Source organism: Pongo abelii, chromosome 4 (assembly GCF_028885655.2).
Source record: "Pongo abelii isolate AG06213 chromosome 4, NHGRI_mPonAbe1-v2.0_pri, whole genome shotgun sequence".
NCBI lineage: Eukaryota > Metazoa > Chordata > Mammalia > Primates > Hominidae > Pongo > Pongo abelii.
In genome coordinates, this window is record NC_071989.2 from 23,894,819 (window position 1) to 23,966,907 (window position 72,089).

General features: G+C 37.2%; 1 protein-coding gene across 1 annotated transcript; it reads left to right on the top strand.

Moving 5' to 3' along the window:
- Positions 1–17,045: 17,045 nt before the first annotated feature.
- Positions 17,046–37,542, top strand: PRDM9 (PR/SET domain 9). The gene is made up of 11 exons (XM_054555277.2): positions 17,046–17,103; positions 18,383–18,535; positions 18,897–19,020; positions 19,347–19,454; positions 27,316–27,365; positions 30,447–30,603; positions 31,730–31,831; positions 32,040–32,311; positions 32,714–32,781; positions 33,761–33,954; positions 35,679–37,542. The coding sequence occupies exons 2-11, from the start codon at positions 18,434–18,436 to the stop codon at positions 37,217–37,219; spliced, it is 2,718 nt and encodes a 905-aa protein (XP_054411252.1). The 5' UTR covers positions 17,046–17,103; positions 18,383–18,433; the 3' UTR covers positions 37,220–37,542.
- Positions 37,543–72,089: the final 34,547 nt, after the last annotated feature.

Consider the following 72,089-nt stretch of genomic DNA (forward strand, 5'->3'; position numbering starts at 1 on the left):
TTGAAAGTGACCTGCCTCTTTTCTCTAGCTTCACATAACATTTTTTTTTTTTTATTTCAAACATGAAAAATTTGATGCCAATGTGTCTTGGGTATGGCCATCTTGAATGGTATCTCTCAGGTGTTGTCTGCATTTCCTAAATTTGAATGTTGGCCTCTAGTGAGGTTAGGGAAATTTTCATGGACAATTTCCTAAAAGTCTTTTTTCCAAGTTGCTTGCTTTCTCTCTCTTTCAGAGATGCCAATGTCATAGATTTGGTCTCTTTACATAATTCCATATTTCTTGAAGGTTTTTCTTTCTTCTTCATTGTTTTTTTCTTTATTTTGGTCTGAGTTATTTTGGACAACCAGTCTTCTAGCTCTGAAGTTCCTCAGCTTGGTCAATTCTGCTGTTAATGCTTGCAATTGTGTTATGTAATTCTTGAAGTAAGTTTGTAAGCAGTATCAGATCAGTTTGGTTCTTTCTGAAAAATGGCCATTTTCTCTTTCATCTCCTGATCATTTTATTATATCCTTAAGAGTCTTTGGATTGAGTTTAGACTTCATCCTGATTCTTGATGGGCTTTGTTTCTGTTTATATTATGAATTCTATTTCTGTTGCTTCATTCATTTTAATTGTTAAGGACCATTGCTGAGGAACTAGTGTCATTGCCTGGAGGTGAGAAGACAGTCTGGCTTTGTGAGTTTTCAGAGTTCTTGTACTGTTTCTTTCTCATCTTTGTGGGCTGGTGTTCCTTCAGTCTTTTATGTTGTCCTTTGAGTGTTTTTTTTTTTCTTTTATCTTCTTTGGTGCACTTGGAGGTTTGATTGTGGTATATGGTGGGTTCAGTTGACTCGCCCCATTTCTGAAAGATTTTAGGGGGCCAAGATTCAGCACAGCACTCTTGGAATATGTACTCTAACTCTGGGGGATCAGCACGGGGTCCCAGCTTTGTTATCTGGCCCCTTGAATTTAAAAACATGCTGCACTGGAAGATCCAAGGTGTTTCCAATCTGCTGGCCACAGCAGTCTGATGGATGGTGATGGCTAAAGGGCTTTGTCACCCAGTGGCAGTGGGATTTGTTCTCATTTGTGCATGCCAGCAGCCACAGCAGTGCAGCAATTATGCATGTGTGTTGACTGGGTGGGTGGTCACCTGGGAAGCAGAGCTGCAGTGTTCCCGCTGCACTGGTGGCGTGGTGGGGGCATGGTGCAGGTGAGGACAGGTTTGCCAGTGTCTGTGCACACTTTGCTGCAGCTGCATGTCAGCACAAGTGAGGCAGAATTTTTAGGTTTGTTCCCTGTTGGTACCAGCTATGGCAGCATTGCTGGGTCCCCACATGTCATGGAGTAGGGGCTCTTTGGGATGTGATCATCTCATAGTGGCAGGAGTTGTGCAGTGTGGCGCTTGTGTGCCTGTTGGTGAGAGGAAGCTAATTGCATGTGTGTGTATGCATGCATGGGTAATATCAGTGGGGGAGGGCCTTGGGCGAGTGTGTGCCAGCAAGGTGGTGTGGGGGAGGTTGTTGTGGAGGGAGAGTGTGGGTGGCCTGGTGAACATTGGCAGGGGCCACTCTGCTGGAGCTTTCCAATGGTCAAGCGTGGTTTACCAGCCAACGAGTTATGATGAGGGCCCCCAAGAAGCACCCTGGTTAGATGTCCTAGGATGCACTGCACATGGGAGCAGCTAGGCTGAGGCCCCAGGAGAGGACAGCAAATGGGGGCGTCCTCAGATCAGACTGGCCCCATCCCATGGGCAGGACCTCTACTGCCCTGTTCAGGTTCAACAGACATTCCAAAGCTAAACCTTCCTAGAGGAGCATGATAAGCCTTGGGGGGATGGGTGTCCCTGCCTGTGCTCCATAGCAGACACTCCTGCACCAAACACTCTGGGCTCCACAAAGGGTGGGGTCCTACCCCTACCACCTAGCCAAACAGTTCTTTGTAGCAGCTCAGGTGTCTGTTGGGGTTGTGGAGTCCCCTGATGCCAGGATCCTGGAAGGCTGTGACAAGAGTGAGTCACTCCTTGCCTGTTCAATTCACTCCTTCCTCAGGAATCTCTGGGAGCCAGGAACAAGTCCTGATGCTTGGTAGCCCCATGCAAGGTTCCCAGCTTCCTTCCTCTCTAGATCAGCAGCAGTGTCCTCTGTCCATCTTACATGAATATGTCTAGAGTGTACTAGTCTTCCCAATGTCCTGGTCTCCTTTGGACAGCTATTTGTCCTTGCTGCATCTAGTCAGCCATCTTGGCTCCTGGTTTCTCAGGGATCAACACTTTTCGTATGACATCACTTTGATGTGAACCTTATCTTTGGCTTGAGGTAGTGTTTTTCATTTTTCCCCAATGTGAAATTGCTTTTGTGTTTTTCTTCCCTTTCTGTGCTGTATTCGCTGGAAGAAAAGCACTGTGCACAGCCCACTTAAATAGTGGGGATTTATTCTCTACCTCCTTGCCACGGGAGTGTTTTCATAAATTATTTGGAATTTTACATAGTATATTTGATTATTTTCCCCTCAAGTCTTTATTCAATCATTTATTAATATTAGAATGATTCTGTTAATATTTGTCTTACATTTTATGTTTTAAGCCAAGCTACTTTACTTATGTTGTTCAGAACGCTTGGTCATTGATGGTGGTGGTCGGGGGTGTCTTTCAGATGTCTTTTATACCATTTTTTATTTTATTTTTAAGAGACAGTGTCTGTTGCTCTGCTGCCAGAGCTGGATCGCATTGGCACCATCATGGCTCACTGCAGCCTCGACCTCTGGGCTCAAGTGAATCTCCCACTGCAGCCTCCCGAATAGCTGAAACTACAGACACATGCCACCATACCCAGGTAATTTTTATATCTTTTGTTGAGATGGGGACTTTCTATGTTGCCCAGGTTTGTCTTGAATTCTTGGCCTCAAACAAACCTCTCATCTCAGCTTTCCAAAGTGCTCAGTATCCTTTTGACATATCATAATCTTCTCCACCCCCACCAGCATCTTGTAATTATTGATGGTTCACTATGATCTATGCTTATCTTGTATATTTCCTGACTCAAACCTGGTATCAATCATTTCACCAAGGAGCTCTGGGTCTTTTTGTCATAGAATAGTGTTAGAAATCAAAATGTGGGTCACTATGTGTGCTAGTTGCCATTGGCTTCAACTCTACTTTTAACTTATTTGAGTAATTATAGAAAAGTGAGTTTCTTGTAACAACACAATTGGGTCTTTTTGTTTTTTGGTCCACTCTTACAATCTTTTTATCTTGATTGGTATATTTTGATTATTCACAATATTGATGAAATTGGATTAATAGATCTATTTTTGTACTATTGTCTATTTGTGGCATTTGCTCTTTGTTATTTTTCTTTTCCTGACTTGAATAATTTCAGTTGAGCATTTTATGTGATTCTATTTTATCTTCTTTCTTAGTAGATCACATATACCTATTTATTTTTTAATTTTTTTAGTGGCTACCCTACAGTTGATGGTATAGATTTGTAATTGGTATAAGTCTACTTTCAAATAAAACTACCATTTCACATATAGTGCAAGGACACTATAACACAGTGTTTCTAATTCTTACCTCCCATCCTTTTGACATTGTACCTTTCATTTTACTTATTCACATTATATGCTTACATAATACATTGTTATTATCACGGCTTTAAGCAAACATTTTTTAGTGGTTAATGGGTCGGTTAATTAATATTTTAAAAAACATTTATTTTACCTGTATTTTTTCCTTCTCTGGCAATTTTTATTTCTTTGTACGTAATTAGTAGTCTGACTTATGTTAGTTTAGAAAATACAAGAAAAAAGCAAACAATGATGGAAAAGATATTGTAGTAAAATGAATTCTATCACTCTAAGTAACACTGTTACTTTGTTTTTTCTTGTTTGTGTATGTGTGTGTATGTGTGTGTGTGTGTGTGTAAAGTATAACAATATTTACATAGAGATAAAGAAAGTAATAATATTCTATATATGCAGAATTCAAAATTTCTGCCCTTTAGGAAGCTAACAAGATTGGTGAAAGTTCAGAAGAAAGTGTAATTTGCTTTGTCAATATTGAATCAGAAAACATTTATTCAGTACCAGCAATATTACTGGTGCTGTCCTAGGGAGTGAGGGTGCAGTTCTTAACACATTCCATCTTTATTTAAGCTTACGACCTCTATATTAGTATCTCAAAAATACACAGAGAATAAGTAGAAATGAAAATCAAAACAGGATATTACCACATATATATTCAAAAAATTCAGACTTTTTAATGCAAATTTTTAAATGCTTTTATTAAACAAATCATTTTAGGTCAAAGCAGAAAATCAAACTGAAAGTGTTATATTTCTCTAAGCCAGAGATAATGAAAACACAGTGTATTTAGACAAAATTCATTCAGAAGAAAACCTGTAGCTTGAAATCTTAGATCAATATAAAGCAAAATGTAAAAAATTATTTTAAAATTTCGTAATTTCAATAACAGAAAAAACAAACCAAAGAAAAGACAAAAGATTTAATGAAGAATGAGGAAGAAATTAAAGACCTAGAAAAAAGTAAAGTGATTACATTATAAAGCTTGTCCTTTGAAAATTCTGCAAAATAATTCTATCACAAGATAATCTTGGCAGCCTTAAAGGGGAAGAGTATACAAACATACACATCATTCATAAAAATGAGAAGAGAAAATTAATCAAGAAAATAGAGGAAATTTAAAAAATTATCAGATACTTTGCACAGCTATATGCAAAAAATAGATAATTTTTAGAAAAATATAAATTTTGTAATGTTGAACAAGAGACAAAAGGTATATGGGAAAAATATCTAGAATAAATAAATAATATTTTTCAAATACTACTCTCGCTAGAACAGGCCTGATTCTCCATGTGCCTGGCTCATTTATATTTACTAGATTATAATATACACTATCAAAGTTTAAGAGAAGATTTTCTCAGTGCTAGTAAGAATTCCAGATCTTGTTGAAAGAGACAGACAGAGAAAGATAAATATTTAAAAGCTTTATAAGAAGTGAATGTGCTGTTTATGCAAACTCTGTTAACTGGTTCTTAAAAATCTGTAAGTACATCTCACATGTAGATATACCTAATGCTAAATGACGAGTTAATGGGTGCAGCACACCACCATGGCACATGTATACATATGTAACTAACCTGCACATTGTGCACATGTACCCTAAAACTTAAAGTATAATAATAAAAAAAAAAGAAGTGAATGTGCTGTTTATACAAACTCTGTTAACTGGTTCTTAAAAATCTGTAAATACAACTCACTTACATGTCGATGAAACAATACAGCATGATATTAAGGTGGGATTTAGTCTGGGAACAAAAGGATAACTCAACATTTGAAAACGTTTTAATATAATTTATCACACTAAGAGATCCCAGGAGGAAAAAAATCACATAAATGTTACCTAATATACTGAAAAGTCACTTGGCAATATCCAAAACTGTTGAGTCATAACTATTACATCAATATAAGTTAATGAAAATTCTTTTAAATCATTATTCATATATCTATATCTGTAACACATATATGTATATACATGTATACCCAAATATATATGTATATACATGTATACCCAAATATATATGTATATCTCAAAATCAAGTTTTCTCATTAATAAAGGATTATTTGAGATAGGCTTTCAAAAGTAATGTATTCATGACTATAATGGAAGTGTTAGAGAATGCAATAAACAACTTATAGATATTAAAGTTGCAATTAAAGAATTAGAAAAACCTAAAATGGGATCTTTCTCTTAGAGCATATGAAAATAAAAGTGGAAGTTCTATAAGATCAAATTAAAATGACAAGAAATGTTTTATTAGTGAGATATAAAACAAATATACTAGCATCAATAAACTACATAAATATGTTATTTTCACATATATGATTTTTATATATCATATATACATACATATATAGATAAAATATAAACAATATATTTTACATATAAATATGAATAGACTTTACAAACATGTGTGGGTGCACACACATGCACTGATACACGCATGCAAGCAAGAACTGGTTTTAAAGTATAAAGGAGATCTACGTTACATCATCAATATTAACAAGAACAAGTAAAAACTACAAAATATATGTAAAATGTATATAAAGAAATGGTCTATAACATAATTTAAAATTAATCAAATTTAAATGAATGAATTAAATTTAAATTAAATTTAATTTCATTATTTCATGAATTTAATTTGAATTCATTCATTTAAATTAATTTAATTTAAATTAAATCTAATTTAATTAATCTCTGTTTTTGTAAGTAGACAAGCTGACACTGACACATGCAGAAGTAAACAAGGAAAACTTCCTAAAAATTTTCTAGCACAAAAAAAATGTTAAGTGGTTGGTGGGAAGTATTAGACCTTCAATAATTAAAACATGGTATAATTTACCAATATTTAAGCCATTATGATATTGAAACATGAACAGAGCACATGTCTATTTCATATAATACAATTAATACATATATTTTTAAATGTATATATTCATAAATAGACAATTTATATAAGACAAAGAAAGCATTTAAAATCAGTGAGTTTATAAAATGACTTCCTAGTAAAAGATATTGAGATAACTGGAAACTAATTTAGATTCAGAATTCTTCTTTCTACATTATAAGATAAATGTCAAATAGTTAAGAACATACTTATAAAACATGAAACCATAAAGTATAAAAAATATTGCGACATTTTTACAATAATGAAATATGTAATAGCTGTTTCAGTGTAGAAGCTGTTAAAAACATCACAAGCAAAAAAGAGATAGGTAAAAATAACAAACTAGAAAAATATTTGCAATTCACACTACAAATAAAGGAGTAATATTCCCACATTGTGCAGAACACCTACAATTCAGAAGAAAATGACCAACATGCTGATTTAAAAATAATGGGCTGAAGGCACAGGGAAGCAGAAAAAGTAGCAACAGCATTGATATATATGAAAAAGTGGTCAAGTTGCCTTATGGTAAGATAAATGCAAGTAAAACCCAGCAATTCACACCTGTAACACTCTAGGGAGACAGGATTTTAATGCATTCATTGTGTGGGTAGAAAATAGAACAGCACTTATTGAGGAATATCTGGCAGTACCTGACAAAATTATGAATTTTGGAATTCTATTTCGGAAATACAGCAGTATAAATATAGAATAAATCTTATGCAGGCACATTATTGTAGAAATGTTTATAATAGAAAAATACAATAAAGATTCCATGTGCTCATTAATAGAAAGTGGGTTATAGTCCTCTAAAAGAAGAAAAAAAGCAGAAAAAAAATAAATACAAGAATTTATTTTTACTAAGAAAAACTCACCAGGATATGTTGATAAACTGAATGATCAGCTTCTAAATATTATATATAGTGTTCTCCTTTATTCCAAAAGGTACACAGATAAAAATATATTTTCATTTGCTTAAAATATTTGAGAAAAATAAAGAAAATAATAAATAGCATACACATGACAGTGATTTGGCAGAGACAGGAAGAGGGAAAGTCAAGGACATGACTTCTCTGCTTATGCTTCTTTTTATATTACAATGTAAATTGTGCTTATGTTCAAGAAAGCGTATTTTGTATTTTAGAAAAATACTCCAAATAAACAGATGGTCCAACAATGAGAGAGACATTTATGGGAATCTAGTATGATTCAGGTAATGCTTTGAAGGCTTAGGACATGGTGATGAGTAATGGGGAGAAAAAAATTGGGTCCTTTGGAACCAGGGCTTTATTATAACTCATTTATGGTCTCCCCATGCTACGAGAAATTTTTCTGTCAATATTCTTTAAACCTTTTTCTAGAATTGGTAAAGAAAAAAGAAGTAAAAGAACCACCTTAAAGCTAATTACTCAATATGACAAATTGTTTTGGGATGCTGAATTTAGTAATTATGTATATGGGCTATTTAATGTAATTTTTTGCTAATCTAGATGAAACAAAGATTGCTATATTTGCTCTTTATTCAAGAATGTTCTCTTTTCCCCTGGTTATTTCTCAGCTTTGCAAATTTGCATTGACAAGAATCAGAATGCTTTCTCAGTGACACATTATGCACCTGACAAAATTCAATGGAGGGTGATGATTCTTAATTTTAATGACAGGCTTTCTACTTTCCATGGACTATGCATAAATCTTTAATTAAGAGTTATGAGGCAACACAGGGAACACAACAAATCCTCCATTTGGTTTGTGAAATTTAAACTGAGTAAAAAATCTACTAGTAAAAGAGATGCCCCAAAGAGATAATATAAATACATACTTTAAGTAGGTATAAAAATAGAAATAATGATACAAATTATAAACTGATCAGTATTTAAATGTTTATTTTATTAAATACAGATGACATAATCTCAGTCTTTAAGAAATTTTAAAAAATTAATGCACTTACTCAAAATATTAATAGCATAGCCTTAAAGAAATTAAGGAAACATGATTCCTAACTTCAGCTAGATTTCTGACAACTGGAATGTGATTATGCACATTGTTCTTTACTTGCAACCCTTAAATGAGTCATTAAGATATGAGAAACATACAATCGTCTTCTTAGCTTCAAGCAATAATTTTCTTCTTCATAACATTTTTATATCAGAAAGGTATATGGGTGTAGAGAGGTTGATGTGGTAGTTTTTTGTAAATAAACAAGCTGGCCAGAGGAAAAAACAATAGATTTGGTAAAGAAGAGTCAAAGATTTGTTGTTTTAACTTACCATCTTTCATAATCTACATGTCAAATAACATGGACCCAGGACATATGCTTGTTTCATGTGACATATGCTTGTTCATTGGGGGGATTTTGAGTAAGGGATTATTCAACATGTTAATAGGGCCCAACACATTAGCCTTACATACAAGATATATTATAACAAATAAGTAAGCTGTATTAGTCTGTTCTTGCATTGCTATAAAGACCTTGAGATTGGGCAATTTATAAAGAAAAGAAGTTTAATTGACTCACAGTTCAAGGCACATTTTACATGGCTGAAGCAGGAGGAAGAGGCAAAAGGTGAAGTGTTACAGACTTTCAAACAACCAGATCTCATGATAACTCACTCACTATTATGAGAACAGCAAGGGGGAAATCCATCCCCATAATCCAGTCACCTCCCAGAAGGCTTCTCCTCCAACTCTGGGGAATAAAACTTGACATGAGATTTGAGTGGGAAACAAATCTAAACCATATCATTCTGACCCTGGCCCCTCTCAAATCTCATGTCCTTCTCATATTGCAAAATACATTTATCGCTTCTGAACAGTCCTCCAAGTCTTATCTCATTTCAGCATTAACTCAAAAGTCCACAATCCAGAATCTCATCTGAAGCAGGGCAAGTTTCTTCCACCTATGAGCCTGTAAAATCAATAACAAATTACTTCTTTCCAAGATACAATGGGGTTACAAGCATTGGGTAAATACACCCATTCCAAAAGAGAGAAATCAGCCAAACAAAGTGGATGCAGGCTCCATGAAAGTCTGAAAACTAGCAGAGCAGTAATTAAATCTTAAAGCTCCAAAATGATCTCCTTTGACTCCATGTTTCACACCCGGCCACAATGATGCAAGGGGTGAGATTCCAAACCTTGGGTAGCTCTGCCCCTTGGGCTCTGCAGGCTATAGCTTCCTCAGCTGCTTTTATGGGCTGGCATTGACTGCCTGTGGCTTTTCCAGGCACATTATGCAAGCTGATGATGAATCTACCATTCTGGGATCCGGCAGATGGTGGCGTACTTCTGACAGCTCCACTAGTCAGTGCCCCACTGGGGATTCTGTGTGGTGGCTCCATCCCCACAATCCCCCTCTGAACTGCCAAAGTAGTTTCTTAATGAAGGCTCTACCCCTGCAGTAGACTTCTGCCTGGACATCCAGGCATTTCCATACATCTTCTGAAATCTAATCAGAGGCTCCCAAGCCTCAACTCTTTCCCTCTCTGCACCTATAGGCTTAGCACCACCTGGAAGCCACCAAGGCTTAGGGTTTACATCTTCTGGAGCTTCAGGCTGAGATGTATCTGGGGCCCTTTTAGTAAGGACTAGAGTTGGAGTGCCTGGGCTGTAGGGCACATGTTCCAAGGCTTCACAGAACAGTGGGGCCCTGGACCCATGAAACCTTTCTTCCTTCCTAAGCTTCCAGACCTCTAATGGGAGGAGCTGCCATGAAGGTCTCTAAAATGCCCATTTTCTCCATTATCTTTGTTATCAACATTTGGCTACTTTTTACTTATGCAGATTTCAGCATCTGGCTTGAATTCTTCTGCAGAAATTTATTTTTCTTCCTACCACTTTGCAAGGCTGCACATTTTCCAAACTTTGCACTCTGTGTTGAGGTATGTTTATTCTATAACTAATTTATTGAGAGTTTTTTCATGAATGGGCCTTGCACTTTATCAAATGCTCTTCGTGCTTCTATTGAGATGATCTTATGGCTTTTGTCCTTTATTCTTTTGACATGGTGTATCATATTTATTTATTTGTGTATATTGAAGAATCCTTGCATCCCTGGAATAAATTATCTTGATCCTGGTGTATTATCTTGTTGATATGCTGTTGAATTTTGTTTACTAGTATCTTGTTAAGGGTTTTTACTTCTATGTTAATCATGGATATTAGCTTTTGTTGTTTTTGTGTCCTTGTTTAGTTTTGGTATCAGGGTAATGCTGGCCTCATAGGATGAATTAGGAAGAATTCCCTCCCTTTCAATATTTTTGAATAGTTTGAGGATTGGTGCTAGTTCTTCTTTAAAAGTTTGATAGAATTCAGAAGTAAAGCCATCAGGTCCTGGGCTTTTTTTTGGGGGGAGACTTTTTATTACTGACACAAACTTGTTACACCTTATTCATCTATTCAGGTTTGTTATTTCTTCTTAGTTCATTTTTGGCAGGTTGAATGTGTCTAGAAACTTATCCATTTTCTTCAGGTTTTTCGATTTGTTGACATATGGTTGTTTATAACCAAGTGTACAGTTTCTGACATTAATAAGCTGTGGTTATGCGTATTATACTGCCAGTCAAAACACTACTTGTAATACAACTGAGAATAAAATTTATATGTACCCATGTGGTCTATCTACCACTTACATTTTTATCTTCATCTTTTTTTACATTTTCCATGACATTGGTGCCATGTGAGATACTTTCACCTTCTCTCCCTCTTCCCATCAGTCTGATTTTACCCTGTAGGCTAGTGTATTGTCATCTTTCAGATCCTGGTTCTAATGTTGCTTCCTGTACGCTTTATCCTGCCCCACTAGCAGAGGATCCTTAAGTTATGAAATTTTAGCACAATATACATTCTTCCTTCATAGAATTTAACATATATTTATTTGGGTAACAATTTGATTAAGAAGGTAGTAGTAAGTAAAATACAAGCACTATAAGTAAAAGGGAAACTGTAACTTAGTTGCCCGTTTTATATCCAAACCAAAACCAGTGCCTGGTACATAGTTGCCTTCAGTAAATATTTGGGAAATATATGGCTGAATTCTTGACAAGCTTTACATAAATGAATGGTCCCTGTCTTCCTCTATGTGCAACTATGTACTAAAAGACTTACTATGCAAGTGTTTAAAATAAATAATGCTTATGTACCTCTTTTAAAATTTGTTTTGAAGAAACATCATCTTAGTGAATAGCTATGATGGAAAATGTGAATTATACTTGATTACACCTTCCTCTTCAACTTCCATATCTAATTGGTCTCCAAGTTCTTTTGATTCTTCTATCTTACATCTTTTGATGTGACCCTCCAAACTCACCCATAATCATTCATCCTTTGGTGGCTTCATTCATGCCTTAGTTAGGGCAGTGATAATTTTATTTCCTGAAGGTATTCAAGATGCTCCCCCAGTATAACGTTTGCAGTTTCAACTTTTTAATATTTAGGTCTGAGAGTATAATTTTCTCCTCCTTTTTAGAAGAAAATTCCAGCTTTGGCTGGCAGGAAGGCTTGGAAGCTGATGACCAAAAGGATATTTAATCATATCTTCGTATGCTCTTTGGTCATCTGAGGATACCACAGGGAAAGAGATAAAAAAAAGAATGGTCTTGAATCTCTCTTCTGTGTATTACCTATTCTTTCTTTCAAGTGGAGCCTGATAAGGTCATTAGTGTGGCTTTGTTTTTGCAGGAGGATTAATCCTTCTAGGACACACACTTATTGGTTATAAGGAAAAGCAGATATTCTAGTTATCTTATTGAAGTTTTTCATGGTGGGTTGTAGGAGAAATAAACCAGAAGTTTACTCATATAAAACAAAGTTACATAAAAGCAATATGTGGGCCAGGCATGGTGGTTCACGCCTGTAATCCCAGCACTTTGGTAAGCCAAGGTAGGCGGATCATGAGGTCAGGAGATTGAGACCATCCTGGCCAACATGGTGAAACCTCGTCTGTACTAAAAATACACAAATTAGCTGGGTGTGGTAGTGTGCGCCTGTAATCCCAGCTACTCGGGAGGCTGAGGCAGGAGAATCACTTGAACCCAGGAGGCATAGATTTCAGTGAGCCGAGATTGTGCCACTGGACTCCAGCCTGGCAAGAGAGTGAGACTCCATCTAAAAAAAAAAAAGAAAAAGAAAAAAAGCAATATGCGAAGTAAGTTTGCCACGCTGTTATTGATTGCACAAATTGCACACATTTCTTTAAAGTTCAGCAAGATATTTTCAAACATTATTGAAATTTGAGTTAAAGCTTTTGAATCTTTAGAACTTGAATCTCACATATAAGGTAATAGCAGTTTTGTTTAACACGTTAAAAAGCATGATTACTATTCATTTGGAAAAATAAAGATAAAATTAGCAAACTAAAAAGTACAAATACCAATTTATTGAAGTATGTCTTTTCATCTACTAAATTGTGCATTAAGAAATAAGATAATTTATCCTTTATTTTTCATCTCCCCAATAGTCCTTAAAATAATGCTTTATTAATGCAGGTTTTTACAAAATTGGACTACAGTTTGCACTTAAAGAGACTGATATGAAACCACTATCCTCTAATACTTTATAAAATCCTGGAGAAAGTATGGATTTTCATTTGCTTCAGGTGTCATTCATCTTAAACTTACAACTAACTTTTTTAAAGTATGGTCTATAATAGTAGCTGTATTGATTCCCCCACTGACATGGCAAGAGATAAAAATTTTTTTTTTTTTTACAAAGAAACACAGGCATACATACTTGAAGCAACGAAAGATAACACATTTCTCTTATGTTTGTGATATGGTTTGGATTGGTGTCCCTGCCCAAATCTCATGTCATATTGTAATCCCCTATGTTGAAGGAGGGACCTGTTGGCAGGTAATTACATCATGGTGGTAAATTTCTCTCTTGCTGTTCTTGTGATAATAAGTTCTCATTAGATCTGGTTGTTTAAAAATGGGTAGAACTTGTGCCTTCACCCTCTTCCTCCTGCTCCAGCCATGTAATACATGCCTCCTTCCTCTTTGCCTTTCATCATGATTGTAAGTTTCCTGAGGCCACCCCAGCCATGCTTTCTGTACAGCCTGCAGAACCATGAGCCAATTAAACCTCTTTTCTTTATAAATTACCCACAAAGACACAAACTTCATGGCTCAACCAAAAAATCACTCAAGATAATCTATAGACTTAAATTTCCAAATATAAAATTGTAAAAGTTATAGAAGAAAACCTACATGGATTTGGGTTGGTGATAAATTTTTAGATATAATAGCAAAAGCTAGTCCATAAAAGAAAAAAAAATTGATGATGTGGACTTTATTAAAATTTGAAATGTCTACTCTGAAACATCCTGCCATGAGAATGAAAAACCAAGCCACAGACTGAGAGAAAATATTAATAAAACAAACCTGAAAAGGATTTATATGCAAAATATACAAAGAAATTCTAATGCTCAGCAAGAAGACAACACAATTAAAAGGTAGACACCTCACTAAAAAAGATAAGACAACAAACAAGCATCCAAAAGAATGCTCATGGCACTTGTCATAGGGAAAAGCAAATTAATGCAACAATGGTATACCACTGAGCATCTACTAATGTGATTAAAATCTTTTTTTAATGTACTAAAAATTACAACAGGAAGCTGGGAACAGTGGCTCATGCCTGTAATCCCATCACTTTGGGAAGCAAAGTCAGGAGGATCACTTGAAACCAGGAGTTCAAGACCAGCCTGGGCAACATGTGAGACCCCCATCTTTACCAAAAATTAAAAAAATAAAATAAAATAAAATTAGCCAGCCCTGGTGGCACATATCTGTAATCCCAGCTGAGGTGGGAGAATTGCTTGAGCCTGGAAGGTAGAGGCAGCAGTGAGCAGTGTTCGCACCACTGCACTTAGCCTGGGCTACAGAGCAAGACTCTCTCTCAAAAACACAAATAAATAAATAAAATTAAAATAAGTTGCAACAGGAACTCTCATTCAATACTAGTGGAATGCATAAGGATACAGCAACTTCAGAAAACAATATGGCAGTTTTTATTAAAGTTAAACATGCTCTCACCATAGAGGCACTCCTAGGTTTTGGGGGGTTTTTTGTTTTGTTTTGTTTTTTGTTTTGTTTTGTTTTGTTTTGTTTTGTTTTGAGATGGAGTCTCACTCTGTCGCCCAGGCTGGAGTACAGTGGTGCGATCTCGGCTCACTGCAGCCGCCATCTCCCGGGTTCAACCAACTCTCCTGCCTCAGCCTCCCAAGTAGCTGGGACTACAGGCCAGTGCCTCCACACCCAGCTAATTTTTTAATTTTTTGTAGAGTCAGGATCTCCCTATGTTGCCCAGGCTAGTCTTGAACTCCTGGGCTCAAGTGAACCTCCCACCTCAGCCTCCCATGTAGCTTGGACTTAAGGCATGAACCACTACACCCAGCTAATTAAAAAAACATAATTTGGTAGAGATGGGCCTCAATATGTTGCCCAGGCTAATCTGAAACTCCTGGCCTCAAACAGTCCTCCCTCCTTGGCCTCCCAAAGTGTTGGGATTACAGGCATAAGCCACTGCATCCCACCTTTGATTTTTTAATTGTTATTTTTTGTTGTTGAGCTTTAAGACTTTTTTTATAAGTTTCTGGATATTAACTCCTTATCAGTTATATGATTTGCAAATGTTTTCTCCCGTTCTATGTAGGTTGCCTTGTCACTGTTGATTGTTTCCTTTGCTACACAGACATTTTTAAGTTTGATGTACTCCCATCTATCTAATTTTGCTTTGGTTGCTTATGCTTTTGGTGTCATATCCAGGAAGTAATTGCTCATTCCAATGTTATAAAGATTTTATTTTTTTTCTTCTTGGAGTTCTGTACTTTTAGGTCTTAGATTTCAGTCTTTAATTTATTTTGAGTTAATGATAATAGATAATGCATCATACGGTAGCATTCCATAAAATGGAATGATATGGTTTGGATCTGTGTCCCTGTCCAAATCTTATGTTGAAATGTAATCGCTAGTGTTGGAGGTGTGGCCTGGTGGGAGGTGATTGAATCACAGGACAAACTTCTTATGAATGGTTTAGCACCATCCCACTTTGGAACTGTGTAGTGAGATCTGGTTGTTTAAAAGTGTATAGCACCTCCCCGCCTTTCTCTCTTCCTCCTGCTCTGGCCATGTGAAGTGCTGATTCCCCTTTCACCTTCCGCCATGAGTGTAAGTCTCCCAAGAAGCCAAGCAGGTGCCAGCATCATGCCTCCTGTACAGCCTGCAGAACAATAAGCCAACTAAATCTATTTTCATTAGAAATTACAGTCTTGGGTATTTCTTTATAGCAGTGCGAGAATGGACTAATACAGACGCCAATCCCCCAGGCTCCCTATCTCCTTGCAGGAGACTCTGGCAGCAGCTGACCTCTGACCCAGGAGACAGCCGGGGCAGCTTCCCTGTGGGACTTGGATGTCTCTGTTCTGCAAGTCCTCCTGCCCACTGGCCCCTCCCAGGGCCCATGCCTAGCCACTCTGCAAGAGCAGGTGCACAGTTTAGCCTCTGCAGCCCAGCCTGAGTGTATCGCTCCGCCTGAGTACCTTCCTGGTGACCCAGGAGCACATTGGATTCCCCAGCGCAGAGACAGCCCAACCCCAATTCATAGGACTTCTTGGTATCCCCAGGGCTGTGGCATGTAGCTAGGGATACTGAGCGGGAGATCTGTGGCTAGCACTTGAACGGGGGAGGAGCCCCCACTCAGAGCACTGAGAGAGGTGAGACATTTGGGATACTTGGCAGCGAGGGAGAGAGGCATGCCTCCCTCCAGAGGGCCAGTCCAGAAAGTGGGAGACCTATGCAACCTCTGCCCGAGGGAGCCCCGCAGCCCAGAACACCTAACAAAAGAAATGCAGGCAGGCGCCAGTGATCACAGGAGGCTCCCCCAAGGTCCAGGAGCTGGTAAAGGGCTATCGCTCTCCCGTCTCACCGCAAAGCACGGCTGGAACGCAAAGTACAAAAGAGCCTTGCTGCTGGAGATAGCAGCCGTTCCTCTTAAGCACTATCTATTGGATCACAGCCCTAACTACAACACCAAAATTGGCCAGCTAATACAACGTCTGTGAAACCAAGGACAATTCACCCACACGTAAGGGTCCTGTACAGAACCCTGGCCCTCTGAAGCACCCAGAAACGAAGCCAGCTGACAATACCCAACTTACACCACAGTTAAAGGAACACCAACCCTCCCAGATGAGAATCAGTGCAAGAACTCTGGCAATTCAAAAAGACACAGCGTCCCCACAGAAGACCCAGGCCTGCGGAGGGACTTGAGGAACAGCCCCGACTCCCAACTCAGTCGCAAACACTGGAGTTGGGGAAAGCCAAGTAATAAAACCCTCGAAACTGCGCCTGCGCCCCGGAGGATTACACGCAATCCCCTCTGGGAGGCGAAGGACCTTCCTCAGGGGCGGGAAGAGCCAGGCCCCTCCCCCACCTTCTGAGCCCAAAACCGGGTTGTGCTGACAGGCAAGGCTCCGCCCTACTCCCCGCCCATTTAGCACCTCCTGACTGCCGAATGGCGGGCTCGCCGTGGTCTCAGTGCTGATTGGCTGGCAGCTCTACAGCCTGGCACTTCGCCCTCCACCACATCTCACCTCCTGAGGGACTCTGAGAGGACGCCCGGCCAGGGTGAACACCGCGGCAGGAGAATACGGGAGACTGTGAGAGCATGGGGAGCCTTTGTCGTGCAGCGTGAAACCCTTGTAACCCCTCATCCTGAGACCTTCAAATTTTAGCCTGGGAGACCCCAGATCCCCTCACCCTGGGAAGCTCCAAATCCTCTCAGCCTCAAAAGACCCCAAATCCTGCCACCTTGAGGGTCTTAAAATCCCCTCAGCGTGAAACCCGCAAAGTACTTCAGCTTCAGAGACTCCAAATCCCTTCACCCAGAGGAACACCGAATCTCCTAATGCTTAGATCACCAAATATTCTGAGCCTAAGGAGCCGCAATTCGCCTCACCGTGAGGCACCCCAAATCCCTCAGCCCTGAGGAACGCTAAATATCTCACCCACAGAGAGACCAAATTTCCCCAACCTCAGATAACCTAAATAGCCTGAAAACTCAATCCCTTCAGCTTCAAGGACCAAATAACCTCAGTGTCAAAGACCCTAAAACCCCTTAATGAGAGATCCAAATCTCCTTTACCTGAGACCCAGAATTTCCTCAGCCTCAAAGATCCCAAATCCTTTCATCCTGAGGAACCCCAAATCCCCTTCACCTGATGAATCTCAAATCCTGTCAACTTGAGCACTCCAAATCTCTTCAGCCTAAAAGACCCCAAATCTCATCCTGAAAAAACCACGGATACTATCAGCCTGAGGGATACCAAAGCTCCTCAGCTCGAGATACCCCCAATTCCCTCAACCTGAGAAACCCCAATTTCTTCAGTCTAAGACGTCTCAAATCCCCTCAGCCTGAGGGACCCCAAATCTCAACCTGAGAGATAGCTTCCCCTTAGAGATGCAGACTGCTTTACTCCTGGATTTTTCCAGAATCCTCAGGTAGAGGTCCCCAAATCCTGTCTATGCAAAATGTTAGTTTTGCCTCGCTGAAACAGAACCCTGCCCCTCAGTCTGACCCAAGTCTCAGCAGTCAGGGAGCCTCAAGTCTCCTTGGGACTTCTCTGGCTCTCACACCTCAGGACTCCCCTCAAACACCGGTAGCTACAACCCTCCAGCCACCTGTGCCATCCTTCTCCAAATGAGCCTAGCTGCAGGGGAACTAAAAGAACAAAATCCAGCTTACATTAGGTGGTAGCTCATGGCCAGTGGAGGCCTTCCCATCCCATCAGTACCCCCAAATCTCCCTGGGGTGCTCAAGACCTCACCAGGAACCCACATCTTCCTGCTCTGAACACCCAGCCAGATGGAGAAGACAGAGTCTGGCTCTGGGTAGTGCTCAGGGCTGTTGCCCCCTCTCAGCACCTTCTCCTTCCACAGGAGCCTTTGGCCTAGGAGCTGGGAGACTCAGGGCCCTTTCCACACTCAGAAATGGAGCAGGGCCTTCTAGGCAGTCCCAGCACCATGAGCCCTGAAAGGTCCCAAGAGGAAAGCCCAGAAGACGACACAGAGAGAACAGAGCGGAAGCCCACGGTGAGAAGTGGGGGAGGTGAAGCCCGACTCCTAGCAGGAGCTGATCTCTGGAGTGCTGCAGACTCCTGGCCTGTACCCTTGGGGGACCCTATCTGAATGTGCATGGAATGGGGGCAGCTGGTCCTGGCCAGGACATGGGGGAGAAAAGAACACTAGCATCTGCTCTGTGTTAGCAGAGAGCTAGGAAAATGCTCAGGGTCTGCTCAGTTAAACGGGACACAATCTGGAGAAGGAGGGAAAATCTTTATATTTCACAGAGACTCCCAGAGGCCCCAGGCTATGCCCTACACACAGGGTAGAGGAAAAGGACCAGCTCAGTGTGTACTAGTAAATCACTGATGGAATCTGTTACTTCTTCTAGGTCAAAGATGCCTTCAAAGACATTTCCATATACTTCACCAAGGAAGAATGGGCAGAGATGGGAGACTGGGAGAAAACTCGCTATAGGAATGTGAAAAGGAACTATAATGCACTGATTACTATAGGTAACAGGAAGTGCTGGGCACAGACCAGCCTGGGAGACATAAAACAGGTCTTTGGTCCCTATATTATTTTAGTTCTCAGGTGGCAGCATCTGCCCACAATTCCCTTTTGCATGGAGACAAATCTGGAGGGAAATTTTGTTCTTTTGCGTCAGTGTGGGGCTGAGTGTGGATATTGACCATGCAGAGGTCACATTTTGACCTTGTTCAAGACTCTCCCAGCTCATCAGACTGAGCAGCACTGGCTTTGTGGTGCTTTCCATTGCCACTGCCCTTTATTCCTCCTCCCAGCCCTTCCATTTTAGAACAAAATTTTTGCTTCTTTTCAGGTCTCAGAGCCACACGACCAGCTTTCATGTGTCACCGAAGGCAGGCCATCAAACTCCAGGTGGATGACACAGAAGATTCTGATGAAGAATGGACACCTAGGCAGCAAGGTAAGAGGGAAGGGAAGGAGGATTTTTTTTTTTTGAGATGGAGTTTTGCTCTTGTTGCCCAGGCTGGGGTGCAATGGCGTGATCTTGGCTCACTGCAACCTCCACCTCCCAGGTTCAAGTGATTCTCCTGCCTCAGCCTCCCAAGTAACTGGGATTATAGGCATCCACCACCACACCCAGCTAATTTTTTGTAATTTTTTTTTAGTAGAGATGGGGTTTCTCCGTGTTGGTCAAGCTGGTCTCGAACTCCCGACCTCAGGTGATCTACCCATCTTGGCCTTCCAAGGTGCTGGGATTACAGTCATGAGCCACCACACCTGGCCTATTTTTATTTTTATTTTTTGAGACAGAGTCTCACTGTGTCATCCAGGCTGGAGTACAGTGGTGCAATCTCGGCTCACTGCAGCCTCTGCCTTCCAGGTTAAACAATTCTCCCACCTCAGCTTCTCGAGTAGCTGGGACTACAGATGTGCACCACCATGCCCAGCTAATTTTTGTATTTTTTGTAGAGATGGGGTTTCACCATGTTGGCCAGGCTGGTCTCGAATTCCTGGCCTCAAGTGATCCACCTGCCTTGACCTCCCAAAATGCTGGGATGATGATGATGATGATGATGATGATGATGATGATGATGATGATGATTGTTATTATTATTACAGACAAGGTCTCACTCTGTCACCCAGGCTGGAGTGCAGTGGTGCAATCATAACTCGCTGCAGCCTCAAACTCCTGGGCTTAAGTGATCCTCCCACCTCAGCTTCCCAAAGTGCTAGGATTACAGGCATGAAGCACCGTGCATAGCCCCCAGGAAGATTTAGAAGTGACCTCCTGGCCAGGCAGGGTGGCTCACACCTGTAATCCCAGCACTTTGGGAGGCCAAGGCAGGCGTATCACTTGAGGTCTGGAGTTTGAGACAAGCCTGGCCAACATGGTGAAACCCCGTCTCCACTAAAAATGCAAAAAAAAAAAAAAAAAAAAAATTGGCCGGGTGTGGTGGTGGGTGCCTATAATCCCAGCTACTCAGGAGGCTGAGGCTGGGGAATAGCTTGAACCCGTGAGGCAGAGGTGGCAGTGTGCCGAAATTGTGCCACACCCTCCAGCCTGGGCAACAGAATGAGAAGACTCTGTCTCGGGGCAGGGAAAAATAGTGACCTCCTGAAACCAGCCTGGGTTTAGGTCTCAGCTACATTTCAGAATTTAACAAAGGAAAAAGAATCTTCCCTCAAAGGCATAAATGTTCAACAAACAAGCAAAATGCAGGACAGTATATACAGTAAGAGGTTATTCATATAACGTTGTTTGTTTGTTTGTTTTTGTTTTTGAGATAGAGTCTCACTCTGTTGCCCAGGCTGGAGTGCAGTGGCACAATATCAGCTCACTGCAACCTCCACCTCCCAAGTTCAAGCGATTTTCCTGCCTCGGTCTCCTGAATAGCTGGGACTACAGGCATGTGCCACCACACCAGGCTAATTTTTGTATTTTTGGTGGAGATGGGGTTTTGCCATATTAGCCAGGCTGGTCATGAACTCCTTACCCACCTCAGTCCACCCACCTTGGTCTCCCAAAGTGCTGGAATTACAGACATGAGCCACCACACCTGGCCTCATATAAAGTTTTAAAACTTGTAAAATATATATAGTATTTATAGATACAATAATAAGTGGTAAATGTATAAAATCTAAATGTGAATAAGAGTGCCAAATTCAGAACATTTATCATCACAACAAAAGAAGGAAGGGCTGGAAGGTGGCTTCACTGTGTCTTGGTTAGTTTTTTTGTTTGTTTTTATTTTTGTTTTTAAATTTTGAAATAAACATAAAAAGATCTGAAACAATTGTGGCAGAACGTTGACATTGGACTGAATGGTGATGGATGTATAGGTTTTCCAGTACCATTCTCCATTGTTTTCTATATGTTTAAAATTTGTCATTCTTTTTTTTTTTTAAATTGTTTTTGCTAAACATTGTTAATACATCATAGAACAATGAAAGCAAACTTAAACTGTAAATCCACGAAAAAGCTTTCTAATACCAATCTCATAATAGTTTAGTTATTGAGTTAAATTTCTTAGAAGAAGAAATAATATTAAGTAAAGATACATCATTTATGTACATTTAATCATACTATATGATCCTCTTATACCAAAATGAATCTACTTCTTTGTCTCGATTCTGGAGCGGGTTTGAGAGAGCTGTTTAGTTTCCCTGATCTTTCCCATATGTCACTGATCAGAGACAGCATCAGGTAAATAAAATAATGTATCATAATTATAAAATAGAAGTGTGAAGCTCATTTCCTCTTCGGACTGCTTGGTTAGGAGAGTTTAGAAGTAAAAAGAGTCAATCTGCCCAAACTAGAGAAAGCAACTTGGATTGGGTCTACGATTTCCCCATCTATGGATTTTAGATTCCTTAGGACCTAAAAATAGTGTAAGAGGTATGAAAGGCCAGTGTTTGCTTTTCTGCCAATGTTTTGACATGAAAAGAATGTCTCTTTAGAGGGAATCTACCTCCCACGGTTTACCACACATCTATACATCTTTATCTGAACTCAGTTAAAATCCCCAATTTAAGTCAATTTATTTTTTATTGTGGTAAGAAATCATATAACATATATTTACTCTTCTAACAATTTTTAAGTGTACAACTTTATTAATTATATGCACATTGTTGTGAAATAGATCCCTAGAACTTTTTATCTTGCATAACTAAAACCGTATACCCATTGAACAATAACACCCCATTTCCTCCTCCCTGCAGCTCCTAGCACCTGCAATTCTGTTTCTATAAATTTGATTACTTTAGATACCTCATATACGTGGGATCAGCCATGAAATATTTGTCTTTTTGTGACTGATTTATTTAATCACTTAGCATAATGTCCCCAAGATTCACCCATGTCATAGCATGTGACAAGATTTTCTTCTTTTTTAAGGCCGAATAATATTCCACTCCACGTATATACCACATTTTTAAAATCCATTCATTTGTCAATGGATATTAGGTTGCTTCATCTCTTGTCTATTGTGAATAATGCTGTAATAACTATCAGTGTGCAAATATCTCTTTGAGATCCTGTTTTTAATTCTTTTTAATATATTTTATACCCAGAAGTGGAATTGCTGGATCATAAGGTAGCTCTGATTTTAATTTTTTGTGGAAGTGCTATACTGTATTTTACAGTGTCTGCACCATTTTACATTCCCACTACTATGGTTTGAATGTGTGGAAGTTCATGTATTCGAAACTTAATTGCCATCGTAACAGTATTAAGAGGTGGAGCCTTTAAGAGGTGAATTAGGTAATGATAGCTCCAACCTCATGAATGGATTAATGCCACTATCACAGGAGTGGGTTAGTTATTGCAGGAGTGGGTTCCTGTTGAAAAGGATGAGTTGGGCCCTTCCCTGTCTTTCTCTCTGTCTCACATGCACACTTACCCTTCCACCATGTCATGATGCAGTTTGAAGCCCCTTGCAAGATGCCAGTGCCATGCTCTTCAACTTCCCAACCTCCAGAACCACAAGCCAAATAATTCTTCTCCTTATAAATTACCCACTCTGGGCCAGGCATGGTGGCTCATGCCTGTAATCCTAGCACTTTGGTAGGCCGAGGCAGGTGGATCATGAAGTCAGGAGTTCGAGGCCAGCCTGGCCAGCTTGGTGAAACCCCATCTCTACTAAAAATATAAAATTAGCCGGGCATGCTGGTGTGTACCTATAATCCCAGCCTACTCCGTAGGCTGAAGTAGAAGAATCACTTGAACCCGGGAGGCAGAGGTTGCAGGGAGCTGAGATCACACCACTATACTGCAACCTGGGCAACAGAACGAGACACTGTGTCAAAAAAAAATAAACAAACAAACAAACAAAAAACCACGCACAAACATAAATTACCCACTCTGTTACATTCTAGGAAAGCAGCAGAAAACAGACTAAGCCACCTACCAACAATGAGCAAGTGTTCTAAATTTCTCCGCATCTTCGCCAACACTTGCTATTTTCTGTTTTTTTGACAGAGGCTATCATAACAGGATAAGGTGATATCTCGCTGTGGTTTTAATTTTCATTTCCCTGATGATTAGTGATGTTAAGCATATTTTCATATGCTTCTTTGCCATTTATGTATCTTCTTTTGAGAAATGTCTATTCAAGTTTTTTGCCCATTGTATTAGTCAGCCCAGGCTGCCACAAGAAAATACCACACACTGGGTGGCTTAAACAACAGAAATTTATTTTCTGACATTTCTGAAGCCTGGAAGTAAAAAATCAGAGTGCCAGCATGGTTGGGTTCTGGTGAGGGCTCTCTTCCTGACTTGTGGGCAGCCTCCATCTCACTGTGTATTTACATGAATTATTTGTGTTTCCACATCAGGAAGGAGAAGGAATTTCTTCCTCTTCTTATAAAAGCAATAATATCTACTAGAAGATTTTTTTTTTTAGACAGCCTCACTCTGTTGCCCCAGGCTGGAGTTCAGTGGTGTGATCTCAGCTCACTGCAAACTCCACCTCCTGGGTTCAAGCAATTCTCCTGCCTCAGCCCCCCACGTAATTGGGACTATAGGGGCACACCAGCTAATTTTTGTATTTTCAGTAGAGATGGAGTTTTACCATGTTGACCAGGCTGGTCTAAAACTCCTGGCCTCAAATGATCTGCCCACCTCCTTGGCCTCCCAAAGTGCTGGGATTGTAGGCATGAGCCACTGCGCCAGACCAAAAACACTAAATGTCATCCTAAGGGTCCCACCCTGATGACATCACCTATCCCTAATTACCTACCAGTGGCTCCATCTTTAAATATCATCATATTGAGGTATTAAATATGCTTCAGCATATGAATTTGGGGGAAACAAAATTCAGGCCATAGCACTCATTATTTAATTATTTGTTTTGTTGTTGTTGTATTATAGGAGTTCTTCACATATTCTGAATATTAACTCTTTTTTTTTTTTTTTTGAGACAGAGTTTCACTCTTGTCGCCCAGGCTGGAGTGCAATGGCGCGATCTCAGCTCACTGCAACCTCCACCTCCCAGGTTCCAGCGATTATTCTGCCTCATCCTCCCGAGTAGCTGGGATTACAGGCACACACCACCACGCCCAGCTAATTTTTTGTATTTTTAGTAGAGACAGGGTTTCACCATGTTGGCCAGGCTGGTCAAGAACTCCTGACCTCAAGTGATCCATCTGCCTCGGCCTCCCAAAGTGCTGGGATTACAGGCCTGAGCCACAGTGCCTGGCCTGGATATTAACTCTTTATCTTCTTTTTTTGAGTCAGAGGTCTCACTATGTTGCCCTGGCTGGTCTCGAACTCCTGGGTTCAAGTTATCCTCCCACCTCAGCCTCTGAATAGCTGAACTATAGTCATGTGCCACTGCACTCAGCAACATTAACCCTTTATCAAATATATGGTTTGCATATATTTTCTTCCACTCTGTAGGATGCCTTCCCACTCTGTTGAATGTTTTTTTTGCTACACAGAAGTTTTTAAGTTTGGTGTAGTCCTATTTGTCTATTTTTGCTTTTATTGCTTATGCTTTTGGTGTCATATACAAGAAGTTATTGTTCATTTCAATGTCATAAGCTTTTCCTCTGTGTTTTCTTCTTGAGGTTCTGTACTTTAAGGTCTTACATTTCAGTCTTTAATCTATTTTGAGTTAATTTTTATATGAGATATGTGGTAAGAGTCTGTCTTCTCTTTTGCATATGTATATCCAATTTTCCCAACACCATTTCTTGCAGACCGTCCTTTCCTCCATTGTGTAGTCTTGGCATCCTTGCTGAAGATCATTTGACCGTATACACAACGGTTTATTTCTGGCCTCTCTATTCTGTTCCATTGGTCTATATGTCTGTCTTTATACCAGTACCACACTTTTCTGATTACTATAGCTTTGTAATATGCTTTGAAATCAGGAAGTGTGAGGCCTTTAACTTTATTCTTCTTTTTCAAGATTGTTTCAGCTATTCTGGGTCCTTAGAGATTCTATATGAATTTTTGGATATTTTTCCGTTTCTGAAAATAATGGCATTGGCATTTTGATAGAGATGGCATTGAATCTATAGATCATTTTGATAGTATGAACATGTTAACAATATTAAGTCTTCAAATCCATGAACACAGGATGTTCTTCCATTTATTTGTGTCTCCTTAAATTTCTATCGGCACCGTTTTGTAGTTTTTAGAGTTCAAGTTTTTTGCCTCCTTGGTTAAGTTTATTTGTAATTATTCTATTCTTTTTGATGCTATTGTGGTTGGGATATTTTTCTTAATTTCCTTTGTGGATTGCTCATTGTTACGAAATAGAAACACAACTGATTTGGGGTGTTGATTTTGTATGGTGAATTCATGTATTCTGTTTTTTTAGACGGAGTCTGGCTCTGTTGCCCAGGCTGGAGTGCAGTGGTGTGATATTGGCTCACTGCAATCTCCACTTCCCTGGTTCATGCCATTCTCCTGCTTCAGCCTCCTGAGTAGCTGGGACTGCAGGCGAGGCGCCCACCACCATGCCTGGCTAATTGTTTGTATTTTTAGTAGAGATGGGGTTTCACCATGTTAGCCAGGATGGTCTCGATCTCCTGACCTCGTGATCTGCGCACCTCAGCCTCCCAAAGTGCTATGATTACAGGCGTGAGCCACCATGCCCGGCCCAAATTCATGTATTACTTCTAACAATTTTTTGGTAAAAATCTTTACAGTTTTCTTTTTCTTTTTTTTTTAAGATGGGGTCTCGCTCTGTTACCCAGGCTGGAGTGCAGTGGCATGATCTCAGTTCACTGCAACCTCTGCCTCCCAGATTCAAGCGATTCTCCTGCCTCAGCCTCCTGAGTAGCTGGGACTACAGGTGCCCGCCACCACGCCTGTAATCCTAGCACTTTGGGAGGCCAAGATGGGCAGATCACGAGGTCAGGAGATCGAGACCATCCTGGCTAACATGGTGAAACCTTGTCTCTACTAAAAATAAAAAATTAAAAAAATTAAAAAAATTAGCCGGGCATGGTGGTGGGCACCTGTGGTCCCAGCTACTCAGGAGGCTGAGGCAGGAGAATGGCGTGAACCCACGAGGCGGAGCTTGCAGTGAGCTGAGATTGCGCCACTGCACTCCAGCCTGGGCGACACAGCGAGACTCCATCTCAAAAAGAAAAAAAAGGGTGTGGGGGGGAATTTCTTATACGACCTTTTTATGTTAAAGTGATTTCCTTCTATTCCTACTTTGTTCAGTGTGTTTGTCGTGAAAGGTGAGTCAATTTACATTTTAAAAATTAATATAATAGATACCTTATTAGGTATACCTTAATAGATAGGATGAAACAAAGATGAAGTTTTATCTATTTTTTTAAGTCTTAAGAAAATTAGCAATGCCTCTAATAGAAACATAGGCCTTAATGATACTTCAGAAAACATTTCCAAATCGCCCTTGGATAATACTTGGAATCATCACTCTCTGATTCAGAATTCTCTGTCTCTAACGAGAAACTCCAGAGTTAGGCCAGGCATGGTGGCTCACGCCTGTAATCTCAGCACTTTGGGAGGCGGAGGCAGGTGGATCACCTGAGGTCAGGAGTTCGAGACCAGCATTGCCAACATGGAGAAACCCCATCTCTACTAAAAATACAAAAATTAGCTGGGTGTGGTGGCACACACCTGTAGTTCCCAACAACTCGCAAGGCTGAGGCAGGAGAATCGCTTGAATCCGGGAGAGGGAGGTTGCAGTGAGTGGAGATTGTGCCACTGCACTCCAGCCTGGGCGACAGAGGGAGACTCCGTCTCAAAAATAAAAAGTAAAAATAAAAAATAAAAGAGAGAATCTCTACCGTTTGGAAACATTTACCAACCAAACCACTGATTTCTCATCACCTTTTAGTCAAACCTCCTTGGATGGCCTTAAGAGTGGAACAGCGTAAACACCAGAAGGTAAGTATTTCCCAAACCCTATTGACAAGAAACCTTCCTCATGGATCCAAACACAGGTAAGAGAAGGAGAATGTACAGACTGTCATAGGAACTACTGCCTTCTTTTCATGATCTCTTTAGCACAGTGTCTGACGTCATCATTATTTTAAGAGTTAATAAGAACAGCAACAATAATTGCTACCACGGTGTTATTTTCTCAGTATTTTCAGACTTTATTTTAAGCATTTTACATGAATAAACTTTACATATAGTTCCTATTCAACTTTATATATAGTACCTATTAAATAGATGCTGTAACTGTAGCCATTTTACAGATGAGAAAACTGAGGTATAAAAATGTTCAGTTATATCCCTGTGATAACATTCAGTGTTGGTGCAGTCTAATCCAAAACTCCTTCTCTAAAGCACTTACAAGATCATTAACACAAGATCATTAAAAGTTTCATAGTTTTATAAAGTTTATGCTGTCTTACCCATATGTGTTACATCATTCGCCCAACTGACTTTTCAACCTCAGTTTTTCTCTGTTACGGTAAAGTGAGATTTGCACTAAAACACTCTGATTAAGGGAAGCTTCCAAGTAAATAGACAGTTCATACTGTGTTTGGTCCCAGAAGGAGATAGGCTCCCTACCCTCATAAGGGACCCATTCTGATCAGAGGAAGCAGCTTCCAGCCCCGAGGATTTTCAGGTTTGAAGACTGAGAAACAACAAATAAGAAAATGGTTTAGGACTTCATATAGGTTACATCCTATTAAGTAAAAATATATTCTTCTGGAATCGATTTCAAATGCTCATTCCTACAGAAGGCAGTAACAGCTCCTTCCTCTGGGCTCCAATTAGGGAACTGTCATATTGTTTGGAATTATTTGTTTAGCCTGCCTGCTGCGTCTTCATTGTGAGCTCTTCAGGAGTCTGGTCCATATCTGATTCTTCTCAGAACTTGCAACCCCAGCTCAGGGCCTCTGAGAGCCTCCTTAGTGTTTTCTGAATGACTGATTCCAAGTTTATGAATTAAACTATAGGTAACAGGGTCAAGGAATGCTGAAAATATCTTTGAGTTAGATTCCAAATGTAGAGATGTTATCAGGACTATGAGATAATTTTCATTTGTTTGTTATTTTTCTGAGTGGTGGGAGGGTGATTTGAGACAGGGTCTGGCTCTTTTGCCCAGGCTGGAGTGCAATGATTCAATCTCGGCTTACTGCAGCCTCCATCTCCTAGGTTAGTGCGATCCTCCTGCCTCAGCCTCCTGAGTAGCTGGGACCATAGGCATGCACCACCATGCCCGGCTCATTTTTATGTGTTTTGTAGAGACAGGGTTTTGCCATGTAGCTCAGGCTGGTCTTGAACTACTGGGCTCAAGCCATCCTCCCACCTTTGCCTCCCAAAGTGCTGGGATTACAGATGTGAGCCATCGCACCCAGTCTGTGAGAAAAATTATTTTTTCTTTTCTTTTTTTGAGACAGAGTTTCACTCTTGTCACCCAGGCTGGAGTGCAGTGGCGTGATCTCGGCTCACTTCAACCTCCACCTCCTGGGTTCAAGTTGTTCTCCTGCCTCAGCCTCCCAAGTAGCTGGGATTATAGGCGCCTGCCACCATACCCGGCTAGTTTTTTGTATTTTTTGTAGAGACAGGGTTGGCCAGACTGGTCTCAAACTCCTGACCTCAGGCGATCCGCCTGCCTTGGCCTCCCAAAGTGCTGGGATTACAGGTGTGAGCCACTGCACCCCGTGAGAAAAATTATTCATCTCACATTCATACTGCAATAAGTAGTTCAAAAAACACTTTGGTGAACATTATTATCTTTCATGTTCACTACAATATTAAGAATTAGCGCCAGGGGCAGTGGCTCACACCTGTAATCCCAGCACTTTGAGAGGTGGAGGTGGGCAGATCACCAGAGGTCAGGAGTTCAAGACCAGCCTGGCTAACATGGTGAAACCCCATTTCTACTAAAACTACAAAAATTAGCTGGGCATGGTGGTGGACACCTGTAATCTCAACTACTCGGGAGGCTGAAGCAGGAGAATCGCTTGAACCTGGGAGGTGGAGGCTGCAGTGAGCTGAGATCATGCCACTGCACTCCAGCTTAGGCAACAGAGTGAGACTCCCTCTCAAAAAAAAGAAAAGAATTAGCATGGTCTGAGTGCGGGGGCTCATGCCTATAATCCCAGCACTTTGGGAGGTTGAGGTGGGTGGATCCCTTGAGGTGAGGAGTTTGAGACCAACCTAGCCAACCTAGTGAAACCCCGTCTCTAATAAATATACAAAAATTAGCTGGGTATGGTGACACATGCCTGTAATCCTAGCTTCTCGGGAGGCTGAGGTAGAAGAATCTCTTGAACTTGGGAGGCGGAGGCTGCAGTGAGCTGATATCGTGCCACTGCACTTCAGCCTAGGCAACAGAGCAAGACTCCTTCTCAAAAAAAAAAAAAAAAAAAAGCACGTATGCCAATTTCTGGATCAGGAAACTAAAGAGAATTAGCTAACAATAGACCCTTATTCAAGCAGACAAGTAGAACTGGTACAGGAACTAACTAATCTAATTCCAAAGCCAAATATTCTTTCCAGGATATGGCAACATGCAACTTTGACATCACTTTCTTAGTTGTCTAGATATATTTTTGCCAATCATCTCTTTGTTCTGTTCCCAATCTTACTGCTCTATTACCTCATTTTCTGGATGTGCTTTGTCCCTCTGTGCTTTTCTACATTTCCCCTTCCATCAAAAGTCTACTAGTTTATGGAAGATTCCCTCCTTCTCTTTGTAAGCCCTTATCCCCTTCTTTCACAGATCTTGTTGATTCTCCAGCTAGTCTTCCCAAGTATATTTCCTCCTTCCCTTTAACTTATATAGAACATTTTAGAGAAAGTTGAAGGAAAGAGCCTTAAGACATGGGTTAGAGTCCCAGATTCACTACTCACTTAGACCTTCTCTTTTCCCTCTAGTATTTAGACACTGTAGGTATTTTCAAGGTTTGAACATTAACTAGAGTCGTGCATATGAAAACATGTTGCAAGCCGTAAAGAACTAAAGAAATTCATGTTGTCTTTTAATATGTGACTCTCATATTAAAGGGAATGCCCAAGGCGTCATTCAATAATGAATCTAGTTTGAAAGAATTGTCAGAAACGGCAAATTTACTGAATGCAAGTGGCTCAGAGCAGGCTCAGAAACCAGTGTCCCCTCCTGGAGAAGCAAGTACCTCTGGACAGCACTCTAGACTAAAACTGGGTAAGAAAAAATGTTTGGGGGGAATTTAGTCCCTCTATGTCCTCTAGAAAGGTTGATGAGTATGGTTTACCTATGTGGGGTGGACTTTGCATAGGCCTGGGCTTAAGCTGGACTCAACTGTGAGACCAGAAGGTAGATGCAGTATTTTGTTAAAATTATTTATTTATTTGTTCACTGAGACAGAGTCTCACTCTGTTGCCCAGGCTGGAGTGCAGTGGCGCAATCTCGGTTCACTGCAACCTCTGCCTCCATGAAAATAGATGTTTTCTTGCCTCAGTCACCAATTAACTGGGATTATAGGTGTGCGCCACTGTGCCCGGCTGATTTTTGTATTTTTAGTAGAGACAGGGTTTCACCTTGTTGACCAGGCTGGTCTCAAACTCCTGGCCTCAAGAGATCTGCTCACTTCAGCCTCCCAAAATGCTGGGATTACAGGCTTGAGCCACCATGCCCAGCCTTGGACACAGTATTGAATAGCATGTAAGAACATTAACTTTGAAGTCATTCACTTGGGTTATAATCCACATAGAAGCATTGGGGCCTTGGGCAAATCTTATAAATTCTCTGAGCTCCTGAATGGTAATCTGTAAAATGAGACCAAGTATATATAGACCAAGTATATTGTTTGAAAGCATTAAATTAAATATAAATGAACTGATGCATGCAATGTGTCCAATAAGTACCTCTCTGATAATAGATATTCTTTTGTGCATTTCTGCATTTCCTCTTCCATCACATGTCTACTAGTTTATAGAAGATCCCCTATAGAGATCATACTTTAACTTAGTGTTGTATGTCCAGGCCTTTGTTTAATGCTTAAGATGTAATGTGACCTCAAGAAATATTTTCCGAATGAATAAATGCATGAATGAACCATTTTGTAAGTAGAAATGTTGGGAGGTTAATGGTATAATGAGAACAGCCAGAAACTAAAATTAAATAGGCATCTGCAGTCAGTGTGGGTATGGGGTCTAAGTCTCTCTGAAGCAGTAGTTAAAGAGGGGGACACTAGAGTATGTAGAAAGGTAGATGCTAATTTGATGGTAGGAGATTTCACATTTTCTTATGAAACAAGGATGAACACCCCAGACTCCCAATTTTATCCATCTACTCTTCTCCAACCTAGAACTTAGGAGCAAGGAGACTGAAGGAAATATGTATAGCCTGCGAGAAAGAAAGGGTCATGCATACAAAGAGATCAGCGAGCCGCAGGATGATGATTACCTCTGTAAGTGACACTTTTGGCCACTCACACAGCTTGCTGTTATGTCCTGGTACAATAATTTCATCATTTGGCCCACAAATCATTCCCTTACTCTAATGAATTAGAGTACAGGATTGGGGCTAAATAATGTGAATGCCAAACTCTTTCTGAAGCTCTTATATCAAGGAACACGCATTACAACTTTCCTAACCTCTGCTTCCCTCACTTCCAGATTGTGAGATGTGTCAGAACTTCTTCATTGACAGCTGTGCTGCCCATGGGCCCCCTACATTTGTAAAGGACAGTGCAGTGGACAAGGGGCATCCCAACCGTTCAGCCCTCACTCTGCCCCCAGGGCTGAGAATTGGGCCATCAGGCATCCCTCAGGCTGGGCTTGGAGTATGGAATGAGGCATCTGATCTGCCGCTGGGTCTGCACTTTGGCCCCTACGAGGGCCGAATTACAAAAGACGAAGAGGCAGCCAACAATGGATACTCCTGGCTGGTAAGAAGAGCCTGCCGTTTCCCCTGTTCTGTCTTCCCACATCCCTTTTGTGCCTTTGGTGGGACATAATCTTCTACATGTTAGGATATCGGTAGGGATAACATGGTTAGCTCTGTGTACTCAAGGGTCTTTGCATGAACATGGAACTCCTATTTAGAGATCAGAGGTTACATGGGAGCAGAGTGGTACAAAGACAAAGAAGTGCATCCTCCCTTGTGGAGCTTCTGCTCTGATTGGACAAACCAACTCAGATGTGTAGATGATGACTAAGGTGCACACCATGTGGTCTCAATTGGCAGCTGAAGCTATGCAGGCCCAAAGGCCATTGATGACAGTGGAGTAAAATAATTCTTCTGATTTTTACCCTCTAAAAAGCCTTTACCTTATTTTTCTGAAACTCAGATCACCAAGGGGAGAAACTGCTATGAGTATGTGGATGGAAAAGATAAATCCTGGGCCAACTGGATGAGGTAAGGCCAGTAGCTCTCTGAGTTTCAGAGAGAACCTTCATCTCTCACAAAGCCGGATTTCCTTCCTTATCATTGTGCCTCCCTCAATGATTTTCACATTCCCTATTTCTGTTTTTCTCCATACAATGCTGTTATATACCATCAACATTTAGAAATAAAAAATAAAAATATAGATATTATGATTTATTGGTATCAAAACATAAATATGTATGCTAGACAAAATTGAGGCACCAAGATAAACCTTGAGAAGCCTAGATTCATGGGGGACACTGAATTCATGCTTTAATTTATGTAATCCATGTTTATTAAGCACTTTGTATGTTCCAGGTTAGGAAGTGAAGTTCACTACTTCAACAGAAGTGAGCTGCAGGATGACTCAGCCCCTTTCCACAATGGGCTTTTGTTCTATCAGAGAATAGAAAAATGAATCAACTGTTACTGTTCTATGTCATTGGGCCAAGAGAAAGAGACTTCTAAGTTTCTCTGGGAATCTGGGGAAGTCAGGTGAATGGCACCTGAGTGAACTGTAGGGTGATTAGAGGAAGGCCTGTCAAAGAAGGATGGACTTGGGCCGAGTGTAGAATGATGTGCACTAATTTAGAAGCAGAGTACATGATCAAGCACCAAGTTCTGTGGTATAAAACAGAATTAATTTAGAGTTTAGAGAAGCTAGAAGTCAATGTGTTTCATGGCCAGTCAAGGTGGAGGTAAGTCTGGAGTTGGGCTTTGAAAAAATGGTTGATTAGGCATGGCAGGGAAACATTCTAGGCAGGATGAGCACTGTAGTCAGAAGTGCAAGTTCATATGACATTGTGAAAGAGATTTAGGAATGAGCAGAAGGTTCCCGGAGGAGTGGTGGGGGAGTGGTCAGCACTAGACCGTGGAGGCCTAGACCAACAGGTGATGGGCCAGACCTGGATCTGACAGATACTGGGAACTCACTGCCTCTTTTCTTTCCCTTTGCCTGCCTTGACCCCAGGTATGTGAACTGTGCCCGGGATGATGAAGAGCAGAACCTGGTGGCCTTCCAGTACCACAGGCAGATCTTCTATAGAACCTGCCGAGTCATTAGGCCGGGCTGTGAACTGCTGGTCTGGTATGGGGACGAATACGGCCAGGAACTGGGCATCAAGTGGGGTAGCAAGTGGAAGAAAGAGCTCATGGCAGGGAGAGGTAGGCATCACTATTACTCTTTTAAAAGGACAGGAAAGAAAGAATTATCCTAGAGAATTTTCATGGTTTAACTCTTAAGTACATCTTAAGAGTTAACTTAAGAGTTAATGCCATCTAAAGTCAGTAAGATTTCAAATCAGTGGCTCCCAAAATTAAAGATTCATGTTATATACCTTTGCCTCTTTGGAACAATTTTTATATTTTTAAATCTTTGTTCTGATTTTATATTCTAAGTACTTCATGCACAAAGTATATAACAGCATATAGTGCTGAAAGACTTAAAGACAAAAATCAAGTTCTCAAACACCTACCAGCTCTCCCAACAAGGTAGTTTCTTCTGGCATTTCCTTGATATTTCTTAATGATATGCATGTGTTGTTATTCATTCATTAATTACCTCAATTAGCTGTCATATGAATTCCTGCTCAGTGCCAGACCATGTTGCAGGAAGTGTAAATACAGATTGATCAAGACAATCAGAAAAACTGCTCTTGAGATGTGAATTAGGGAACCATATGATTACATACAGACATATGTGTAATATCAGACAGTGATTAGTGCTGTGAAGAAAGTGAATCCAGAAAGAATACCTGGGGATCAGTGTGAGGTGAGAGTAGAGTGTTGCAGGGGATTGTCAGGGAAGATTTCTCTTAGGAGACAGCATTTGAGAAGTGCAAGTGCCTGTGGGCCAAGGGTTCCAGGCACAGGGCACAGCTAGTGCAATGGTCCTAAGGCCAGAAAGAGTTCAGCTTTGGTTCATTTTTGGAAAATAGGCTGCAGTGGGTCATCCCCTCAGGGCTGCTCCAGTTTCCAGATGAGAGAGAATGGTGGGCAGGATGAAGGTGGGGAGCACGGAGGTAAGTCTGAGTAGGGATATATTTTGAAACAAGACTTCCTATTGTATTTGAAATGGGCTCAGACTGAATGAAATATCTCAAACATGAATACTTGATGGGCAGCCTGAGAGAGAACATATTCTCATTTTATGATTTGTAGAATCTGAAATGGAATCCATGCACCTAGTTGGGGTAGCAGGACCCAGAGTCCTTTAGTCAGTGGGACCTGGACCACTCTGTGTTGGCCAACCTGAATCCCACTTCCTGATGGAGAACCAGGCACATAACAGTCCTCAATTAAATATGTCCTTTTGAATGAGGAGACTCAAATTCAGATTTGCTCACACATCTTCTCTTTAACCACATTTGTGGATCTCCAGCCTGAGTGCTCCTAATAGATCCTTTTCCCCTCTTAGGAAGTCACTAAGGACAATCTCACCTAAGTCATCAAGAGTGTTATTTCTCAATAGAATAAAATAGCCGAAGACCTCCTGTCAGCAAAAGTGCCCAGGGACCAGGGAGGGAGGATGTGGCAGAGGGTGATCAGGGAAGGCTTTATAGGACTTGGAAGATACCTGCAGTGTGGGGGAAAGGTCACTGCAGTTCCATCTATGTAAGGAATGACACTGCCCTGATGCTGCTTGAGGTTACCTAGTCTGGCAGATATGTAGAAAAGGCCCAAGATGTGGGATTTCTGGATTTTTTAAGATGTAGTGAATAAAAGTGGAATGCAAAAATGGACTGTAAATGTCCATCCAGCACTTGGTGAGAGAGAGCTTGCATTGTTAACATATGAAGAATGATTGTTTCTTCATTTGATCTTCATACCTTCATATGTGGTAAGGCCTAAACAAAACATCTACCCTGACCAAAAACTTCCTCTTTCAGAACCAAAGCCAGAGATCCATCCATGTCCCTCATGCTGTCTGGCCTTTTCAAGTCAGAAATTTCTCAGTCAACATGTAGAACGCAATCACTCCTCTCAGAACTTCCCAGGACCATCTGCAAGAAAACTCCTCCAACCAGAGAATCCCTGCCCAGGGGATCAGAACCACGAGCAGCAATATTCTGATCCACGCAGCTGTAATGACAAAACCAAAGGTCAAGAGATCAAAGAAAGGTCCAAACTCTTGAATAAAAGGACATGGCAGAGGGAGATTTCAAGGGCCTTTTCTAGCCCACCTAAAGGTCAAATGGGGAGCTGTAGAGTGGGAAAAAGAATAATGGAAGAAGAGTCCAGAACAGGCCAGAAAGTGAATCCAGGGAACACAGGCAAATTATTTGTGGGGGTAGGAATCTCAAGAATTGCAAAAGTCAAGTACGGAGAGTGTGGGCAAGGTTTCAGTGTTAAATCAGATGTTATTACACACCAAAGGACACATACAGGGGAGAAGCCCTACGTCTGCAGGGAGTGTGGGCGGGGCTTTAGCCGGCAGTCAGTCCTCCTCATTCACCAGAGGACACACACAGGGGAGAAGCCCTATGTCTGCAGGGAGTGTGGGCGGGGCTTTAGCCGGCAGTCAGTCCTCCTCATTCACCAGAGGACACACACAGGGGAGAAGCCCTATGTCTGCAGGGAGTGTGGGCGGGGCTTTAGCCAGCGATCAGTCCTCCTCATTCACCAGAGGACACACACAGGGGAGAAGCCCTATGTCTGCAGGGAGTGTGGGCGGGGCTTTAGCCGGCAGTCAGTCCTCCTCATTCACCAGAGGACACACACAGGGGAGAAGCCCTATGTCTGCAGGGAGTGTGGGCGGGGCTTTAGCCGGCGATCAGTCCTCCTCATTCACCAGAGGACACACACAGGGGAGAAGCCCTATGTCTGTAGGGAGTGTGGGCGGGGCTTTAGCTGGAAGTCAGTCCTCCTCAGACACCAGAGGACACACACAGGGGAGAAGCCCTACGTCTGCAGGGAGTGTGGGCGGGGCTTTAGCGATAAGTCAGGCGTCTGCTATCACCAGAGGACACACACAGGGGAGAAGCCCTACGTCTGCAGGGAGTGTGGGCGGGGCTTTAGCGTTAAGTCAAACCTCTGCTGTCACCAGAGAACACACACAGGGGAGAAGCCCTATGTCTGCAGGGAGTGTGGGCGGGGCTTTAGCGTTAAGTCAAGCCTCTGCTATCACCAGAGGACACACACAGGGGAGAAGCCCTATGTCTGCAGGGAGTGTGGGCGGGGCTTTAGCGTTAAGTCAAGCCTCTGCTATCACCAGAGGACACACACAGGGGAGAAGCCCTATGTCTGCAGGGAGTGTGGGCGGGGCTTTAGCGTTAAGTCAAGCCTCTGCTATCACCAGAGAACACACACAGGGGAGAAGCCCTACGTCTGCAGGGAATGTGGGCGGGGCTTTAGCGTTAAGTCAAGCCTCCTCAGTCACCAGAGGACACACACAGAGGAGAAGCTCTACGTCTGCAGGGAGGATGAGTAAGTCATTAGTAATAAAACCTCATCTCAATAGCCACAAGAAGACAAATGTGGTCACCACACACTTGCACACCCCAGCTGTGAGGTGGCTTCAGCGGAAGTCTGCTGACCCTTTATATTCCCCGAGAGTATAAAGAGATCGGAAATAACTAATTAAACAAATCCGCCACTTTCATGACTAAAGATGAGGAAGAACAGGGGATAGTTCTGTAAGTGTTCGGGGGACATCAGCATGTGTGGTTCTTTCCCGTACTGATCCCCTCCATTTTTTGTTTGTTTGTTTTTTGCCTCCTGTTCTAATAAATTTTGTCTCCATACAAATCTGAACCCCAAGTGTGTACCTCATTCCTCCCTTATCACTGAAGGCAAGAAGAGTCCAGAAGGGCCACAGAGAACTCATGTGTTCAGCTCAAGTCTCCACAGGAATTCAACCCCCAGAAAGACATAAACTTGGAGTCCACCTGGTTTAATTATTCGAGAATCGATTAGCAAGTCCAGGAAGAGAAATGTAAGATTCTAGAGAGTCGCAGCAGGAAAGGGAGTTCCCTGGTCTCCTGGGAAGTGTGGCCTCTTCTCCTAATGGACTCCTCTCCTCTGCTGCCATACTCCCCCTTGTCTCCCCAGTCTCCTCTCCTGATCTCCTCCAATCTCTGTAGCCCAAGATGTGAAAGCCAGACAAGAACATGCGTGTGTGTATATATGTGTTCGGGTGTGGGGGTATGTGCCCTCCGTGTAGGTAACTGTGTGAGTGTGGGGGGTTTCAAGGGTGTGTTAGGAACAACGCTCAAAATCCTAAGGAAATTGAACACTCCAACAAAGGATTCTTAGCAAAGCAATTTTACCTCTGTGCAGAGGGGTGCCTCCTTGGCCAGTCGTCATGAGAGCACACCTGAACAAAGAGGCAGGAGAGCCTTTATTCCTGACACAAGTCCTGCCCCTGTACCTTTTTCCATTGGCCGGGGTCAGGTCGTACAATCTAAACTAATCCCAGTTGGCTAAAGATTTGATTTTTTTAGATAAGGTGGGCAAGTAAAAAAAAAAAAAAAATGGAGGTGAAGGGGAAGGGGTGTCTGTAATGAGCTAGGAAGTTAGTCCTCTTTCCAAATAAGGAAAGGAATGTGAGCTGGTACTGATAACGCCTAGTACTGTGGCGTGCCTGGGCATCTAACAAAGGCAAAAAGGAAAAAAGAAGAAAAAGGAGAAAGGAGGGGGGGTACTATGAATTAAAGAATAAAAGATTGACCAGATTATTTGAAGAGAAACCTCATCATATCCCACAGGTGTGTGTGCATGTGTGTGTATCTGCACACGTATGTGCATGTACTTGTGTGTGCATGTGTGTGTCCAGTTGAGGGCACCAATCAGAGAAGGAATGCCCCTGCTTCTTCCAGGGGAATCCTAGATCCTCATTCTCCTTCTACAGAGAAACAAAAATGTAAAAACAAACACCTTACTCTTTTTTAACAAAAGATTATGAAAATAAATAAAGGGATAGTTTTTTTTTTAAATTAAGATCCACACTCTCTGTCAAGACCCAGCCAAGCTGGAGGAGGGCAGACAGACCATCCCTGCAGGCCTAGGAAGAAGCCTTCCTGTCCTCCTGGAAGGGCTTAGGAATCAAGCCTCCCTGTACCTCCCAGTAGACTCATGACTGAAATGTGCTGAAGTTTCCCTCAGAAGAAAGTTGAACAGGGGTGGTGTGGAGAAGAAGGAAGTGCCCCAGATGCATGGGCCATCAGCTTTGCTGCCATGAACAAGCTCAGCCTTTGATTCTGAATCTGATTCTTGAGGTGAGAGAAGAGCTTTCAGACCAAAATGTCCCCAGGGCATGTAGAGTCAAGAGGGGACATGGAGTGCTCAAAATCGAGTCATTTCCCCGCTTTGAACAATCTAAGTCCCTTTTCTCATTCAGTTAAAGCCAGCAGAATCCTCAGTTGGGACTTGGTAGTAGGGGGTATCTGCTAGATGGTACTAGCCATCAGGCATTTTTTTAATGAGGGGACATTTCTATGAAAATAAACAAAAACAAAGGCTAATAGTTGGAAACTCAGTTTCTGAGTCCACAGGGCAGTCAGTGGAGAGGATTTCCAGATGCCTTTAAACAATTGCCCCCAGGCGTAGGTGTAGAGAGCATGACTGAAGTCCCACACTTATGTCACTCTGGGCCCGATAAAATTTGCACACCTCTCATAGCTCAGACTGCTCTGAGCTATTTTTCTTTTCTTATCTTCTTTTACAATCTAGAACATGTAAAGGATTGTCCTACATATCAGCTAGTTCAGAGACATTTCAAGTGAAGCAGCTTCAGATCTATATTTAACTATCGCTATAGTTAGCGTTTTCTGTTCCACTGCAGTGATCTAAGCCATGACTATGGTCCCGGGCCAAACCGAGGGTTGGGCTGCTTGTTCTCAAGGCCCAATAACGAGACGCAGAAGAACTGGGAGAGAATGGGGAAAAGCTTAAAAGCCTTTCCTCTGAGAAATGAAGTAAGATTAGGATGCCTAATAACACAACGGTTATTCAGCACGGTACTGAAAATTTTAGACAAAGCAATTAGGCAATATAAATAAATAAATGGCATACATATTGAAAAATAAGAAGTCAAATTATTTCTATTTGCATATGATATAATCTTATATACATAGAAAAGCCTAAAGACTCTACCAAAAAACAACAAAAAAATCCTCTTAAAACTGAGAAATAAATTCAGTAAAATTGCAGGATACAGTATCAGTATACACAAATCATCAGTACTCCTATATTCCAATAACAAACTACCAGAAAAATAGATTAAAAAAGTGATCCCATTTATAGTAGCTATGAAAAAAATACTTAGGAATAAATTGAACTGAGGAGGTGAATGAAAATCTCTACAATAAAACTTAAAACCACCAATGAAAAAAATTGAAGAGAACCCCTAAAATAAAAAGGCATATCATGCTTATGAATTGGAAGAATTACATTGTTAAGATAATCATATGACACAAAGCAATCTACAAGGTCAGCGGAATCTCTCTTAAAATACCAATGACATTCCTCAGAGAGGTAGAAAAAAATAGCCATAAAATTTATATGGAATCAAAAAAGACTCAGAATAGACAAAGCAATCCTGAGCAAAACAGCAAAGCAGGAGACATTACACTACCTCACCTCAAAATATATACAAAGCTATCTTAACCAAAACAGCATGGTATTGGTATACAAACAGATGCACAGCCCAATGAAACAGAGCAGAGTACCCAGAAATAAATTCAGGTATTTAGAGGCAGTTGATTTTTGACAAACTTGCCAAAAGTATGCATTGAGAAAAAGACATTCTTCAATAAATTATGTGGGCAAAACTAAATATCAATATGCAGAAGAATAAACTAACTTCTTATCTCTCACTGTATACATAAATCAACTCAAAAGGAATTAAATACTTAAATTTATGACCTGAAACTATAAAAATACTTCCATAGGGGAAATGCTTCAGGACATCAGTCTAGGCAAATATTTCATGCATAAGAGTTTGAAAGTACAAACAACAAAAACACAAATAGACAAATGGGATTATATCAAACTTAAAGCATTCTGCACAGCAAAGGAAGCAGCCAACAGAATGAAGAGAAAATCTGCAGAATAGGAGAAGATATTTGTAAATTATTCCTCTGACAAGGGATTTCTGTTCAGAATATACAAGGAACTCAAACAACTCAACATCAAAAAAAATTGATTACAAAACGGGCAAAGAATATAAATAGACATTTCTCATAGAAAGACATACAAATGGCCAATAAACAGGTGAAAAATTCAACATCACTAATCATCAGGGAAATGCAAATCAAAATCAAAATGAGATTCTACCTCCCATCTCAGTTAGAATGACTATTAAGAACACGAAAACTAGCAAATGCTGGCAAGGATGTGGAGTAAAGGGGGTTGTTATACATTGTTAGTGGACATAGAAATTAATACATTCATTATAGAAACAGTATAGAGGTTTCTCAAACTAAAAATAGAACTGCCGAAAGACTCAGGTTCCCACTATTTTGTATTTATTCAAAAGAAAAGAAATCAGTATATCAAATATATGCCTGTACCCTCCATATTTATTGCAGCACTATTCACAATAGCCAAGATACAAAATATACCTAAATGCCCATCAGCAGATAATTGGATAAAGAAAATGTGATTATATAATGAAATATTATTGAGCTATAAAAAATGAAATCTTGTCATTCCCAGAAACATGGATAAGCATGGAGGACACTATTTTAAGTGAAATAAGTCAAGGTACAGCAAGATAAATACCACATATTTTCACTTATATGTTGGAGCTAAAAAAATAGCTGAGCTCAGAAGTAGAGAGAAGAAAAGATATTACTAGAAGCTAGAAAGGTCTCAGGGAGAAGAAGATAGAGAGAGGTTAGTTAACGGATACAACATTATAGCTAGATAAGAATACTCTCTAGTGCACTATAGCACTGTAGGATGTATATAGTTAACAATAATTTTCATAAAGCTGGAAAAAAGGATTTTGAATGTTCCCAACACAAAGAAATAATAAACATTTGAGATTTATGCATTGTATACATGTATTGAATTATCCTTTTGTATTCCATAAATATGTATAATTATTAAATGTCAACTAAAAATAAAAGGGAAGAAAAGAAATCTATAAACTTGAAACATCCATCACGTAGATCTCATCTATATCCTTCATCCATAATCAAGTTTTTTATAGAGGAGAACTCCAGAGAACTTCCTTCATTTCTCTCTACATTTTCGGATTATGCTTTTCTCCTTTTGTTAAAAATCACATCTACAATACTTTAAAAGGTGTCCTAAAATAAATTCTTTCTCTATGTTCAATCAAAAAAGAAAAGATTTGACTTAATAATAGGTATAAGAGGTAGAGAAAGTTAATAGAAAACAAAGGAAGATTTTTATTAACCTATTCAACAAATCCATATATTTTAATTAAACATCCTATCTGTAAAGGGGCAGAATATTTAATGACCATCACTTAAATTCATTATCTGTGAAATATTACTTAACTAGCACATTTTCATCAAAAAATTCTCTGAGTGAGCATTGTGCTTCTGCCTTAGATATAAGACATGATAATTTCCCTTTTTATGTAAGAAATTTTATACTACTCTTATATTATCCAACCGCCTTACAGATAAAAAAGATACGTGACTAAAGTCTATACTTTGTCTGATAGCATTATTACCAACTTAAAATTGTCTAGTATTAAAATTTTAGAGAGATGAGCTTATTCCTGCAAGAATGACTATAATGAAAAAAAAAAATAGATGTTGGCATGGATGCAGTGAAAAGGGAACACTTCTAGACTGCTGGTGGGAATATAAACTAGTACAACCACTATGGAAAAGAGTGTGGAGACTCCTTAAAGAAGAGACTTTCAAATTTGCTTAATTAAAAACCCTCATTTTAATAGTGAGCAGAAAGAAATCAAGCAAGACTAAATTATTTTCCTTAGCTTCTCATTCACAGAGTTAATATGTACATAGATCTAATTCCCACTCCAATTTTTCCTTTCCTTGTTCACTGTCATTAATTTGTCCTAAATTTTGTAGTGGTTTACAGATGTCAAAGACTGTCTCTGATGTGGATCCAAAGAGCAAACTACTCTTACTCTTACGGTGCTTTTATTCTGGTGGAGATAGAGAACTAATATATAAATTAATAAGTTCTTACAGTGATAATTTCTATGAGAAAAAATTAATTTACTAATGTGAGAAAGCTGAATTAGAGACCTAAGCTGAGGGATGTACTTTATAATGAGAGTCAGGAGTTGAGGCCAAGCGACAAGAAACAGCCATGCTGTGAAGATCTGGGAAAAGAAGGTTCGATGTAGATATAAGAGGTTGTACAAAGTCCCCGGGGTAGAAAAAAGTCTCTCCTGGTCAAGGGTTAGAAAGTGAATGTAAGCAGAGTACATCTAACAAACATGTGGTGTAGGCTAACGAGGAGTCTGAGCCCAGAGACCCCTGCACACTTCAATACAGAGCTTCGACTTTATTGAAAGAATCCCTTTGGATCCTGTCTGGAGAATGGACTGATGGGTGACAAAAATGAAAACAAGAAGAAGAATTAAAAGGCTATTATTCCTTCCTTAATCAGACAATAAATTACTTTTTTAGAAATGTAAACTCTTGTAAAAATTAAGGAAAAAAGAATAAACAAACATAAGAAAATTCTGTCAAAAATTATTAATTTTCTTCTTAAATCATGTTTTTACTAAGTACTATATTTTGAATATCTCTGAACAAGTTGTGACAAGTAAACAAAAGGAAGGACTTATTATAATTTACAAATCTGGGGAAAAGCAAAATTGTTTAAATAGTGAAGAGGACATGTATCTCAGAACATATTTAAATCTATTTACAAAAAAGGATAATGAATTTAAATGTTATGTGTCAGAATTCATTTTTAAATTGTAAGCTGTATTTCAAGTATCATACGTATAATTTGTGGTTATTACTTATTTTGTAAGCTTATCATTTATTTTTAGAATGCTAAACATGTAGTATTGTGTTACATACAAAAGAATGTTACTCAATAGGACTTTGTGAAATTCAATGTGAGTTTCTATGCTAGCTAAACTCTATATATTATTTGTTTCTATCATGGATTGCTGTCCTTAATAGTTGTGTAATTTTTTTTATCATGACTATTATGACCTGCCTTAATGTAATTAGTAATATTGCTCTTAGTTTTCAATTTGGCAGGTTATAGGGTACGTAATATAAGTCATACAATTTCAAAACTTCAAATAATGACCAAAGCGGAGAAAGCTTTTATTTCAAAAAATGATGCTATTCTAGAACACTTGCTACTCAGGTATAATTTTAAATTACTGTTTAATTCTATTACAATAATAAATATAATTTATCTATGATAATTCATGAATGGAACTAGTTAAGCTTGCATTCTTTATTTCTACTAATAATACCTGATATACAGAAAATTTTCGGGTACTCAAAAAATCGCTCATCATTTGTAGGAGTGGAAACCCAGAGTTCAAAATTTTAGGTACTTCATTGACTTGAAAGTTCAAAAGGACGTCCAAGTAATAGCCTCTTAAATTTTCCCGAGGCACATCAGAAATTTAGCCCTTAATTATTTTCTATTCAGCTACTTTGCAAAAAGTTGTTTCAAAGTGCAAGTTATTGATTTCTTCTAATACAGTTCCAACCAAATTACTATATGCTATATAAGAGAAATATCACAAAATACCTAGCTTAATGAAGATACTCATATTTCTAAAAGTGATCAATTTAATCAATTTTGTCTTGTTTAAATCATATGAATGTATATGCAGGAGAGAGATAGATAACTAGAGTTATCTAACTCTGGTTAGATAATAATAATCATGGAACCAAATAGTCAAGAATTCTAAATGTATTAATTTTAGCATTATGTAAATACATTTTCTGGTCGTCACAATCACATTAAAAGAATAAATTTTTATTCTTTGAATGCAAGATAAAGACTATAATATATTGCATTTTTTTCCTGTCCCTCTTCTACTTATGATGTTTTATTTATGTAAATGGGGTTTTGGGTAAATATTGTCAATGTCAAATTATTGCTTTCTAATATTTATTAGAGAGATTGTCAAAGTTTAACTTTGAAATATAACTTGCTTAAATAATGGTATCATTTTAAACAAAATTCATTTTTTTCCACTTATTTGTTTTGGCTTGAAATTTATATCATCTGATGTCTATACTTTGAGTGACACAAATTAGTTGCAATTGCTAAATGCTTATTATATGCCAAGGATTATACTAAATATCTCATATGCATAATCTCGTTTGTTTTGTGGGACAACTCTATGTAATAAATGTTATTAACTCCATGTTCCAGAAAAGAAAACTGATGTGTACTTAGATTAAATCTATGAATGATTAAATCTGAACTGAAATCTGGAATTACTTGGCATTGGAGTCCAGGCTCTGGGGTCTGCAATGTATGCCATGCTCTAGGTTGTGCTCTGTTTCTCCTGCTGTGCATTTGCGTTTTTATTTCTTTTTGTTCTTGCTCTCTTTCATCCCACCCTCCCACAAACTCATGATACAAACATCTTTGAAAAGGTGTGAAATTGCAGTTGAAAGGGAAGCAGGTATTACTGAACTCCTACCAGCAGAAACAATGAGTTGTCCAACAATTTTGTTGGTATGAATTTTTTATGAGCCAGGTTGTAGAAGGAATGAAGGCCAACTTTCAATTACAGAGAATAGATCCTTAGTTTAATGAGATCAAGCATTTTTAGTGGCATTGGTCTTGCCTTTCTTTTCTGAAGATTCAGCCTAATAGGAATTTATAATTTATAGCAATAGCTTTCAATCTCTGGAAACCCTTAGTGTTTCATGACTTAGCATAGCTTTGGGAAGTTTAATAAACTTTTGTGTCTCCAGAAATATTTTAATATGTTGTGGCTGAAAGTGTTCTGATATGCAGATATCAATATTGACCAAAAGTTTTCATTTTTGTTTGCAAATATCTGTACAAGTGAAAGGCAGACATTTGCCTTAAAATACAAATAATATCTAAGTTTTATTTTCATATAATTTTATACATTTGCTTTCTTTTTCTTGTGACAAGAATGAATTCAAATTAACTATGAGATTTTTAAAATTTTCAGCCTCATCACTCATAGCCTCTTAGTTTTGAAAGATAGTAACCATAAAATAGTGTACTAGAAGTAATTTACTCATTTCATTCTATTATTTTTAAATTGAAAATAACATTACTCACATATTTAGTAACTTATTTAATCTGCACCTAGGTAGGGTTTCTTTCTCTGTCTTCTGCTCCATGGGCAAATTCTAAAACATTAATATATTTCAGTCAATTAAGAAAAACTTTTCCATTCATCCCCTTCCAAATATAGAATATTACTGCATTGGATTCCTCTTTATTGGTTGTTATGGGTTGAATTTTGTACCCCAAGAAAGATATACTGAAGTCCTAACCCACAGTACCTCAGAATGTAATCTTAGTTGGAAATAGAGGCTTTACAGAAGAAAAATGGCTTCAATTTCTAGTTATCCAACTGTTTCATGTTTTATTTCTATTAGATACAATGTGTTATAGAGACAAGATGATAGCTGCTATGAATCCAATCTCTTCAGACTGTAGTAGCCCAGAGCTCATTGTCTTTGTATATCTTTCTGAATTACTAAATTTTATGAAAACACATTACATGTGCTTAATGTACCTAAAGAAAAAATTTCAGTTCTTTTGTGGATTTTGAAGTTTAAAACATATTGTGATAATTGCCATATATAAATAGGTCATCCCTGACCTCTGCAAACAAAGAATCACCACCACATATTCAGCAACACCCAACATCAACCATTACCCTCTGAAAAATCTTTTTTAAGACAATTATGCATATAACCATTAAAATCAGTGTTCTGCTTATCTGCTCAAAATCGCAATAAAAGTAAAACATTAAAGTTCCAGTTCTTTCATTAAAAAACTCTAAAATAGAAAATTGAATTTTTAGAAAAAGTATTTTTATCAAAAATAAAACATGGCACATATAATTACACAGGGGACAAATGCTCTGTTTTTGTGATTGGCTCAGAGGAATGAAGCTGCAAATTCAAAATTCTTTCTTCATTCTCACCTAGCATATAGACTACAAAATAATAGTAAAATGCATGCCTTTACATTTACTGTGATTTTAAAGACATAGGAATTTGTTAGTTGTGTTTTCTGAATTCTCGTTCTCCAAATAAAAACAAGTGTTACATTAAAAAAAATTGTTCCTTCAAAACTTTGGAGTGGAAACTGACTACAATTCCAGGAAGCTGCTTTGTTTATCTATGAAATAAATAATTTGAAATTAAATGTTCATGTTTAGTAGTGATGAAAATAAATTTTACAAACTATCCAGTTAAGTACTAATAAAGGATACTTGAAATTCTGCATTCTGTTTTACTTGAATATTTATTTGCATATGACTATTTTACTATCTTAATGAAAAGCTGTTTAATATTAAGTGTATGTCATTCTTATTCATGTATCATTTAAATAGCAGCAATGTTGGAATTTAAATATTTTCCAATGTGAGATATTTGTTGAGGCTTTAGCCAAAGTTAGAGATTAATATAATTGTTTTGAGTAATACTATAGATTTATATACAATTAAAGTAGAAATATTATAGTATTACAACATATAATTATTATTTTTGAATAGAGATAAACTAAGTGGTTACTATTTTACTTCTATATTATGTTGATATTTTTAAATTAAATTTTCTTCTAATATACATTGTTTCATATTAGTGTAGCAATTTCTCACTACGTCTATATTGTTTAAAAAATATACATGTATTTAAAATATATATAATCACAGCAGAAAACAGTACTCATTTAAGGAACTCAATTTTTTAAAATTTTATTTTAAGTTCAGGGATGTATGAGTTTTTTGTTATATAGGTAAACTCGTGTCATGGGGGTTTGTTATACAGATTATTCCACCACCCAGGTACTAAGCCCAGTACCTAATAATTATCATTTCTTCTCCTCTCCCTCCTCCCACTCTTCCCCACTCAAGTAGACCCTAGTGCCTCTAATTTCCTTCTTTGTGTTTGTAAGTTCTCAACATTTAGCTCGCAGTTACAAGTGAGGACATGTGGTATTTGGTATTCTGTTCCTGTGTTAGTTTGCTAAGGATAATGACCTCCAGCATCATTTATGTCCCTGAAAATTTTAATGAAAGTTCAGATTTACAAAAATAGAAAAGAAGAACATACAGAACTACTGAATCTTAGGTTCCTGAATTAGTATCTAAAACACAGATTAGATAAACATAAAGTCAACAGAAAATTTTTCCCCACTTCACCATGAAAAAATTATCTTATACTTGCCACCACTCCCCACAGCATCTTCCCATCTCTTCTTTTTGTGCCAATAAGATGACCCTAGAAAATCATGATAAGTTACTCCATCTTGTCCCCAGGGGGACACTTAGAATCTTGAAGCCAGAAGTCCTTCCACAATAGGTCTTAACATTCTAATATTATCTCTATATAATTTAAAATAGCAAACATATGTGTTATAGCTGCTGCAATGTAAGAAAAAATATTGAAATGTATGTTACTGAACGTTAATAATTTAAAAAATAGTTTAACATTTTCATTTTGTTAGATAGATTTGTGTTTGTCTCTTGTGATTTTGGATTTTCCCTCCAAAAAGCTTTGTTCTTCTGCATGTAGTTGTTTATGAATTTGACAAGGCTACTGGGAGTAAAAGTATAAATTTCAGGGTTATCTGTAAGTTACTTAAGACATCAGAGAACCCCACCACATGTATATAGTGAGGAAGTGTGAAATATTCAAAAATTTGCAGAGACATTAAGCATGCAATCACAAAATAAAGTCAATAATTTTGAAGTTGGATTAGTTGATAATGGTTCTTCAACAAAGAAACTGTTTCATTCATTATTTCATGCCACATGTAGGATCAATATGGAACAACTATTAAATGAACCAAATTAAATATGTCAAAAGTGTACTAGAAAATGTTGAAACACTCCATTATGATACTACCCCTAAAAACCATGCATGTGTCATGACACACTTAGCTTAGAACTTCCAAGGATGACTCCCAATGAAGAGTGCATAAAGTTTAATGAGAAACTACACTAGAAAGCACAAAATCATGAAAGAAAAAATTTCATCTCAAGCACCATTCACACCACAGAAAAAAAAACCTTCAGTTAAAGGAAGAATAACTATATGTGGAAAAGAAGGGAATAAAGAATATTACCAAGGTGAAGAAAACAGAAAAAAATTGTAGACTAAAAGTGTTAAGTATCTTCATACCATTTTCTTATTCAGGAAAAACTTGAATAAGTTAGCTAGAAATGCTAATGTATTATTAAGAAAAGGAGACTGATATCAACAGTTGAAGTTGCCAGTGGGTAAACGTAAGGCCTAACAGAAAATCCCAGGGCTGGGTGACATAGATAGTGTGAAACACATAATTATAGGTCAGTGGTTCTAGAAACTTCCTGATCTCTTCTTCAGTTATCTCCAAATCCTCTATGTTTCTGCCTCATTCTACACTTCATTTCCTTCACTTTTTTTATTCTTTCCTCTTTCCTTACTTCTTTAAGCCTAAGTTATCCTAGTTCATCATTTCAAACATTATCTTGCTAGCATTCTCAACTCTTTTTTTAACATTGCATATTCCTGGCCAAACCTTTCCATGTATTATTTTTTGCTATGGCATGCAAGTTATTAAGAGTTGCTGGAGAAGATCAGTTCAATGTAATAATAAAAGCAGATAAATTCCACTATTGATCAATTCATGGTCTTTTATGACTTTCAGATTTGCATTACTAAAAACAGTAAATTCTCTCTTCCTGCTTTTCTACATAGTTATTTCAGCTTCTATTTATTTTTCAAATTTACTTTTGTTTTCTCCCTTCAATGTTACAGATGATCTCTACTGCTACTTTATGAAGAAGCTAAAAACTATCAAATAAAACCCCCCATGATTAGTTGCCACCTCGGCTATAGCTGTCTTCGTTTCCACTTGGTTCACATCTTTCCTTCTTCCTTTTGTTTTCAGGGAGCAAAGTATTTTTCTTCCTTGTTTGTAAGACTGGCTATTTTATTTCTCTAAATTAATCCTAATCTTTATTCTCAGAGACTAATCTTTATTCATATGTATAAATTATCACTTCCTTTTGTAATATCAACTTTTCTCACTTTAATAAATCCTTTCAATCAACATCTACTTTTCTGTAAATCTGTGTTCCAAAGCCATCATCACTTATATCTCCATTTTCAAGTTCTCATTTGGCTTTTCACAGCCTCCATAATCAGATTACTTCTGATATGAGATTATTACTGACATCTCTATTTTGATCACTTACTGTGACACTAACATCAGCAAATATGTCAGAACCGTATTTAAGTATCCCTTCTCCCCAACCCTGACTTCCAAAATTGACTTCCAAACTCCCAGACATTTCCTTCTTTTCTTTGACTCTCACTTCCTTACCAAATGTCTTAGGTCAGTCTCCTAATGTGATCTGCCCGAGGCCAGTCTTGTCTACTTTAATCTGGTCTCCAATGTTAGCTAGATATGTTTCTTTCTTTAAAAAAGTCATTTTATTTTTCAGATAAAAACTTTTCAGTGAGTTCTAGTTACAGTCAGTAAAAAATCCGAAGTCTAGCTTGCCCAGCTCATTTCACCCTTCTGCTGGACTTTTTGCAAGTCTCTCTTAAATATCCTTGCCTTGTAAAATATATGAATCATTCTCTCACTTCCCAACCTTTTCAAAGACTATTTATTTAATGCATCTTTCAATCTTATCCAAACCGTGTTTGTAGTTTCATGATCTAGTTATCGCTTCCTCTCTTTAGCATTCTCTGACGACTTCAAGAATCATTACATGCCCCCAAGAACTCTCATGGTAACCTGCACTTTTGTGTCATTGAGTTCCTTAAATATTCGTTTCTTTATATACTTCCATGTTCATTTTCTAACAGCTGATGCTTTCGCTGAAACCATTACAGTTCTATGAGCATGATGAGGAAATTAAGTGCCATTTCTGCTATCTGATTTCTGTTCCCACTGTTTTTAAATGTATTTTCTCAATCATTCTGACTGCTACACCTGCTGCTCATCTAGTAAATACTCTTATACATAAAGGCAATCTTAAACTGATTAAGGTCTGTCTCTCCAATGAATAAGTTAGGCCATTTTAAAAGAATAACAGTGATAAATATAAACAGAATGCATCCTCTTCAGTGAATCCTTTAAGTGGTATGCTGCTGTGCTATTGCTTCATTCAGCATGAAGGTGACAGTAGCTTACACCTACTGAGGAAAAATGGCTTTCTTCTCTTTCCTTAAAAAGCAGTCTCTGACAAGTAAATAAGGCAAATGATTTTTCATTAAAATATATCTAATGATGACTCTGCGGTGGTCATCTCAGCACATAAATGGGCTTACCATTTTATTTTTTAAAACCATAAAGCACCTTTATACCATTGTTTGCTTACTTCACCCATATTCTCTCTCTCTCTCCTTTTTTTTTTTTTTTCTGAGACAGAGTCTTGCTCTCTTGCCCAGGCTGGAGTGCAGTGGCACAATCTTATCTCACTCCAACCTCCGTCTCCAGGGTTCAAGCAATTCTCCTGCCTCAGCCTCCTGAGTAGCTAGGACTGCAGGCACCTGCCACCACACCTGGATAATTTTTTTTTTTTTTTTTTTTGAGATGGAGTCTTGCTCTGTTGCCAGGCTGGAGTGCAATGGCGCGATTTTGGCTCATTGTAACCTCCTCCTCCCAGGTTCAAGTGATTCTTCTGCCTCAGCTTCCCTAGTAGTTGGGATTACAGGAGTCCACCACCACCTCAGCTAATTTTTGTATTTTTAGTAGAGACAGGATTTTGCCATGTTGGTCAGGCTGGTCTAGACCCCCTGACCTCAGGTGATCCGCCCACCTCAGCCTCCCAACGTGCTGGGATTACAGGCATGAGCCAGCGCCCCTGGTCCCAATTTTTGTATTTTTTTTTCAGTAGAGATGAGGTTTCACCATGTTGGCCAGGGTGGTCTCGAACTCCTAACCTCAGGCGATTTGCCCACCTCGGCCTTCCAAAGTGCTGGGATTACAAGTGTGAGCCACCATGCCTGGGCCCATATTCTCTTTTATCTGTGATAGCAAAAGTGTTTCATGCTTATCAGATATCCATATTAATCCAGCCTGTATCCTACTGTGTTCTTTTAAGTTGACAAAATGTATCTCCCAAAATGGTATTTTCTGATGTGTAGTGATAAATACCAAATTTAAAAATTGTTTAGCCACCACAGTGAAGTGGAAAATTCTCATTCATCACTTATATTACCCCCTTCCTTTATTTCAAAATGATTTTTAAAAATTCACGGGCAAAATGGAATGCATTTCAGCCATTCTAATTTGGGCAAAATGTGATTAAGGCATATTGCTTTCAAATTTGTACTGATCAGTGGGTGGTTAATTGCAGTATCCAATTTCATTATAAATTGCAACTACTGAAATCACAGAAGCAATTTATTTATTTTTATTATCATTATAAATATAATTTCACCTTTCATTTTAGATTTGGGGGTACATGAGCAAGTTTGTTATATAAGTTCGTTATGTGATACTAAGGTTTAGGGAATGAAAGTTCCTATCATGCAGGTAATGAGCATGGCACCCAATAGATAATTTTTTCAGCCACTCAGTTCCTCCCTCTCTGCATCCTATAGAAGTCTCCAGTGTCTAGTGTTCCCACTTTTATTTTCATATGTACACAATGTTTAGTCCCACTTATAAGTGAGAACATGCAGTACTCAGTTTTCTGTTCTTGAATTAATTTGTTTAGGATGATGACCTCCAGCTCCATCCATGTTGCAGCAAAGGACATGATTTTGTTCTCTTTATGGCTGCATAGTATTTCATGGTATATGTGTACCACATTTTTCTTTGCTATTGTGAACAGTACTGTGATGAACATAGGAGTGCATGTGTCTTTTTGGCAGAATGATATACTTTCCCTTGGTTATATACCCAGTAATGGTTTAGCTGAGTCAAATGGTAGTTCTGTTTTAAGTTCTCTCAGAAATCTTCAAACTGCTTTCCACCATGGCTACACTAATTTACATTCCCACCAACAGGGAATAAGCATTCTTTGCCCCCCACAGCCTTGCCAGCATCTGTTATTTTTTGACATTTTAATCATAGCCATTCTGACTTGTGTGAGATTGTATCTCATTGCGGTTTTGATGTGCACTTCTCTGCTGATTAGTGATGTTGAGCATATTTTTAGATGTTTGATGGCCACATGTATGTCTTCTTTTGAAAAGCATCTGTTCATATCCTTTGCTGACTTTTTAACGGGGTTGTTTTGTTCTTGAGCTCCTTATAGGTTCTGGATATTAAACGTTTGTTAGATGCATAGTTTGTGAATATTTTCTCTCTTTCTGTAGGTTGTGTGTTTACTCTGTTGATATTTTCTCTTGTTGTACAGAAATTATTTAGCTTGATTTTGTCCCACTTGCCAATTTTAATTTTGTTGCAACTACTTTTGAGGACTTAGGCATAAGTTCTTTGCTGTGGCTGATATTGCAAAGATAATTTACTTTACTAGGTTTTATTCTAGGATTCTTTTTTTTTTTTTTTTTTTTTTGAGACAGTGTCTCACTCTGTCACCCAGGCCGAGTGCAGTGGTGCAATTTCAGCTCACTGCAGCCTCCGCCTCCTGAGTTCAAGGAATTCTTCTGCTTCAGCACCCCAAGTAGCTGGGATTACAGGCGTGCACTACCATGCCCCACTAATTTTTTATATTTTTAGTTGAGACGGGGTTTCACCACGTTGGCCAGGCTGGTTATGAACTCCTGACCTCAAGTGATCTGCCCCCCTCCACCTCTCAAAGTGCCAGGATTACGCACATAAGCCACCGCACCCAGCCTCTAGGATTCTTATAGTTTATGTCTTACACTTAAATATTTAATCTATCTTGAGTTAATTTTTATACAAGGTGAAAGGTAGGAGTTCAATTCTATTCTTCTGCACATGGCTAGTCAGTTGCCCTGGCATCACTTACTAATAGGGATTCCTTTATCTATTGTTTATTTTTATCAACTTTGTCAAAGACCAAATGATGGTAGATGTGCAGCTTTTTTTTTTTTTCATTTTGGTTTTCCATTCTATTCCATTGATCTATGTGTCTATTTTTGTACCAGTAGCATGCTGTTTTGTTTACTATAGCCTTATGGTATAGTTTGAAGTCACGTAATGTGTTGCTTCTGGCTTTGTTCCTTTTGCTTAGGATTGCTTTGGCTATTCAAACTGCTTTTTGATTCCATATGAGTTTTGGAATAGTTTTTCTAATTCAGAGAAAAATGACGTTGGCAGTTTGAAAAAGATAGCAGTAAATCTGTAGATTGCCTTAGGCAATATGACCATTTTAATGATACTGATTCTTTCAATCCATGAGCCTGAAATATTTTTTAATTTGTTTGTGTCATTTATTATTTCTTTCAAGGGTGTTTTGCTATTCTGCATGTGTGTGTGTGTGTGTGTGTGTGTGTGTGTGTGTGTGTGATGTTTATATATATATCTTTTGCTTCTGTGGTTACATGTATTCCCAGGTATTTTATTCTTTTGTCACTATTGTAAATGGGATTATGTTCCTGATTTGGCTGTCAGTTTGAATGTTACTGGTGTATAGAAATTCTACTAATTTTTGTAAATTGATTTTGTTGGGTTTTCTAGGTATAGGATTATATTGTCAGTGCAGAGAGTTAATCTGGTTCCTTCTTTTTCTATTTGGATAGCTTTTATCTATTTCTCTTGCCTGATTTCTCTTGCTAAGACTTCTAGTACTATGTTGCATAGAAGCTGTGAGAGTTAGTATCTTTATCTTGTTCCTGTTCTTAAGGCGAACGCTTCCAGCTTTTGCCCATTCAGTATGATATTAGCTATGAGTTTGTCATAGATGCCTCTTTTTAGTTTGAGGTATGTTCCTTTGCTGCCTAGTTTCTTGAGAGTTTTTGACGTAAAGCGATGATGAATTTTATTGAAAGCTTTTTCTGCATCTATGAGATAACCATATGTTTTTTGTTTCTAATTCCATTTATGTGGTGAATCACATTTATTAATTTGTGTATGTGGAACCAACCTTGCATCACAAGAATCACTTAATCATAGTAAATTAATTTTTGATGTGCTACTGGATTCAGTTCGTTAGTATTTTGTTGAAGAGTTTTGTGTCTGTGTTCATCATGGATATTGGCCTGTAGATTCTATTTTTTTTTTTTTTGTCATATCTTTGACAGATTTTGCTACTGGGATGATGCTGGGTTTGTTGAATGAGTAAAGGAGAAATTCTTCCTACTCAATTTTTTGAAGTTTCAATAATATTGGTACCAGCTATTCTTTGTATGTCTAGTAGTACTTGATTGTGAGTGCATCTGGTCCAGTGCTCTTAATGATTGGTAGGTTTTTTATTACTAGCTCAATTTTGCAACTCAATAATGGTCTGCTCAGGGTTTGGATCTCTACTTTACTCGGTATTGGGAGGTGGTGTGTCTCTAGGAATTTATCCATTTCTTCTAGATTTTCAAGTTTGTATACATAGAGGAGTTCATAACAGTATGCTATTAATTTTTATATTTCTGGGGGATTATCATGTCACCTTTGTCATTTCTGATTATGCTTATTTGGATCTTCTCCCATTTTTTTCTTTGTTAATCTAGTTAGTGGTATATTGATCTTATTTAGTCTTTTGCAAAACCAACTTTTGGTTTTATTAATTCTTTATATAGATTTTTGGATCTCAATTTCATTAAGTTCTGCTCTAATTTGAGTTAGTTCTTTTCTTCTTCTAGCTTTGAGTTTAGTTTGTTCTTATTTTTCTAGTTTCTATAGGTGTGATGTTAAGTTGTTAATTTGAGATGTTTCTATCTTTTTTTATTTACGTATATTTTTTGAGACGAAGTTTCACTCAGGCTGAAGTTGCCCAGGCTGTAGTGCAATGGCACGATCTCGGCTCACCACAACCTCCGCCTGCCAGGTTCAAGCAATTCTCCTGCCTCAGCTTCCCGAGTAGCTGGGATTATAGGCATGCACCACCATGCCCAGCTAATTTTGTATTTTTAGTAGAGATGGGGTTTCTCCATGTTGGTCAGGCTGATCTTGAACTCCAGACCTCAGGTGATCCACCCGCCTCGGCCTCCCAAAGTGCTGGGATTACAGGCATGAGCCACCATGCCCGGCCAACGTTTCTGTCTTCTTGATGTAGGCATTTAGTGCTATAAACTTTCCTCTTAACACTGATTTTGCTGCATTTCACACTTTCGGGTCTGTTTTTTTCTCTGTTTTCATTTATTTCAAAGAACTGTTTGATTTCTGCCTTAATTTTATTGTTTATCTAAAAGTCATTCAGGAACAAGTTAATTTCCATATAATTGTACGGTTTTGAGATATTTTCTTGGTATTGATTTCTACTTTTATTCTTCTGTGGTCTGAGACTATGCTTGGTATGATTTCAATTTTCTTGAATTTATTGAGATTTGCTTTATGACTAAGGATGTCGTCAATTTTAGAGTGTATTCCATGTATACATGAGAGGAGTATATATTCTGTGGTTGTGGGAGGAGTCTTCTGTAGATATATATTCGGTCTAATTGGTACAGTGTCTCATTTAAAGTCCAGAGTTTCTTTGTTAATTTGCTGCCTTAATGATCTAGCTAATACTGTCAGAGGAGTGTTGAGGTCCCCTACTATTACTGTGTGGTTGTTTAAGTATTTTTGTAGCTCTAGAAGTACTGGTTTGATAAATCTGATTGTTCTCATGTTAGCTGCATATATTTTTAGGGTAGTTAAATCTTCTTGTTGATTTAAGCCCTTTATCATTATGTAATGCCCTTCTTTGCCCTATTTTACAATCATAGGTTTAAATTCTGTTTTATCTGATATAATAATAGGGACTTCTGCTCTCTTTTGTGTTCTGTTTTTGTGTTAGATCTTTCTCTAACCTTTACTTTGAGTCCCTGGGTACCATTACACTTCAGATGTATCTCTTGAAGACAGCAGATGAATGGATCTTGTTTTTTTTATCCAACTTGCCACTCTGTGCCTTTTAAGTGAATGCTTTTAGACCCTTTATGTTCAAGGTTAATACTGATATGTGAGGTTTTGATCCTATGATAAAGCCATCAGCTGGTTGTTTTGTAGTTTCTGTTGTATAGTGGCTTGAGAGGGTCAATGGATTATTCACTTCAGTATGTTTGTATAGTGGCAGGTATTGATTCTCTCTCTCTCTCTTTTTCTTCATGTTTAGAACTCTCTTAAAGATCTCTTGTAAGGTTGGGGTAGTGGTAACAAATACTCTTAGCAATTTCTTGTCTATAAAATATTTGCATTTCTCCTTCACTTTAGAAGCTTTTTTTTGACGAGATATGAACTTCTTGTTTGGAATTTCTTTTCTTTTAGAATGCCAAAAACGGCCTCCCTTTTATTCTGGCTTGTATGGCTTTTGGTGAGAAATCCACTGTTTCCCTGATGGGGTTCCACTTGAATGTAATCTGATCTTTTTCTCTAGCTGTCTTAAATTTTTTTTTAATTGACTTTGTGCAGTGCAAATAGTGTATGCTTTTGTAGTATTTATTTTCTACGGTTTCTCACAGGTGTTCTCTGGATATCTTTAATCTTGATGTTTACCTCTCTAGCAAAATTAGAAAATTTTTTTGAATTATTCTATCAAATATGTTTTTCAGATTGTTTATGTTGTCTTCTTCTCTCTCATGAATGCTAATAATTTGTGGGTTTGGTTGCTTTACATAATCCCATATTTCTCAAAGACTTTGTTCATGTATTTTAAATTATTACTTTTTAATTTTTTTGCCTCAGTGGGTTAGTTCAAAAAAACCAGTCTTCAATATTTAACAGATGGATTTTAAAAGAGCAAATATTCTCTCTGAAAGTTCATATGACATCTTTTTTTTGTTGTAAGGTAAGAAAAAAATGATATTAGATTTATACTTCAAAACTGCAGGTCTTCTTCTATAATACATACACTCTTAAAACAGTTACCATTATTATCACTAAAGCAATTATCATTACTAAAAAGTTACAACAAACATGAAGTTATACTGGAATAAAATGTGTTCCTTCTCAGAGGTAACAAGAGAATCACTAGTCATTGACAACATAGTGAGGTTTATATGATAAAGAAAATTGGCTTTTAGAAAGTGTGAAAATTGATTATATGTGTTGAACTAAGAACAACTGAAGAAGCAATAGCAAATTCCACTGGTATAAGTCACTGTGGGATGAAACTCAGGAAAGGAAGGCAAACATAACTTGCTTCATGGAGAAGGAAAAGGTATTCAGAATATGGCTATTGCCTAATGGAACACACGCACACACACACACACACACACACACACACACACAGTGTCCTATTGAGAATATGGTCTTCAATTTATTATAAAAGGTTTTTATTAAAATTTTTTAAAATTAAAAATAATGTTTTTAATGTGAATATTTGTATACATTTTCCCAAATTGTTAAAAAAGAAAACTATAGATAAAGGCTAAATTTATAAACCAGGGAGGTAGACACATACTATTAACCAAGAATGTTTCAAATAAGAATTTACATTATAAATATCTGTATTATATGTAATCCTTTTGATATTTCCCTCTAGCTAAGCTTTCTTTTCTTACCATCAGAACTAGCATTAGCAATGAGATTTTCACAGTCCATGTCTACAATTTTATACATCTCCATACTACTTCTCAATAAAACTGTAGTAACTTCTACCCATAGCACTGCACTAAACCTGATTTTCATAAACTCATCAATGATTCTTTGGTGCTCAGGCAGTGGACTTCTCTTTCAGTGTAAAAGCTCAAAACATTTGAAATTATTGACTTGTTATTGTCTTCACTCTTATTGCATATGGAATTATTCCTATGACACTTGCCTTTTGGCTTTTAGGATTATTTTATATATATATGAATCACTTATTTCCTTATTTGATTATAAGCAAATTTATTGACTATGCAGTACTGTTCTATTTTTTATGTGCAAACTTTCACATATTGGTGACAAAATATTTATGAATGAGCAAATTAATGTTCAGCTGTCATAAAATATGTATTTCTCTCTCTTTAGATATATAAATATAGATATGCCTAAAGATGTGTATACCATAAATCCCCAGTTAAAGAAGAGTGCTTTGTTTCACATTATTCTTTCTCTAAAGGATTTAATCTAATTGGTATACTTTATCTAAAGCAGAATGAGTTGAAGATGTCTCTACTTTTTATTTGAATATGTATTTCAGTGCCTATTTTCACCAGGCCATGTTCTAGAGACTAACATGCAGCCGCTCACAACCTACTCCCCTGGCACTAATTCTGTTGGGGCTCAGAAAACAATACCCCAAAATAAAGACTTCAGAAACAGCCCCAGAAGCAAAAGTTTCTCTCTGACATTCTCATGCCCTCCTGTCTCTCACCCTTATTCTCCCCAGAGCCAAGCCATAGAATCTGGAAGCTGTCTTCCTCATGGTTGATCATAGAAACCAGAACCCTTTTTACCCACGTTCGGCTGTAACACCTAATAATGTTACTATTTCCCCTGCTGTTCTATGTAAAAATTGGCCATAAAGAAATTATCTGACCTACTTTGTTTGACTGCAGGTCATAAGACCCTCATTTCAGAAAGGGTCCTGCTCCACACCCAGAAGGAAGGAAGCCTGCACTGAAGAATCTGGACAGACAGGCCTTCTGGGGCTTCCTCATTCAGTCTAATAGATTATGAAAACATAACTCTTGTGTTCAATCACAGTTCTACATGGTCATCCATTCTCCATCAAAACTAAGCGTTAACATGGACAATTTCTCTTGTATCTTTGGGTCTTCATTCTGAACACATCCATGTCATGTAAGACTATGACCGAATAAATTGATAATGCCTTTTCTCAGTTGATTTTTTTTCAGTTCACTTTTTAGTAAACCTTCAGAGGATGAAGATGAAATTTTTCCTTTACCCCTATAGTTCTATTATGGAGATAAATCATTTTCACTAAAATAAATTTTGAATTTTTTTTCATTGATGACATAAGCTAACATTTTAAAAGGATTATAGGGTCAAGAGTGACTAGAACTGCTATTTAAATTACCTTGTCAAGGAAGTCATGTTGGAGAGAAACTCTTTTTGTTAAAGTTTGTTTATGTTTCAGTTTAATCTAAGGTACGCTGTAATAACAATAACCCAAAACCGCAGTGGCTTACAACAATATTTAATTTATCCATCACATGAAATGTGGAGTGGACTTTTAGTGGAAACACAATAAAAGTCTAAGTAAACATGTTTTAAAAAAGAGATTTTCCAGTTGATTCTGTAATTCTATGGAGATGCAGAGGATTTACAACTGTTAAAACAAATGAGAAAAAGAACAATAGTAAATGGCTCACGTTAACTAATTTCAAAAAAAGTTGTGAGGCTATAATAAGATGTAGTATTGCAATACATATAGACAAAAAGATCAGTGAATCAGAAGAAAAATACAGAAAACCAAACACACAAGTTTGGATGCAGAAAGAAATAAATTAGCCTTAAAAAATAGGGTGCTAAGACAATTTTACGGCAAATTAAAGTTTCTTAAATGAGATGGGAAAATATGTAAAAATAAAAATTAATCACAACCCTTTCCTCTTAGTAAAAAAAGTAAGATATTAATACCAGACAGATTTTTGATTTAAAAATAAAAGGCAAAATAGAAATCTTTAAAAGAAATCATAAAAAATATGCTTATGCCAAAGAGTATTAAGATCTGTTTATTTCACTGTATGTAATTTTTAGCTCTATAGATATTGATTAGAAAAATTTGCAGAATCATCAACAATGATTTAGTATAAAAATATTATATCATTGTTGACTCAAACACAGTGCTTAGGAAGAATAAAAAGAAAAATAAGACACCATATACTCATAGCAACTAAACCCTATATAAGTACATAGCATAGTGATGGCACAGTAACACCAAAACACTATGATGAGGGCTCAAATAAAGGCACAGCACAAATACTATTGAATTATAGAAAAAAGAGTCCTGAACTTTCGAAGGATGGAGAGAGGAAAATAAATGCCTTATAGCATAAGTGTTCCTTAAGCCTGCAAATCTTTTAACACTAACAATATGTTTGATTATGATTTTGTTGTTGTTACCATTTAAAAAGGCATTTACTGGATATAAAAAGATAGGAAGATATTTGATTCAGTTTGTTATATTTTTCTTTATGAAAAGTAACAGTTAATATAGAAACTTTTGAATTAAAATGCATTGCAGACTCATAATGTCATTTTAACATTATTACTATACTTTGAATCCATTTATGGCTGAATCTGAAATATATATTTGAACAGCTGTTAGTTGAAATAAAAGTACTCATTTTTTACTAGACTAATTTTATGTAACGCTGAAAACTCTTTCAGCATTTTTATTTAACTAGGGTAATGGCAAAATGCCTAAAAACATATAAGTTATGTGGCTGTACCTTGTATATATGTTTTTCTTCAAGTTCAACATTTTTAGTGAGAATCGTTTCTACAAAGTCTCAAAAGTAAAATTAGAAATGCTTTAAAAATTACAAAAAAAAAAAAAAATAGAAAAAGCTGTGGGCCTGAAATGGTCACTTTGCCATTTGACTGACAAAGCACACAGAAGAACTCACGTACCACTTGACATTTTGCTTTTTATAATTGATCATCATTTATATATATTCTCTTTCATAATTGTGTTTTAGTTCCTTAAGCAAAGGTTCAGTCAATGTTCTTTAACTCTTCTTATTGTCTTTCACCAAATATTATTTCAATCATGATGGTATTCAAAAACCCAGGTAAAATAACATATCATAACTTAGAATAAATTTTAAATTAACTATTCAACTATCATATATAGTTACCTACCATATGGAGCACATAATTTTCTACTTTAAAACATGTCACTTCTTGAATTTTTTCTGTTCAGAATGTTCAAACATGACAATGTATTTTATCTATTGTAGCCGATGATGTTAATTTCTCTTTAAAAATTGAAATTAGTTTAAATGATAAGTCCCTTATAGGAATATTAACTAATTGATAGTCCCTCAAAAAATTTGTTTCAATGGTTTTATGTAGTTTTATCGATAAAAAAGTAGTAGACATTTATTTTTTTAATTAAAAAAATATTTTAAAAAACATTTTAAAACATTCTTTTCCCTTCCAAATTTATTTCAGGTTCAGAGGGTACATGTGCACATTTGTTACATGGGTAAATTGCGTGTTGTTGTGGTTTGGTGTACAAATTATTTTGTCCATGTAGTGAACACAGTACACAATAGGTAGTTCTTTAGTCTTTACCCTCCTCCTACCCTCCACCTTCAAGTAGGACCCAGGGTAGGTTTGTTCCCCTCTTTGTGTCCGTGTGCACTAAATGTTAAGCTCCCACTTAGAAGTAAGTACATGCAGTATTTGAGTTTCTGTTCCTAGGTTAATTCACTAAGGTAATGGCCTTCCGCTCCATCCATGCTGCTGCAAAAGACGCAATTTCATTCTTTTTTTTCAGGCTGTAGTATTCCATGATGTATATGTTCCACATTTTCTTTATTCCAGTCCACTGCTGATGGGACTAGATTGATTCTATGTCTTTGCTGTTGCGAATGGTGCTGCTGCAATGAACGTATGCATGCATGTGTCTTTACGGTAAAATGATGTATAGTCCTTTGGGTATATAGTCAATCATGGGACTGCTGGGTTAAGTGATAGCTCTTTTTTAAGTTATTTGAGAAATCTCCAAACTGCTTTCTACAGTGGCTAAACTAATTTACGGTCTCTCCAGCAGTGTATAAGTGTTCTCTTTTTTCTGTAAATCTTGCCAACATCTGTTATTTTTTTGACATTTCTATAATAGCCATTCTGACTCGTGTAAGATGGTATGTCATTGTGGTTTTGATTTGCATTTTTCTAATGATTGGTGATGTTGAGTATTTTTTTCATATGCTTTTCGGCTGCATGTATGTCTTCTTTTGAGAAGTGTCTGCTGATGTCCTTTGCTCATTTTTTTAATGAAATTGTTTGTATTATGCTTGTTGATTTAAGTTCCTTGTAGATTCCAGATATTAGGCCTTTATGAGATGCATAGTTTGCAAATGTTTTTCTTATTCTGTAGGTTGTCTGTTTGTTCTGTTGATACTTTTTTTTTTTTTTCTGTGCAGAGCTCTTTAATTTAATTAGGTCCCACATGTAAATTTTTGTTTTTGTTGCAATTGGTTTTGGAGTCTTTGTCATGAAATCTTTGCCAGGGGCTACATCCAGAATAGTATTTTCTCAGTGTTCTTCTAGGGTTTTTATAGTTTTAGGTTTTATATCTAAGTCCAGACATTTTAAAGAATAATAGGCTGGGCACGGTGGCTCATATCTGTAATCCCAGCACTTTGAGAGGCCAAGGCAGGTGGATCATGAGGTCAGGAGATCAAGAACATCCTAGCCAACATGGTGAAACCCCATCACTGCCAAAATACAAAAAACTAGCTGGGCGTGGTGGAGCATGCCTGTAGTCCCAGATACTTGGGAGGCGGAGGCAGGGGAATCGCTTGAACCCAGGAGGCGGAGGTTGCAGTGAGCCGAGATTGCGCCACTGCACTCCAGCCTGGAGACAGATTAAGACTCCGTCTCAAAAAAAAAAGAGAATAATAGTAAAGTATGAGCCATTTGGAGAACATTTATTTCTACATTTATTTAGTTGTAATGAATTTTCAATGGGCCAAAGATGTGCAGATCACCTATACTTTGTGTTAACATTTTCTGCTGCAAACGAACAAAAAACAGATCCATAATAGTAATTCTGTAAAATGTAGTATCATGTTATTTTACTCCAGAAGCAAATGGGAGAAGGTATATCTATATCTGTATTTACACACAAAAAACATGGGTGGTTGACATAATTATATATAATGTGTAAATATATGCATATTTTTATGTGTAGTTTACATAAGTGTGTAAATGTGACTAAAAATATACAGTAAAATCAGCTATAAAGTATATAAATTCATTATGAGAGAAAATAAGCAATGAATGAAATTGCAGCTAATAAAATCAAAATATTATTATACCTAAAGAGATAAATATGATAACATATAAAAGAATTTATGGCTTCCAAAATTAAAAAGCTAAAATAATTCATGCCTAGCTGGTATGCACCTTATAAAATATTAAAGGAAGTTCTTCAGGTAGAAGCAATATTATAAATATTGATTAAAACAATGAAATTAAATTTCAGCATTAATGTTAAACAGAATTTTTTTCTTTTCTTAAATGATGCTTGAGTTTCTTTGTGTCTCTATTAGAGGGAGACTGCTCATTTACAATAAGTGACACATCTCTGAAGGAAGATGGAGTTGAGATTAATACACTTGCTCTCTGTGGATTGCAGACTATTACTCCCAAAATGCCCGTAAAATACCAAAATACCTGGTCTTCAGAGAGTCATAATATTTCCTACAACATCTTGTCTCCCTGTTATCTTATGACCTCAGTGTCACATTCTTTACCCTTTGAATACTCTACCACATGTTTTACTGTTGTTTTCTATTTTATGTCACATGTGTACTCTGCATTGATTAAAAGTTTATAAAAGTAACCTCTTGAAAATGATAACTACCTAAATGTCCTTAACAAGGTCATTTCCAATATACTTAACCACTTTTCTTCAGTCTCTTCAATTCTAAAGGAGACTCAAGGCTGTTACAGAATCACCTTGCTTCATCTATCTTTAAAACATCATTTATCTTTGGTTTTCATATGTCTCTCAAATTTCTCTTTTTCCCTCTAAACATTTTCTTAATTTTATGTAAACCTAATATATCTTGGCACTTGTATCTTTTGTCTTTCTCTTAACATTGTCTTTCTGGCACTTCCAGAAAAATAAAATTAGGCCACAATGTTAACCCTTCTCTTGCCATGCTTCTTTCTCTTTTTTAACAATTACTTGGATACATTAGGGAATTTCTCAGTGTGCCTGACAAGATTTATTTTAATTTATCACCATTTGATGTTGAACCTATAATATTCTGGTTGCCACTTTTACAGTTTGAACTGCTCTTGCAGAGTTGTAATATTTATGTGTTGCTAATTTTTATGTTTTATCATATTTCACCATTCTATACTTTATGACACATTGTCCTATATGCTGTTTTAAATGATTTTTTTTCCTTTAGTGTCTTTGACCCTTTCTTTACAAGGTTTGACCTCTATTTCTTTTGGTGTTCATTTCAGACTCCTGTCCAAGATATAACTGTGTGATGTCTGTTTCTTCGTATGCACGCACACACACACACACACACAATCTTTATCAAGCCATTATAGAACATAGGTTTGCATTGAACATGTCACTTAAAGAGAAATTTGAACCATAAAGTTTTGATACAAGAAGCATTTTAATGAAAAGTTTAAGATGAAAGTCTTTGGCTTAAGATATTTATCCTAACTTTGATATTTCCTACTTACAATCTTCCAAATAATAATATCACTAAGCATCTATTTCCCATCTGAGGAATTAGAAAATAAAATACTCTATACAACGATAGAATGAAAACACAAGAGTGTGTAATATACCTGATGCCTATAAGACATATAGGAAATATCACTGCCTTAATAACTATATGGCTCTAAATATGCTCCTACTAATAATAAAAGTATATACACATGGAAAATGTTATATCTTAGAAGTACTTTTACAGTTTTTATGAGGTTATTCAATGCAACTATGTTTTTGTGCATCATCTGAATTGTTTGTCTCAGTTACCAAAAACTACATATTTAAAGAGATTCTGTCCATTTTATGGATATTACGTTTAAAGTGATTAGTGTTCAACATTGATATAATGAATTTAATCTAAATCTCAGATATTGTCCTGATGCCATTTAAAATTATTACAGAATATGAGTATTTTATCCTCATAAGTTCATTTAGATATACAATGTTATCTATACAATGTCTCTTTTCATTATTAGCATGATATTTTTGTAATTCTGAAATACGAGATGAACACACTCATGTCATTGTCAAATACTGTAGAATAAAATCAATACAAATGTAGAATGATACATACAATGCTGCTTCTATATTTTACATTCAAAGCACATAGATAAGAATGATTTAATTAGATTAGATAATTTGCAAAGAAATTTTCATATTTTGATCATTTTGATATATATATCTTAAAATATTTTTTGCTTGGTCAAGAGGACTTTCTATAATAATATCCTATAGCATGGGTTCATGTATGTGTCATAACATATTTGATTCTCACTGAACTGATTAGACATTTGATCCATATACATGAATGTTTGTGGTACATATATACGTGTATGTGTGTATGTGTATATCACTATTATACATATACATTGCATGTAATATTTTAAGTGCTAGTTTGTTTCCTTACATATTTAGATGGACTTAATGCGAAAAATATTTTCCATATTTTTGGTTTGTAATAAAAGTGTATGAGAGAATTTCCTCTTTATTATAAAATGATATATCTTGTGCAAGACAAAGGCTAAGACTTTAATTAAATAGGATAAGATGTTAGAGTCATTGCTATGAATTTTTGAAAGGTAAAATGTATGTTGATTTTATTATGAAATATGTATATTTTTGATCAGTACATGTTCGCCTTCCACCTTGAAAGCCTGCATACTTTTGACAGAGGAAGATTTTACTACTTGCTACTTTTTGAATTCTACTAGAAGACCATCATGTCGCTTTGAGGTATTTCCAGGGCTATCACTCTTCACGCACCTCTCTATCTTTGATCTTATTCAACCTTGTTGAATCTCCCTGTCTCTCACCTTCTCTCTTTTTTGAAAAATATTCTTTTTATGTTATCTGTTAATAATAATTGAGAAGTTTTATGCCTAGTAACATGCATCATGGAATTGTATCAGCTTACAGGATCATATTATTCAAGGAAAGAAATATAATGAAATATATTCAGGCAAATATTTAATCTCAGATTTGGCTCTGCTGTCATTATATTCTCTGATTAATGTACCTAACAAGTCTACAAACCCTAGGAGAATGAGAAGTGTAATAGGCATGAAATCTTCCTACAGTTAAATAACAGGAATCATAGCACTTATGTGTAAGAGTTCACGTTTTATTGGTTAAATGTTAATGCTTATGATGATTATCAAAGAATAAATTTTCATATTTATAATTAAACTACCGCATTACAAAAATGTGAATGTACATATGGCTACAGAATTAATGAACATTTCAATGTTTAAACATTAGCTTTAGAGAAAAAAAACAAAACAGCTGTTCCAGGTAACACCAGTTGAGTAGGTAATTTGTAATTAATTATAGACACATATGGCCATTGCTACTCATGCACAGACCAAGTGTTTCCTTGCTAATAAAAAAGGCAAGCGTTAAATTATCTGTAACCATTAAAGAGTATCTTCATTGCCATATTGTGAATTAGTTTGATGTAATAATCCATCCTAGATTTTATATATGAATCATTTTACAAAACCGGTTTTTTTGATTTGGCAAAAAAATGTCCATGTCTATAGAGAAAAAGTGAATTTCTTTTGAGTAACATTTTAACACTTGAGAGGTGGTTTCATGATTTAAAAAAAATCTAAAGGTGTTTCATTTATCTTATTAAAATGTAGCTAAACTTATTGGTGAGAAAGAGATAAAGATAATATCCAGGTCAGTAAATAATTCTCTATTATTGTGAAATAAGTTGTAATTAATGCCTACATATCTATTTCATATGACTTCATTTAAATACTCTTTTTCTTTGTCTCACTGTCGCTTACAATTATTCTAAAATAATCCTTGATACATCATGGTTATTCTCATTCAAATCATTGACATTTACTCTCCTTTTGCCTTTGTTGAATTTGTTTGCGTGCTTTGACATAAGACTATGTCTAAAGAAACACAAATCTAATTGTTTTCTGATTTTATTACCTCAAATTATATGATTATGTGTATGATGTTGACATATTTGCATTTCTCAATTTATTAACTTAATAACCCAGAAGATTTAAATGAATTATTATATATTTATGGCTCAGAAATAGAAAATGCACATTTTACAACTGAATTCTTTCTGAAAGAAACAGATATTTCCAATTTATTCACCTAAAACTGACATTAATTATTATCTTAAAATATCTCTTTTTTACTCCTTTATGAATGACAATAAAAAATGCACTAAAGCCTATTGTGTTAGAAACCATATCTTGTACCAAATAGTATATAGTTTTTACTTTTGCTTTTAAATTAACTTTCAATTCCATTTTTTCAAAGGATTTTGAATATGCTAACATTTGATTTGCCTATACTTTTCTTTGGATTTCATGCATTCTTTGAAGATTTGAAAGAATAATGTTAATTATAATTCATATGCTTGATTTGTGGCATAACTGTCACTTGATGTAGTGTGAAAAATAAATATTACAAATAATGACTTTTCAGGTTTTATATAGTTGAAAAAAATAATATCAGATTTGGTGCAGAAAAATTTTAGGCCTAGATGGTTTAACTTGCTTGATGCTTGGTTGATTATTGGTTCCACGTCCACACTTGAAAATCTATCTATGCTCTGATATCTCACTCTTCTCCCCAGTAAGGTAGGATCACAATCAAATTTTAAGTTCAGTCAAGATGACATCAAAATTTTTCACAAGGAAATTATATATAAAACTAAAATGAAAATTAACAGACATACACAGATATGGGCATCTGTAGTACAAAGCTGTCTCGTCCTGTTTACTGCAACTTGGTTAAATATTGATCCCAGTGATTCAGCTTCTGCTACACTACACTCACGACTTTTTAAAAATATTGTTTTACTATGGTAAAATGTATACTATAAAATTTACCATTTTAACAATTGTTAGGTGTACGGTTTAGTGGTATTAACTGTATGCACCCTGTTGTGCAACCATCACCACTATCTATCTTTTTTGCCGGATGCAGTCGTTCACTCCTGTAATCCCAGCACTTTCGGAAGCTGAGGTGAGAGGTTTGTTTGGGTCTAGGAGTTAAGACCAGGCTGAGCAACATGGCAGGACCTCGTCTCTACAAAAAATACAAAAATCAGCCAGGTGGGGTGGCATGCTCCTGTAGTCCCAGCTACATGGGAGGCTTGAGTGTGTGTGTGTGTGTGTATGTGTGTATGAGAGAGAGGCTGATATGGGAGCATTGCTTGAGCCCAGGAGTTCGAGGCAGCAGTGAGACTGTGATCACGCCACTGCACTCCGGCCTGGGTGACAGAGTGAGACTCTGTCTTAGGGAAAAAAAAAAAAAAAAGGTGTCTTTTTTTTTTAATTAAAAAAAAGAAAAAAAATCAACATCTCTCCTTATTTACAACTGCATTCCCCTTTTCCAAATTTCACATACTTATACACCTCAGGAAAAAAAAAGCCACAGCTCTTTATGAGGTGGTCATAAAATTAAATTTAGAGTTAACATGAAAAGTGCTTCACATACAATTTATACTATGTGCTATTTAAATACACACACACACAGACACATGTTTTACTTTAAACATGACTGCAATAATCACACACACCAGTACACACATGCAATGCATGGGAATTAGCAATAACTTATATGGATGTTTCACATATAACTTCCTGTGCCATAGATAACACAGTAGGTGTTAAACTCATGCACTGATAAATCAAGAAAATTGGCTTCACAACCATTTTTTTCATTTTTTCTAATTTTAATTAAATATGCACTTATTTTGGCATAACTAATATTTTACCTACTGCTCTGTTACTTTTCTTCTTTACTTCTTTCCTTCTTTTCTCCTTTTCACCCATCTTACTTTTCTAACTTCATTCATTCTTTTATTTTCTTCTTTGAATAATATTATATGCTTCCAAGGAATATATTAATTGAAGAATGGAAATAAACAAAGTAGTGGTATCTGTTTGTAAAAATACTTTTATCAAAATTAATATTATTTCCTAGTCTAAATATATAACACATACAAAAATGGAAATTGCCATATAAGATATTAATATGTTTTTATTGTATATTTTTTCACAAAAAATGCTGAAATAAATTATTTTAAACAGAGTAGTAGCATATAATGTGAAAGTTACTTTTGCCTGGAAATTTTCATTCTTACAATTTCCTTGTACTTATAAAGATATAAATAATAAATCCAGATATAAATATAGCTATAGTTATGTCTTTATTACTCTTTATTACACTACAGATATCATCCTATATTTTTATAGATATCATTCTATATTTTTAGCAATATGTACATATTTAAAGTATAACATGCTTATGGAAAAGTGTAACATTAATAATTGCATATTTCAATGAATTTCCAAGATTTAGCATTTTTATAACTAAGACACAAATTAAGAGTCACAACATTACCAGCAACAGAGAACACCTCTGAGAGCCTCCCCCTACAATCTTCCATCAGGTTTATCTGTTAACATTATGTTTATCTTTGATGTTAATATTTATAGATATAGTTTATTGTTAGATGTAAACACAGAATTCTCTGAGAGAATTGTACTAAATTGTCATACTTAATAACTGATTTTGCTTATAGATATTTCAAATTTTTACTTTAAACATGACTGCAATAAGCACATTTGTACATATGTCTTCATACCTGTTGAATATTATTTTGGTGCAAAAGTAATTGTGATTTGCCTTTACTTTTAAATGGCAAAAACACAGTTACTTTTGCACCAACCTAATACTTTCATGTTATATATTCTAATCCTTGGAATTACTAAGTCAAAGAATAGAGACCACACCAGTTGTTACTGAAATTAAAATAGAGAACTTTTACCTCTCGATCAAAAGTAGTAGGTTTATAGGCCAATGTTTCTGCTAAAAATGTTAGAAAATATCACATTCATTAAATATATATTTATAATTTATATAATTATATATAAATAAATATAAATTTATTTATAAGTTTAATGAATGTGTGTGTATGTGTGTGACATATATATGTGTCACACATATATATGACATATATATATATATATGTCAGAGATCTGTGAACACATTGGAGTCTAAATTAATTAAGATTACCAGGAAGGGAGAACACTTCTAAGGAAAGATGATGGTAACTGGCCACTTTTTGGTCTGTAGAAATTTGCTTATACTAATTATAAGCTAAAAGTAGGGCTTGACCAAGGGAGTGTCTCCCAAATGGGGCTGAAAGAAACTGCAAAGCTTTTCTTTATCACATGAATCGAGAATATATATTTGAGAGACCATAAATGAATCTTTAACTTACCCCAAAGGATCACCTGGTAAGTTTGTGGCATTAAAGGAGTATAAGGTGCTGGCTTAAAAGCTTCTAAAAGAAATTTTGCAACATCTTACATTGCATAGTGCATAGGAAACAAAGACTCACCAGGAGAAAGCTCCCAAATTAAGCACTAGGTTAATTTCTGATTGGAGAAACTGTTCTGAGGAGCTCTGAAAAATAGAACTACATTTACCAAAGTTTTAGTGATGGTAAGAAGGGCACCTGATAGGTTTTCATTCTCAGCTATGAGTCCACAGACACGACTAGAGGTGAAATGAGTCTTATTAAAAGTAAAATCCAATCTTGACCCAGTTCAATCACAGAATAAATTGAGATATTCAACCCCTCAACCTTTCTTTCTAGCAAATGAAAGGGACTCTCTATGATTTGAAAATAAAATCACTCTATCTATCTTGAGAGTGTGTGTGTGTGTGTGTGTGTGTGTATGAGAGAGAGAGTGTGTGTGTGTGTGTGTGGCTCTGTATGTTTAGACACATGAAGAGTAAAGAATATACAACTAAGAAAAAAACAGATACTAGGTGCCATCTCAGAGATAATCAGTATATTTCAATTATCAGATATTATAAACAGGATAATCATGTTAAAGCTAATTAAGGAATAAATGGGAAAAATAGAAAAATATTGTCAGAAAATTTGAATCTATATACAGAAATCACAGATTCTTTTCTGAAACAAAAATTATAACTACATTTTTTAAAAGAAAGGCTTAATAGCATTTTGCAAAAATCAGATTATAAGATTATCAAACATGAATGTAAGACAAGTTAAATCACCAAAAAAGAAAAAGTAAGAGTAAAAAAATTGAAATAACACAAAAGAGTGTATGTAACATTTAGGACATTTGCACAAGTTTTGTAACATTATTATTGAAATCCCAGAAGAATAAAAGATAAACACAGTCAGACAAACTATAAAAGAGATGGTGTCCAGTAATGCCAGCAAATCACAAGCAAGATAAACATCCAAGTAAGG

Bases quoted from the DNA above. Each gene is read 5' to 3' on its own strand.
- PRDM9 (XM_054555277.2), top strand. From the start codon at position 18,434: ATGGAGCAGGGCCTTCTAGGCAGTCCCAGCACCATGAGCCCTGAAAGG. The intron at 19,021-19,346 runs GTAACAGGAAGT...GCTTCTTTTCAG, and splicing joins TAATGCACTGATTACTATAG to GTCTCAGAGCCACACGACCA. The intron at 33,955-35,678 runs GTAGGCATCACT...TTCCTCTTTCAG, and splicing joins AGAGCTCATGGCAGGGAGAG to AACCAAAGCCAGAGATCCAT.